The 72,089-nt window shown below is 37.2% G+C and overlaps 1 long non-coding RNA gene across 1 annotated transcript; it reads right to left on the bottom strand.

The window, feature by feature from the left end:
* Positions 1 to 20,484: 20,484 nt before the first annotated feature.
* On the bottom strand, positions 20,485 to 48,055 carry LOC121629010. Its single transcript, XR_006008312.1, has 3 exons — positions 47,993 to 48,055; positions 24,941 to 25,043; positions 20,485 to 20,566 (listed from the first exon to the last, which is right to left on the bottom strand). It is a non-coding gene; the product is annotated as an uncharacterized LOC121629010 (long non-coding RNA).
* Positions 48,056 to 72,089: the final 24,034 nt, after the last annotated feature.

Consider the following 72,089-nt stretch of genomic DNA (forward strand, 5'->3'; position numbering starts at 1 on the left):
CAGATCATGATTTTTATTTATGCATAGGCATGTAAACACCTTTCCTTAAGGAAAATAGTCAACACTTTGGTGGTTAGAAGGAGGTGATAAGTCTGGCTACAGAGAAAATAATCTGGGGGTCATCATAGACTTCAGGAGATACAGAGTGGACCATGCTCCCATTTTCATAGACAGTGTGAAGAGACTGCACCATCCTTTAAATTTCTGGGAGTCCACATTTCACCATGATGTATGTTTTAAAGATGCAACATGTTGGTAGGTACGCCCTCTATCGCGGGTTATTGACTGGCCTGTTTGAGCCTGCTTCTTTAAGGCAACCTGTATAACTTTCTCCCTGTCAGGGAACTGAACCCCAGGCAGGGATACGCACCACTATAGTAACAAGGATGCCTTAATGGTGATGTCACAATCTCGATATCACAATGGACGTCAGGAGACTTTGATTTGGCTATCATGGGTACATTCTCTGCTACAATCTACTGTGAGCAAAATATAATTAAACTTTTGTCCCAGTGAAAACAAAGAAATTCAAGCTCTCTTTCAAAACAATGCATCTCTTCCTTGTGCCATTTCACACGGGAATCGATTTGTGGATGAAGGTCTAGTTTTTACCAAATCAATATCTTCAACAAAGTGAAAGAAGTCTTCTTTAAACTTCTACACAGATTTTACCCCTCCTAAAGTTCTGTTAAAAAAATAAATAAATAAAAGAAAAAAGAAAATTTAAATGTATTATGGACTTCTTGTGAACACTTTCTGAAACGGTGACACATTTATTTTGACTCTGTCCCCACTACAAACTATTGTAATGGCAACACTGTGATTCATTTGTCCATTTCCACTTATGTTTAATATTTTGTTTGGTCTTCACCAAGCAGTAATAATAGAAGCTCGATCAAATTCTCTGTTAACCTGTTAGTTTTTTTGGCCTAACATATATTTTCATAAATGTAAATTCTTAAAAAGTAAACCTGAGTTACCTTTTCTAGTGGAAGTGGAATGTTAAGTGGAGTTTATCCATTTCTCTGAATATCAAAAGGTCTTGAAATCTGTAACGATTCTCCATATAATATTTGACTTCCACTAAAAAAGTTAACTCAGGATTTTACCTGTGAACACCAAGGCAGTAATATAAATATAATATAGAACCGTTCATGTGTGTTCATGTGTGTTCATGTGAACTGCCCCCATCCCCTCCCCCTTTTAAATCAGGGCAGTGTTGGAGGGCGGTGTGGCTCAGTGGGTAGAGTAGTCGTCATGTATCCAGAGGGTTGCTGGTTCGATCCTCGGCGTGTCGAGCTCATGTAGAGGTGTCCCTGAGCAAGACATCGAACCCCTAAAACTGCTCCTGAAGGGTCGTTTTAGCTCCATGCACGGCAGCTTCCACCATCAGTGTGTAAATGTAAATCTCATTGTACTCTGTATAATGACAATAAAGGTTTTCCTCTTTCTTCGTCCTAAATGCTGCAGCAAGCAATCCGTGGCAGATCAGATTTTCGACGGGAAATGTGAAATGATATGTTCACCAACAGACAACCAGGATCCGAGTTAATCTCTTGAAAAATCTATGGTCATTGACGAAGAAGTGATCGAATAAACAAAGAGTTATAACTCTGACTAACACTGGCCTGGTTTTTCCAAAGTGGAGAGCACTGCGAGAACTAAAGAGGCCACAGTTTGATTCGGAGATAGCTCTTGTTTGTTTTGGTCTACAGACCAAACGATTTAGCTTTTTGCCTTTCATAAAAACAGCAGGCACATCATAACGCAACAAAGCATTTAAAAACCTAACTGCTGCAGGAATAAATTAATCTTTTAGTCTGTTAGTTCTACACCTTGGCAGCAGGTATCTATGAACAGAAGTAAGCAATCTGACCTGGTCATGTAGTGGGTGGTCAGGAGCTGACAGGATCAGTCTGGCTTTCCTCACTGACTGCACCTCGTGCAGATCAGTGAGGTTATTCAAGGCTGTGCAGCTATTTTGCTGCAGACCCTGACAATCCCCAACTGTTTGTTTCTATTTTTACACATTAAAAGACCAATCCAACAAATAAAGTTCAAGGTTAATAAGGACTTCATAAGACAAGAATAAAACATTCTCATGAAAGTACAATCTACATTAAAAACACAAAGTTTCCAATAAAAATATATTGGCTGATGAGCCTTCTTACAAAGTGAATCCACATGGGCTTCAAAAGTCAGCCTGTCATCAAGTATCGTTGCCAGGTAGTGGTTCACCACTTCAACAGTTTCACCTGAAATGATGACTTGTGAGGTTACTGGACTTTCTTTCCTAAAATCAATAATAGTCTTCTTTGTCTTAGAAACATTTATCTGTAAGAAGTAAGACTCACACCAGTCAGTGAAATCCCTGACTACTGATGCGTGATCAGGACCAACACTGGTGAGGAGAGACAAGATGACCGAGTCAGCAGCAGATTTTAAAATATGATGCTGTGGATACTGGCTGTGACAATCATTAGTATATAAAATAAATAAAAGGTGCAAGAGAACACATCCCTGGGGAGAAACATTAGAGGAGAGGAGGACGTCAGAAAAAATCCATTGCCCCTCACTCGCTGAGACCACTCAGTTAAAAAGTCCTTCAGCCATCACCATCACCAGTCAATACCATAAAAACTATTTAATTTCTCTGTTAAAACATGGGGTTGAATACAGTTAAATACAGATGACAGGCCAGCGTGAACCCACAAAATGCTGTTTTGAAATTAACCTATAAGTCTGGAGAGACATATTAAAGGGGTAGCCCACCAAAAAATGTGTTTTGTTGAGCTGTAAACAACACAGTATTACTTAATTGTGATGAAAACCACCTATACTGTTGATAAAATATGTATGTCTGGAAGCCGGACAGGACACCTTGTGGCGGAGATGTGTACTGCAGCCCTGCTCAGTTGTTTTTCCTTAGCTTCAGTAGCAGCAGTAGCAGAGTGAGTTAACAGTTAGCGAGACAATTAAACTTGTGCAGCGTGAATTGACCGTTCATTCATGAATAACTTGTAAGTATTGAGATACCAGACAGATCGAGTGTTCTTTATTTTCTCATAATTATTGTAAATATAACATATGCGAGTCAATATCTTTTCCAGTATTCTGTAAGCAGCTAATCATGTCATTGTTAGCAGGCTATTAGCATGTAGCTGTATGCTTATCTGCGAGCATATTTAGCAGTTATTGTCAATTGAGGAATTCACTGCTTCGTGTTAATACGCGGTACTGTTCAGATGTTCTGTAATAGTCATATTAATGATGTAGGTGTGACAGGAGAAAGTAGCTAATCGCCATGCCTATGTATATTTGAGTTAATATTGCGGATTCCTCCTCTTTAGTTTAGTCCTTCAAGGAACTGTGTAAAGCTTTCTTTAATTCGGTCTCAATATGTGTTATGTTGCAGACCACACACACACACATACACCTCCAAGCTCAACTACTTCACACTCATGTTCTGTGCATCTATGTCGGTGAATAAAACGAGTTGAATGACATCTCTTCTCTGGAGCCTGATTCAAATTCATATTGTTACCGCCTCAACCAGCGTTACAGTTTAATGTGGAAACCCTTTGCCACAATGTATTTTCAAAATGTATTTTAAAAATGGCATTTTGTGGGTTCACACTGCCCTGTCAGCAGCTCTGGAAAGCTGTGGGGACTCGCTGCAGGTTGTGGCAGCTGCAGGAAGTGCCGCTGTAAGTTCCCACTGCTACGATTTGAGCTGCTGTCTGTCGCCAGATGAGGATCAGCAGGTAAAGAAGAAAGTCCGGTGTTACTTTTACGCCTCTCCAAAGCACAAATCAATCCCATTGCAGGAATATTTAATCAGAAACTCTGTCAAAGAATAGAAGTCTGAATCTAGCAAATCTACACCAGATAAGTTCACATCCCTTCACGTGCGCTGGTGGGCGTGGTTTTCTACGCCTGCTAGACGAGGACTCGTCTATCTACATCTGGAGGGAGGGGCTATGGGGTTTCTAAAAATTATTAAACTCTTAAAAAAAAAGAAGAAGGAGACAGATCTGGCTCCCTTTAAAAACCCATGAATTCCATCTTTACTCTACCTGCCCTCTGTGAGGGTTGTGTCAAGAGGTGAGTTTTCTGAATCTGACCGGAGATGATCCCAACACCTGGATATTGATGAATACTCAGTGAGAAAAGTGTCTAAAAGGCAGTGGTGTAGTGGTCCCTCGAGAAGTGGGTCTACTTCTAATTTTTCTCCCCCTTTTTTTAGTAACACAGAAAAGTACCGTTTCAGAAAAAGTGACATGCAAATTATTCTTTACCCCAAAAGTATTTGCTTCTTGTCACATGATTTCTGTTGCTCGGGGAGAAAGAAGAAGAAACCCCTTATTGTAATTATACTGAGTACAATGAGATTTACATTCACACACTGATGGTGGAAGCTACCATGCAAGGCGCTAACACGACCCATCAGGAGCAATTTGGGGTTCGGTGTCTTGCTCAAGACACCTCAACATGAGCTCAACAGGCCAAGGATCGAACGGGCAACCCTTGGGCTACAAAATGACCATTGAGCCATGTCACTCCTGCTGGTTATGAAAGGTGGAGTAGTCAAATTGAAAAAACAATACTGGCCCAAAGACTAGAGAGACAATTATGCATGTAAACTATTCCTTATTTTCGATGGAATAATAAATTACTTGAATAACAACTATTCTCTCACCTGATCAGGAGTAGTTTGTACTACAAATATAGCTACTGTATCCACAACTGTTTGAGCGTGGTCCATTTCTCCCACATACAGCACATCCAAATGGACACACCCACACAAACATATAACATTTTTCAGTGTCCACTATTTCAGAAGTCAGCCAAACTAGCGATCTATCTAAACTTACCCAAATTTTTGTTTTGGATCCCAACCAGGTGTTCTTGGATTTAAAATATTTGTGTTTGATGGTCCACAGGTCTGCCCAGTCAGTACTGATGTCTACAGAAAAACAACAAACATGACTGAATTACAGGCTATAAATGTAATAAACAATGACAACCCATTCAACGTGTAAAGTTGTCATCCATTTTATTTTATTTAATATTCATCCTAAACAGTCAATTACACACAATGTAACTGTAGCTACTGTATATTCATGACTGTCGAGCCTTGAGATGGTTTTAATAGCATTTACAAGTTCTAAAAAAAAAAAAAAAAAACGCTGTTGACATCTTTATCAGAAGTTGTACCTGCATCTTTAGTTGTTGACGAGCATCCTTACAGGGGTGGGGGACATAGCGGGCATGGGTGTCAGGCTTATGTTTACATAGCTGCTGGCTAACTTCACCGGTGTAGCATCGCTAACATTAGCTGAGCTACGGGTTGATGGACATTCACACGGACGTTTATAACTGTGAAGCTAATTTTAGTTTGAATTGCTCAGTTCATCATGTATTCCAAAGGTGAAATTTAAAAGTAAACTTGTAAACAGTTCACAGAGTTTTCCTTGGCTGAAGTTAACTAAATAAATCAGTGAAGCAGTGAGTACTAGCCAATTGAAGGAAGAGTAGGGTGGGTCATGGCCCAACTATCTCTGGGGGAAAAATGACAATTAGGTTCACAGGTATAACTGAATGGTTCACATCAGTGGTGTTTAGAAGTGGGTATGTGGGTATACGCAATGCTGACTGAAAAAAAATTGGGTATACTTCCACTGCTAAAAGGGTAAAACAGTCTTGCCCCCAAGAAAGTAAAAAAGGAAAGCGGAAGAAAAGACAGAGAGACGTCAATGAAATAAATAGTTTCTGGATCTCATTGTTACTGTTGTTTGCAATGTTATCTTGCTACCTTTTTTATAATCAATAAATTGCTAAAGTCAACTTAAGTTAATGCTACTACCACTTTAAATTCATCAGGGCTATTTGGAAATCTAATATTAAGCCTGTTAAGGTGCTACTTTAGTCTGTTGGCTGTGTTTTCCCTGCTGGTATGTCAGTTAAAATGTTCTATGGTTTCCAGGTTTGTTTTTGATTTATTGGGTCACAGTTTATGTTAAAATTTTAAAGCTGTGTTAAAGTGGAGTTAAAGTGTATTATTGTTAATTATTCATACTTTGGAGTCCCCATATCTTTCATAAGTCATATACACTATCAGTCACACTTTCACATAACAGACATTCATTCCTATGCTGGGCTTACACCAGAAGACTTTTAAAAGATCTGCCAAAGACTCCAGAAAACTACCAGCTCACATCTAAAGACAAATGTTTAGAGTTTTAAGTCTCAGCCTAGTCTCAGACTGAGATTTGACAAAGACTGTGGCTCTTTTGGGGTCACTATTTACAAGACTACAACTAGATTCTTTAAGCATTTTTTGTGATATGTTTGGAACAGGGCTGATCTACCCACAATAAGGCAAACAAGGGGAGAGTTTCAGTCCAGGAGGGAATTACACATCATCATCATTAAGTGTGGCTTTGCATCTCCACCAGGTGTTACACCGAATCATCAGAATCTGGAGGAATGAAGGAGTTCCTGTTCTTCTCTCATTTGTTAGATCATTATACTGTACCACATAAATGATCCACAGCAGACGTTTACTTCTTAATAACCGCCCGCTCTTTTTTCTCCGTTTTTTTTTTTGTTTTTTTCGTCCGTTTTTGCCAGTGTTCTGTCGGGATTCCTGTTTCTGCTTTGTCAGCGCTCAACTATTGGTTGTTGATCGTGTTTCATCACTGCGATTTGCGATAATATTAAACATGTTTGATATTGTCGCGGATCCAAGACTAGGGAAAGATTGACTTTAAACAGCACAGATTACCAGCTTACACCTAACGACAGAGATGACGGGAGCGCTGTGACTCCAGTAAAACTAAAATTTCCTAAAGTCTTCCATTTTTAGTCTGCGATCGTGAAAATCGTTTGGTGTGAGCCCAGCATTACTTTATATTAATCTTAAATATAACACACACCAAGAATTTGTTCTCTCTCTCTATTAAAATGTAGCATCCAGTGGTCATATATTCTTCTCTCTTCAGATAGACTTCAGAAATATTTCCCCCAACATCATTTGCTCCTCTACCTCAGCACAGCATCAGGACTGAAGGTTTCACCAATAGACACTAACAGAAGCTTCTCTAAGCTCCAGCTTATTCAAACCTACCAGCGATCTACTATGATACAAGAATGTTTCAGTGGGCTTTCCATCATATTGTCACAAAACAGCTGTTATATGATGACATTAAAACAACTTTACAACAAGAAAACATGGAAGAGTAAGACTGTAAAGTGAGTTAGTTAAGGTGCTGTTGATGCCGTTGTTACAGTCAACATGCAGACAGCTTCCTGTGCTGGAATCATAGTAAGCAGTGATTTCTCTTTGTAATAGTTAATGTGTCTTGTTGTGTCTGTGCTGGTTCAGTTAATATAATTTTACTAGTTTTCATGTTCAGTATTTGGATTTTACATGTCACGACATTCTTCTATGCAATACCTCATTTAAATTATATGTTATGTTGTGTGACTTGTATCTTCAGTTTTGTTTCAAGTGTTATTTTTACTTAAATACATACATGCTTCTGTGTTATTGTATAAAGACTGATTGTGAAATTGAATGTAATACAAGGGGTGCCAGATTAAATCTTGCCTAGGGCATCAAATTGGTCAGGGCCAGCACTGCAATAAACCAATAAACTTGCTCTGTGTAATCATTCAACATTTATTTTAAGAGATTTAAATATGTTTACCAATTAACCCTCATCTCTGCAGCCATTAATACAAATAATATCAACAATGGAGTAATGATAGATCAATGTAAAACAAATGTTTCTTTAAATCCAGTTTTGTACTAGGTTATTGATATTCTTCATTTACAAACAGTCCTTAAGAAGTCATTTTTAAAATGCCTGCCTCATCTGATCATGCAAAAAGCTATCAATGAAAAGAAAGGTCCAATGTGAAGTTCATATAACAAAATATATAATGTTCTCTTTATTTCAAATTCAAGATTTAGAGTCTCAGCAAGGAATAAGCTCCTTTGGTATTGTGCAATGTATGTACTTCATGTATGTATTCCATTATGTAGGAGGATGGATGTATTGCATATTACAGTGGCTTATTGTTTGTGTTGTCTACCTATTGGTTTAGCAAAGCCAGCTAATGTAGCACTTAAATCCAAAACAAATTTCCCTCTGGGGACAATATAGAATATCATACTGTATCATAAATAAGGTGAATAGTAATTAAAATATGTTTTAAATGTAGTTTTTGCTAAACAATCCAAAAGTCAGAAAAAAAAAGATTAGGCAGTTCCACCGTATAGGAACTTTCTCCCTGCCTTTGCTAATTTATTTAAATTTTCTGTGTATTAAAGTTACCTGTAAAATAAGTTTTCTAACTATTTCCATATGCACTCTCGTGAGAAATAAAACAGGTACCTGAATATTTAAGGATTTAAAAAGGACACCTTTTTAAACAAACTTTTTCCACAATCAGCTTTTTGTGTTTTAACCAAAGAAGCCACTGTCAGTACAGCTTTGAGTCTTGTTGCTTCCTCTCTCATTTTCCCCTGTATCAAATGCTGATTTATTAAGTTATTCGGTTGTTGTTGGAAAAGGAACAGAATGAAGGGAAGATGAGATTGGTTGGTTTCGTTTTTATTTGCATCACTGCTACTGTCTGCACTCCCTGCCTCACTGTTGATGTTTTCCACCCAAATAGGATCGGGCAAGAAGAAACCAAATCCTTGTATCCATTAAAGCCGTGACACTGAGGGGTGTGCAACAACTTCAGAGACAGAATTCTTCCAGGATAAATGAGCCGGGGACAACCCACTGTGCAAAATTTGCCCTGAGACTTACAGATTCAAATAACGACCCGTCCAAACAAAGTTATCTATCTTAACATACGTTTCCTAATATTAGAAAAAGATTAGTGGCTGTCTTGAATCATTGTTGCAGCCCACAAGAGTGACAGAATGCAAATGTGCAACAAATATTATTCATAACTATTTGAAAGTTGATTCTCAGGGTCAACCAGAGGTCTCTAAACAGGAAGTGTTGTCTGTGTAAGTCCCATCACATTTCATTTGTGATTATCTCCAGAGATCTGAAAAGGTCTCTTCAAGTGTGAAAAATATGGAAATGGAACTGTCAAGTAAAAACTGACCACCCATGCCATCGTTGCTCTGAATGACAATGTGTCCCATTTTTAAAGCCTAATTTTTGCCCTGCTGTGGCAACCTGATGCCCCTTCTGGGGAATGTTAAAGCCCCAACGGTCGATTTAAGACCTCACCCGGTGAAGAGTGGAGCCTACTAGGTCACAATTTACATAAGCACTGCGTTTGCATGTTGAATCCTTATTTACATTTTTACTCTAGTCTTACACATGAATGTGTAAGACTTATAACTTACTTGGAAACGTCACATAGAAATGAAACAGGAACATTGTGTGTTTTTTTTCTGGTGACATGATGATTCTTTTAATATTCTCCTTCCTTTCACTCCTAAAAAAAAGTCATTTATTTGTTGTTGGCACTGTAAATTCTGTACTGTATTCAATAATAAAGCTGTATCAGTGTTAATCAAATTTATGTCCCTATGGCAACGACCGCAGGTTTTTTTTTTGTTTGTTTGTTTGTTTGTTTGTTTGTTTTTTTTTAGGTAATGTCAGAGCCTGGTCATCTGCAAGTGAATGTTTTCTTTCTGCAATTTCGCTTTGGAAATATGAGCTGCCATTGCTTGCTTGCTGTAGCCTTTTATAAGGAGGGAGGGCCGAGGAGAGAAGGCAGGTGTGATAGCCCTCTAGGTGAAGGCGGGTGTACTTCTGCTTTCTTTAGCAGGGATTGGTTGATGGAGGAAAGGAGGAGTGGGAATGACAAGGGGAGGAGCAGAGTCCATTGGATGGTATTTAAGGACTGTCGGGAGAACTTGCCAGGTGCTGCAAAACACCTTGATTACCCAACCAATATGGGAGGGCCATCGCGCAGGCAGCTCACGTGAACGTAAACACCGAGCCAGACCGGCTGGTAAACACGGGACTAGAGATCAACACAGAGATGCTGTGTGTGACGTCATACTATACGGCAGAGGAAATTACAGCACCTGTTCCTCATGTAGCGATTTTTTTTAATCCTGCAGTCTAGAAATGATTAATTTTAACTTATTGCCCCTTTAATAGACATAGATTCACATTCACATGTCTTTTTCCTGACTTAACTGACATAGTCTTGAATGCTCTAATTTCTGGTTTTAATTGATAACTTGTAGCTTTTTACATGGAAATAAATGAGTAACCAGTGCTTAAGAGGCAACTAGGAGCCATTGTTTCATTCAGTAATACCATAACATTTCTGTAAATAAAAGTTGTCCACCTTGTAAGAGTTTATTTCATGTTCATGCATGTTGATAACTGTATCAACTAATCAACTGGATACCCTTTCAGCTAATGCTTTGGCCCATCTCCAATTCTTTCCCATGTTCCTACCTTTCTGTCTTATATAATTGTGTCACGGTGCGGCAGAAGTAAGGACCCAATATCAGACTGAAAAGGTGGGAGGCAGACAGAATGCAGCAGCACAGTTTTAATATAAAGCACAAACGCTGGGGAGACATGATGGATACATGACAATGAACTCAAAAGTGAAAAGAAAACAAAGGGAGATGGACTAATAAGGGACACGTGAAGTGAATGAACAAATCAATGTCCACTTACAAACAGGAAGCAGAGAGCAAAAGAAAACCTATAGGACAGTAAAACAAACTACTAAACCAAAAACTCGGAGACTGTGACACATTTGTTTGGCAAGATTAAGATATAAATTTTTCTGGTGGGGTTAGGGTGGGTGTGGCCATTTGGATGGCTGGGTGGTTGCTACTTCTTGATCGCCAAAAGAAAAGGGACATCTTGTCCCTGAAAAATGGAAGCATGAGGTCAAGTGATAGGACTAAGGGGAGGAAATGAGATTGGGCCAAAGGCCAAAGTCACAAGGGTTTTGATTTTCAGTACTCAAGGTGAATCTGTACAAAAGAACAACAGTCTCACACTTCAGAGAATCCTGAGTCCTCAGGCCAAAAGTGATTTATATTAGGATGTTGGAGGATGATGTTTACTGTATGAGAGATTGGTTGAATGGTGAGAAGTAACAGATGTGTTCTTTTATGTTTGGGTTGTACATGGAATTAGTTTAACCTCTAAAAAAACAAATAGGCACTGTATTCATGACTATAGCAGCATACATATTCCTGCCACAGAATAAAATACAGAGTTTAAAGTCTAAATTTAAAATTCCCTCACTGAAATTCAGCATCTGTACACGGTGTGTTGGACAGCCAGTCCTAATCTATGACTCCTAGCAGATGTGACAAGTCAAGCTGATCTAACACAATCATTTAAAGGTTTTCTTTCTTGGTTTTATCATGTAAATGTAACATTTTATTCCATTCTGCTCCCCACTTTCAATCAGTTGCACAGTTGCAGCTTTTGTCTTTTTTTTTATCATTATTATGATTCTTATAGCAAAGCAGAAATCAGCGCTGTGCACCTGCTGCACTGCATAATCATGTATAATTTTTATAACCATATAGTTACGGTAAAAATAAAAAAAAATCTGAAAAAATGTTCTTGTTTGCAAATAACAACCTACACTTCATCTACTATTTCGTGCACTTTAATTTTTTTTTGTCTGAATGCCAATTTATGCCCCCTTCCAAGATACATAAATTAATTTAATTTTCTAAAAATTTAAACGCTACAGAAAGAAAATTCTGCTGCAGAAAAAAAAGAAATTTGTAAAAGATGTTAGCATGCGCTAATGACTGGAGCAAAGATGGATGCTTTCTACTAATCCAAAAAACAACAGAGTTTATGGAGTTTAGGAAACCTGGTATGATGAGAAGCAAATTTTAATTATGTTTTTGGCAATAACAAAATTAAATTCACAAATTAGTATAAAAATCTTGGTCTCTGTGTGTAGAGATTTGCTCTGGGATATCGCCATTACATATAGAAACAGGACGTTACGCTGGAACTGAAGAAGATCAAAGATAATATCATCACTGTGAGGTCAGTAAAGTTGAGAACGAAATCCACTTTTTTTTATAATGTTCGTTTTATGATGACTTAAGAAAAACACTCTGACAAAGTATCAACACATGCAAGTCTGTATTTGGACAGTGATGTAACTACATAAAAGATTATTTAATAACCATGTGTTTGCAAATCCAGTTATATATACAGTGTAAAGTCTGGAATAGAAGGAAACAGGCAACTTGTGCACATAGTGGCTATGAGCATGGATTTTAGTTATTTTAATTTTTTCCTGTTTTATTTATTTATGTGTTTTCCAAGTTTTATATATATATATATATATATATGTTGTTTATTGTTCTTTTTTGTTTATTTATATATTTTGTTGATGTGTCGGAGAGATGGCACAGGAAAAAATTGTCTTATTTGCAACAGGAATGAGCTGTGTTGGACAATCTGAGTAACCTTGGGTTAAATATCCTAAACAATGTAGATTTAAAGATTTGTGTGCATCAGCTGTGATGTTGCAGAAAAAAAACTGCAACCTAGTTAAAACATATTCATGTGTTTCAACCAGCGAGGAAGAAAATATTTTTGATAAAAACAGCTTCTGGTCTCTGTCATGATTGACTTTTACTGAATGAACTAAACATTACAAATATCTTCATTTTTCTGCCTATAATAAACCAGTGAAGCTTAAACTTAACGCCCTTTGGATGTGAGATGTCTCTGCTGCTGTCAGGCCAGCTGGCAGCCAGTCCTCACCGCTCATTCACCGTGCTGAATGGCATTTTGATAAGAGTTTTGAGTTGACCTGCATTACCATATTTCTTGCTGGGTGTTCTGATGGCCTGCATTACTCTTTGGGATGTTGTGTCTGGCCTCCAGGCGGTTTCACTGTTATCTGGGCCCAGCCAGGCTCAGGCAGGAGAGCTATAAATGAGCAGAGAAATATGATAGCCCATGTGTGGCCATACACTACCTTTACTTTCATAAATAAAACATGAGGAAATGTTGGTCTTTTATGGAAAGAGGAGCATCTGGGTCTCTTATTAAAATAGTGTGTTTGAGCTACTGTAGTGAACATGCAAATCTTTATTTTTAGCATTAGCCACCATTTCTGTGTGAAATGATGAATGGATAACATACTTTTGTGACTTTTTCATTCTTTCCATGAGATGTTCTTCCTCTGCTCCATGCTCCCCTTCGAGAGATAAACAGCTTACCTTTTGCATGACCCATTCCACTTTAATATGCGTTAAGCACTCATCTGCCCCACTTTTCAAATCCATTAATTTGATAAGTGAGAGGATCTCTCACTCTGCAATCATTCTGGACAATTAAACGCATATCTAAAGAATAGGGTCTGTCTTGAGGGCTTTTTAGTGCCAATTATGTGGAACCGTTTGACTCAATATCTAATACTCTGTTGAAATGAGCCATTGTTGCCAGAGCATTGCCGATACATTGATGTAGTATTAACTGAAGAATGGGGTATGTCTGGAGGGCTTTTTAGTGCCAATTATGTGGAACAGTCTGACTCAGTTTCTAACACTGTACCGCAATGATCCATGGCTGTCAGGGTTCCATCACCGTGTCTTTGTTTCATTTTCAGGAACAGACTTTGGGGTATTGCTGATATGATGTTGAATGGGAAAACAGAAAACTTTTTCTAGACATGCTAATTCATCTTTAAGAATAAGACAGTTGTATGGACATATCTTATATGAGCCTGCACTTTTCGGAATTTGGAAAACACATGTGCCAGTGGGTGTCCTGTGGTGGGTGCTTTAAGAATATATTGGCTTCCTTTATCACCGTCAAGGTAGTCCAACATCTGCTTTTATTCAAAGTCAGGCAAAAGCATAAAATAAATATTTATGATGTGATACAAAAAAAACATAATAATAATAAAATCTGGTTTCTAAATAAAGTGATGAGCAATGCTCTCAGTTCCCTGAAGAATTATCCACAGTTGTGTAATGCCTCTTTAACCACATCTAGGATCTACAAGGTGGTTCTTATAAGCATTTCTTATTCATCCATTCACACAAGCTCTTCTCATATCTATGCACTCTATATGCCATATGCCACAATTTTTCCCAACACTTGTGAAGATGCTAGGAGAAATGTGGAATTCAGTGTCTTTGCCTGAGGAAGTTTGATATGCAGATACATTGGAGATCGCCCTGCTGGCCTTCTGAGGTGAAGATAACCACTCTGCCAGATGAGCCTCGGCTGTTCTTTTGATGGTGGGGGCATGTCTGATGAGGTTTGACACATCTCAGATCAGCTTTTATAGCTATAATGGAGCAAACAGAGTGGAGTTCTTTAATAGGAAAAAATGCTTAGATTAAGTATTTCTGTCACCTTCCAGCAGCAAACTGAGTGTCAACATTCTGAGTATGATAGGAAGGACAGAGAGTCAATTCTGCTAAAATAAACTGTTGCCACTGTGGGTTAACCCCAGCTTGCTCACGTTTAAAGAAACCATACCAAGAACATGCTATGCTTATGCAGTCCTTGCATTTGTCAATTCTTTTAGTGTCTTTTTTTACTTCAACCTGTATGTACAGTAGCTGTAGGGAAAAGCTAAAGGACAAAAGGTATAGTGAAGTCTGTAAGTAAAATCAGCACTACTTTTCCCCATTAACCTAATCAGGATGTTTATGCCTAAAACTAACTTAAAATACACTAAAAACAAAAGTAAAACTACATCTCAAAAAATAACCAGTCATATAAAACAAGAGCAAAAGAAAAATATGTTAACAGTCTTAAAGTAGTACTGTGTAATTTTCTGACTTTAAACATATGTATTTCTGACTTGTTTTGATGGCAGTGTCAGTTTTTATGTACATTCCTAGAACTGTCATTGTCCAACAGCATCCTGAGACTGAGTGGAGTGTGATCAAACAAATTGTAATACCAGAGAAATTTAGGACTAAGGTAATCTCCTTAGCTCATGAAAGTCGGTGGTCTGGACACTTGGGAATAAGAAAAACAACCCAGCTCCTATTGAAGCATTTTTTTTGGCCTGGCATGACGCAGGATGTGTTGCGTTTTGTCATACGTGTCAAATTATGGGAAAACCAAATCAGGTTATACCCCCGGCGCCTTTACAGCCAATCCCAGTAGTAGACCAGCCATTCGACAAAGTCATCGTAGACTGCGTTGGCCCTTTGCCCAGAACGAAGAATGGGCATCAATTCATTCTAACCATCATGTGTGCCTCCACCAGATTTCCTGAAGCTGTTCCCCTCCGAAAAATCACTACTAAAGCAGTGATCAAGGTATTGACCCAGTTCTTCTCCTTATTCGGTTTGCCTCAGGTTATACAAACTGATCAAGGATTGAACTTTAAAACTCGACTTTTTAAGAGTGTTTGTCAGTCCTTAAATATAAAACTTATCACGTTGAGCGCTTATCATCCTCAATCCCAAGGTGCCCTAGAACGGTGGCACCAGACTTTGAAGTCGATGTAACGAAGTATTGTGTGGATAATACGAAGTCTTGGGACGAGGGTTTGCCCTTTGTGTTGTTTGCAGCCCGTGAAGCAACACAAGACTCGATAGGATTCAGCCCCACGGAGCTTGTTTTTGGACACACACCGCGCGGCCCTCTCCACGCACTTAAGGAACGATCCCTGCTACCTGCAGACCCTCCAAGTCGCTTAGTTAAGGAATATGTAAAGCATTTTCACGCCAGATTACACCACGCGAACTCCTTAGCTCGACAATACTTAGCCGCCACGCAGACCTGAATGAAAGCTCGTCATGACCGCTCCGCTGTAAAAAGAGTATTTAAAAGTGGAGATCAAGTACTCGTGCTGTTGCCCACAGTCGGATCCACCCTGACCACAAGATATGAAGGACCATTTGTCGTCGTCGATTGTAAAGGAGAGAATAACTATGTACTTAGCACTCCGAACCGGCGCCGTAAATCACGGATTTGCCATGCTAATATGCTCAAGTTATATCATGCTAGTGACCCTGTGCCTGAAACTCATATTTCAGCTGCAGTGGCCCCCCCGCTCGGGATTTAAAAAACGGAAGAAGAAGAAGATGGACTCAGATCCCCGAGGAGAGCTTGCTTAGCCACTCGACTTTCCAACACTGAAATGTTGTCAGAGTTGCCTAGCACTTTGGAACATTTATCCCTTGATCAGAAGGAGGATTTACTGACCTTAGTACATGATCATCCGGGCTTGTTTGGAGATGTTCCCACCCAAACTACTGTGATAATAACGCACAATATCAACGTTGGCGATAGTAAAGCTATAAAACAGCATCCCTATTGTGCCTCGCCTATTAAAAGAGCTTTGATGAGACAGGAAACCGAGTATCTTCTGTCACATGGGTTAGCTAAGCCTAGTTGCAGTCCTTGGAGTTCCCCGTGCCTCATTGAGACTAAGCCCGATGGATCCCCCAGATTCATTACGGATTATCGCAAAGTAAACGCAGTCACAGTAACGGATTTGTTTCCTCTCCCCAGAATCGAAGACTGTGTTGACAACATAGGTGCATCTTGATATGTAAGTAAACTCGATTTATTAAAAGGATACTGGCAGGTACCTCTAATGGACCGTGCCTCTGACATTTCCACCTTCGTTACACCCGATAACTTCCTACAGTACACTGTTATGGCCTTCGGAATGTGTAATGCCCCAGCAACTTTCCAGCGTTTAATGAACACTGTTCTAGATGGTTTGCCTAAATGCTCTGTCTACCTTGATGACCTCGTTGTGTTTTCCGACACCTGGCCGGAACACATGAATGCTTTACAAGAAGTATTCATTCACTTAGAAAAGACCTCGCTGACCCTAAATTTGGCTAAGTGCTCCTCCACCCAAGCCACAGTAACTTATTTAGGACGACAAATAGGAAAAGGTCAAGTCAAGCCCATCGACCCTAACGCAAGCATTATTCAGAACTACCCAACTCCTGCTACGCGGCGTGAGCTCTGCCGTTTCCTCGGTATGGTGGGATATTACTGGTCCTTTTATAAGAACTTTTCCACTGTGGTACTTCCGCTTACTGACCTCATCAGCCCAAAACGAAACTTCGACTGGACTGATGAGTGCCAGACTGCCTTTGAAACCGCAAAATCTTTGTTGTGCCACTCTCCAGTTCTGGCAGCTCCCGATCTAACCCGCCCCTTCAAGCTGGAGATTGATGCTGGTGCTGTGGGGGCTGGAGCTGTTCTGATAGGAGGATGCTCTAGGAGTTGATCATCCAGTCTGTTACTTCTCGCGCAAGTTTAACAAACATCAGGTAAAATATTCCACAATAGAACAGGAAACCCTTGCATTATTACTGGCTCTTCAGCATTTTGAAGTCTACCTCGACTCCGCCATATCTCCGATAGTGGTGTACACGGATCATAACCCCCTTGTTTTTCTAGGTCGCATGTACAACAAAAATCATCGGCTCATGCGGTGGGCTCTGCTGATCCAGCACTACAAGTTGGACATACCTCCTAAGAAAGGATCTGAAAATGTGTGTGCTGATGCCCCCTCTAGAATAGAGTAACTTGTTACTAACCCTGATGTTTTTGTTTTTGTTCACAAAACCATGAATACGGTTTTGGAAATTTAGGGGGGGGGAGTGTTACGACTGATGATAATCCCGGCCACCTGAAACCTATCATCTATGTAAACCACTACTTGTCTGTGCCTCCAGTGGATTGGTCAGACCAGACACACCGCCTATTCCACCCATCCTATTGGATCCGGAGGGACCAATCACAACTGCTGAAGGCGCTCCTCCGGAAATAAAGCCTGGAATCACCATTCAAGGAGCAACTGTTGACACAGGCAGTCTGCTCCCGGCCTTGAGAACTGCGGTGTTTGTGTGGATTAAAGCTGTGTCTTGGAATTTAGTGTTACCTCAGTGGTTAGGATTTGAATAATTAGACTTGAGGTTTTTGCTTTGTGTGGAGTATTGGAATTGCTGACCGTTGGTCGGACACCTTTTGTTCATGAACCTTACCGGTTTATAGTTTTTTTCCTTAGAAGATGTTTTGGTTGTGAGGATTGTTTACTTTAGTTCTGATCTCTTAGTGATAACTGGTAATCATCAAGCCCTTTTGGCTTCGCCTTAAGTTGTGTATTTTCTAAGTAGTATTTAGTGGAAAGTGTTTAGTTAGAGTAGTTGTAGTATATGCTGGGATAGTTAGGAGTTTATTGGAACTGCTCTCGCACTTTTGTAGATTAGTAGCCAGTTTATTTCCACCTGTTTCAGATCACCTTGGTTTTGTTTTGTTTTTTTTTATTGGCTGTGTTTGTATTTTAGCGAGTGATTGTTTTGCTGTGTTCTTTGGTTTGAGCAGTTTCCCCGAACCCCGGCATTTGTTCTTTACCACCCTTCGGTACTGTTTCCAAGTTCCGGTTGAGACACTAAAAGTCTTTGCTACCTTTTTTTTCAACAACCTGTCTGCAGTGCATTTGTTTTGTTGCACCCTACTTCATACCCCTTGAGAGTTGGGCCATAACAAAGTGGGGGCTCATCCGGGAGCTTCTTTCCTGTGTTCTGGATTGTATTGTAGTGGTGGAACGGACAGTTATTGTGTTAATCGGAGTTGGACATGGCTACGTCATTTAACTTGGAGCGGTTTCTTGAGGTCTTCTTCCGGGGCCGCCATTGAGCATTGCCGTAAGACGGATCTTATGCAGATTGCGGATCACTTTCTCCGATCGCGCAGAGGCAACTTAAAGACTTGCTGTTACAACGGTTGGAAGCCTGCGGGGCATTAACAGTGCCTGCTGAAATTGCAGACGTGTGTGAAGGCGCTCTGGCTAGGAGCGACCCCACAAATGGTTGAAGTTGCGTTTGGCTCAGTTGCGTTGAGGCCCGTTAGAAGGCCGAAGCTCGCCAAGCTCAAATGGAGTTTGAGTTACGGAGTGTAGGGTAGATGCAAGGATGCTGAATTAGCCATTGTTAAGCAGCGCTCCACTGAATTCAGTAGAGCAACTTTATTCCGGGTTTAAAAATTGATTCAAGTGGCCTAAAGTCTTGAAGTGATGCTGCATCACCACCATCCCCTGTGTAGATTTGTTCATTTTTACACTTCCTTCATGAAAAAAAGAACTTCTGTGCATAGCATTGCATTATATTACTGACTGGCATTCTAACAGTTATACCTCCAAACTTTGAGATTATTTTCTCAAAACTGTGCTCTTGTAGGTACTATATCGATTCAGACAAACGAATCAATGATTTTTTAAAATAAAATGCAATGATAAATTTGCAGATAGTGTGTTATAACCCTTGCCTTTTCATCTGGATGATGCTTTAAAAAATATTAGGCTCACTGTTCAAACAAGCATACAATCTTCTCTCCAGGAAGAACATACTTTTCAATTAATGATAATATTATGTAAAATATTGATAACTGCACATGATAGGCCATGTATTTGAATTGTGAAAGTTTTGATTTTTAGCTGCATATTATGTATTTTTATCAATTAAGCCATGACAACACATCAGAGGTAGTTTTTAGTTTTTTTTTTTATTATTATTTTTCGATTGTTTTAGTTTTCTTTTGTTTAGTTTTAGTTTAGTCTGCTTCTGCTTGTTTTAGTTTAGTTTTCATTGTTTTCAGTATCAAATGTTTAAATTAAATTTAGATTTTAAATACCTTGCACCACAAAAGGAAATAAAAACCATTAAAATTATATTAATTTAATTAGCCTTGTGTTATATAACTCAGCACCTCATGTATAATATAGGTTTTGCATTTTACAGAAAAAACAAGTTACACTTAGCATCTAATATAATAATATAATATACAGTACTTTGACATCTAACCTTTATACCAAACGGCAGTATTGGATTAATTTTGTCTGAATATTAATTTCTTTCCATATTTTTCACCCTATATTGAGCCACTATTTATTATATTTGTGCTGCATCTGTCAAACACATCAACTTACCTTTAGTGTTCATCATGGCATAAACAGAGAATCATTTAATACTTAATTAAGTAAAACACAAAATAATTAAATATTTCTGTGTCCTTTATTGGTCAACTCTGCATTCACAGTATGAGATATAACCCTCACGATCCACAACCTCATCCAAAAATGTTCACGTCCTTCATGTTATTAAAAACAACCTTTAAAAAATGGATTAAAGATGGATTCCCTCTCAAGCTCATCAGTATTGTTTTTGCTGTCTTCTTGCCAGAGTTTTTTAAAGAGCTCTGCTACTTCTGACACTTTCTCCTCTCCCATCGTCAAGTCAGTAGGCAATTTCACCTTGATGGAAAAAAGATTTTGGTTTTCCCCAAACTACTATGCTACTCTCCTGCAGTCGTGAAACACCTTGTGGTCCTATAGAAAAGTTGCAACAGATTGTTTTCTACAAAAAACAATGAGGCAACAACAACTACATACAAATAAAAAGAAAGCTCCTTAGGGGAAAAAAAGATATATATATATATATATACATATATATATGCAATGTAAATAATTTGGGACAATATGCACACACAGAGAAAGGCACACATTACAGACTTCGGTGATGACATCCAGCATCTTCATATCAGCAGGTCACCATGCAAGAGGTGGTGAAGGGCTGGAGAAAAAAAAAAAGCGGGGGGGGGGTTAAAGGGGATAAATAATTGTATTGGAGAAAGAATGCTAATTATGTTAAAGTTTATATTCTAACCTGCTATAGTCCAAATTCTACATTAACATTACACACCACCATGTCCTCAACAGTGGCATGTCCACCTGAGAAGGGGGAGTAATATCACATAATATACCACACAGGGATTGTCAGCTTACAATTCAGCTATGTTAAAAGTTGGACAACAGATATCACCATATTTTAACATGTCAAAGGCTTCATAACCCTAAAGGATTTCAAGACAATTGCTTCAAATTGATTCAGTGGTTTAGAAAGCTTTGATTTCTCCATCACTAACACATACCACAGCGATGGAGCTGTGTAGTCTGATTTGGAGATGCAGCAACCGAGGGAACTACAGAAAAACATTTATAAACAAAAAGTATTCAACAATAATCCAATACACTGCAGTGATTCAGGACTTATACCTGCTTATACCTTATACCTCCTGTGACTGTCAGAAGTCATGTGACCCATCAACCAGGTGTGTGCTCGACATCAGGAGAAGAGCTCAAGCTGACTCTTTCCCATTTAAATATGTCACCGACATCAGCTGATTGGCAGATAACACCCATTTCATCCTGCCACATTGGCCACCTTCATATATCAAAGGCGGTCAGACAGTTACCCACACAGCCTACTCATTACAGTTACAGTCATTAAACTTAATAAATCTGATTAGTGCTCGATAACGATGCCTGTTCAATGCTGAGATACAACTGAGGTGTCCTCCTGTTTATATGGTCATTTGTGGTACTTTGATAAATAACAGAAGCGCAAATCCGTGACTGCAGGAGTACGTCAAGTTAAAAAAGGCTACACAGCTCAATAAGTTACCTAAAATAATTCAAATTAGAGAAGTAGGGTTGATTTTAACTTGAAGAATATTTCAAATCATATCAAATTTGGATTGATTTAATTTTATCATTGTGTTGTGTAAACTTTTTCTTGGTATGTCTACCACAATGTAGTCTTGGAGTTTTTTTATGAGCTGTGCCACCATCTTTTCATTCTTTTTCTTTTTTCTTTTTTTTTGTTTGTTTGTTTGTTTGTTTGTTTGTTTTACTTCCAAATGAAGCTGAAAATTCTATAAAAATTTGAATAAAACCAGAAATAGACAGCAGGAACAGCAGGGCTATGACCTTGTTGATTTGACTGACCTAAGTTCACACCCACTACTGACACTCTCTTTCTACATGTCCCAACATGAAAAATGAAGAACAGTGAGGCTTTTGAACAGCTGGATAAGCACAGCATCGCTCAAACGTCAACTTCTTCTGACAGCGTGGGTCACCAAGGTCTCATGTAATAATGATGAATGTTTCTCCTGCACTGATATGAAGTTTGAAGTCTGCACACTGGAGGAAAAATACTGATTGTTTATCACTGTGTTATTTTGTGACATTACTTCATGGATTGTTGAGTGAGTGAGTGAGTGAGTCACCTGTGTGATCGCAGCTCAGTGGGGAAAAACACTAAGGGCATGACCCTGACTGTTTATGTTTAGACATTTTTCTTGAGTTAGTCACTTGATGACTCACATTTCTTTAAAGTAAAATGAACAGCATCTTTTGCTAACAGGCTTCTAGAGAGTGCACATTTTTAAAGACAAAAGAAGGTTTCTGACTCAAATCAATAAAAAGGAAGCAGAACCTTGTCCACCCAGTCATTTGCTTTAAAAAGAGCATTTAGTTAATGAATTTGAATTTTAAGAATGATGCTAGTAACTCAGGAGTTTTGTAATTCAGAGATGGGATGCCACATTTTGTGGTTTGCTTCTATGTCGGTGTTTTATCCACAGAACAAGCCTCCTTGTTTAGTAGATAAGATTAGATCATGATTCACTTCATGGAATCAATTTCACAGTGTATTACAGCAGCATCCTCTGCATAATCAGGCTGAATGTTATTCTGCAGAGCAATTTGTCTCGCTCAGAGTACACAAGCATTCCCAGCATACTGTACCTGCACTGCTCAGTTTTTCATATTTGCCCTCAAAAAGTCTTTATTAGTGTGAAAAGCTTGCACTAGGTCTCCTGGGAGAGCAGGTTGGCATTGATGCACATGACAGCAGCAGTTTCTTTCACACTCTACTGTTGACAGACGTGGAAACATTAAGGATCTGTCAGGAAGCACTGCAAAACTCACTGCTCGAGCTGCACCAGCTATAAATATTTCAGGAGACAACATTCACAGCTGTTTGTTCTTTTCAGTTATCTATAAGAGTGACTGAGTTGTTTTGAAGATGGTGGTTGTTTTGGCACATTTGGGGGATGACAGCTACTGTTCCTTGTCCATGTGCCATGTGCACGCCGACATCGTGTTTGCAACCTGTGCTGTGAATGCACTCTGCGTAGAGCTGAAACGGGAACAACATAGATCCATGTCTTTGCTTGGGTTCTTAAATCTGCACAGACAACCACATATTCACACATATGTACCTGCAGTCAGTTTAGAGTGATAGATTAATACATGAATGTGGGGGAGAACAGCCACAAAAGTGAAGGGACAATATGTAAACTTCACACAGAGACCCAATTTAATCCACCTTGTTGCTGTGAGATGACAGTACTAACCACTGCACCACTGGGTTGCCTGTAAAGAGCCTAGTTTGCATGAACTAAAGGCAGCTGCACACTGTGTTACTCGAGGTATTTTACAAGTATACTGCATGTGAACTCTCCACAACGGGCATCTAATGAACTCTGACATGTTTGATGTATGTGCAAACCCCTGTGAATTTTACTGATTGGCTAGATTTTATTGTGAGAAATTTTCCTAATGTCAAAATTTGGTTCCTGGCACCTATACAGTGGGTGTTTGGTGTGAAAATGAAAAAGAAATTGGAAAAGGTGAGAGTGCTGCCTTTTACAGTCTATTTTACTGCTTAAAATTTGATTTACATTTGGAACATTTTGTTTGTTAAATTATGTTCATTTTGTGTCAGTTTTCTTCATTTTTTTTACTTTGGTTGTTTGAAATGAAACAATTGTGTAAATAACTATGCTAGCTTTGTAATGAACTGTCTTTTTTTCGTTTGTTTCTTTTGTTTAAAAAAGGTGATTAGAGATTGTGTGACAATATAAATGTGCTGTCATTATTAACTGTGACTCAAGATGTGAGGTTGTCTAACTAAAGATGTGATTTATGTTTTCTTTGGACACATAAAATTGTTAATATACAGTATACTGACATAAGAGAAGAAAGGTAGAGCGCTAACTACAGTGTTTTGCTGCAACTCTTTGACCAGTTACACCCCTGCTGTTTTGTTCTTGGTGCATTGTTCGTTGTCATGCTATGAGCTGGAGGACATTTCATACAGACATGACTGTTGACTTACTTTTATCTTCTTTTTCTGTTGTTGTCGTTGTTTTTACAAAACAGCACCTGTATCACACTGATCCATGTGTTAGGCCTTGATATATTCCATCTGCAGGTCATGGTCACTGTAAGAAATGCATTCCTACCCATGTTTGGGTGTAAGACCATTACAGGAATAGTTTTTCTAACTGTCATGTATGACTGGACTTTTTGCCATGATCAAAAGAATCGCCAGCGTTGTTAAACATTTGCCACCTTTGATCTGGGAACGCTGAAGATCACAGTGCACTCAGGGCTTAGGTGATGAGGTATTTTCTCAAATTAATTAGTATGTAGGATGTCAAATGAACACCAAACACACAAGTATTGACCTAGAAACGTTCAAATTTGAGAAAATTGATTCCTTTGCTGTCATGATCACTGATGCTAATTAATGTTTGATTTTAGTGTCCTGCCTTAAAAGACACATTTACTTAACTGGGAAGTTATTTGCTGTGTCAGAACAATTGATTGATCAAACAGCTGTTGGGGTGCTTCTTTGAGTTAGGAAATGCAATTTCAGTTGAAGCTATATTTTTTCCAAAAAGGTTGTTGCTGCTAAGACAGCAAGAACTTTTAAGCTGACCGTACCATCTTGCAATCCTCTGCTTGCTCTCTGACAACCGTCCTTGATGAATCACCAGAACTATGATGACACTGATAAATCATTACAGTGATGTCAGGGCAAAATAATCTTGGGAATTTTCTATTTCTTTTAATCCTAGAAGCAGCACCAGAAATGTGAGATAAATCAATAGAAAATGACCACCAAAATTGATCCATGGTTCTTGAGAACACGTCTGACATGGCTTGGATGTAATTTTAGTAATACATTGGAGAAGGAAAACAAACATGGTGAAAAATAGGTAGAAGAGAGGTGTGAGGCCATTCTGGGCAGGTGACAGAGCGGTCCAGATGCTGCAAAGAAGCGGTGAGCCGACTAATGTCCTGTTTAGATTACCTCTGAGGCCTGATTACAGTGGCGTCCTTATCTGGATCAGGTCCAAGGTGGTTCTGCAGGGATCAGCTGTTCCCACTGCCTCACTTAGCAGGTCTCCTCTGTCCTGAAATACAGCAGTTTGAAAACATCTTTATGTGCAAGAAGATTAAATGTTACTCTCAGAAACATAGAAATATATTAAGTTAGTGCAACAATAAAAGTGCACCCTCGGTTGCATGAAATAACACACGGTCATGTGGTATCGTTTGTGTATATCTGATGTTTGCAAGTTAAATACACGTGCTGTCAGTCACATGTTGGTGTTGTATTAAGCTATCATGACGTATCTATGACACTAGATCAGCTGAAGTAGAAATAAATTATTAAAATGAAAAATTGTTGGGTTCAACTGGGCAGTTAGATTCTGACATGTTTTTTTTTTAGTTATGGTGAATTGATTGAACACCAGAATTTCACAACTTAAGAGCTTTCTGCTTACTCTCATCATTTTATGCATTAGTAAATTATTAATTTATTTAATATACTTTTGTTTGTTTATTTCTGCTTGTCTGCAAATAAAACTACTTTATTTTTAAAAACTGAACAGGAATTAGGAGTATTTCAAGATTGCGAAGCGTGAATTAATTTACAATTGTATAAAAACAAAATAAATACAAAAAAAAAAACTAGAAAAATACTGGTATAAATTAAAATACAATTAAATATCAAACATATTGATAGCAGTTAATGAACACAGGATGAATTATAAATAAATCAGTGAATAAACACAAATACAATAAATTAGTTAGTTAAAAAAAATAAAAGAAATAACATAAACAAAGGCTAGAAATGGTTTGTCGCAAATTTCTCCAAATCATTGCATCTTGTTTTTATTAACATTTTATTTTTATTTAATTTTAATTCACATTTTTTATGCAGTATCCAAACTTTTTTTGTAATAAAAGGTTAAACAAAGTTTAGATATAATTTAGATAAATGTAAATAAAAACTTTACCACTGAAACTCTGAATTTATATTAATACATTGCAATTAGAACAGAATATGTATATATTTTTATTTATTTATTTATTTGAATATTAATCAATGCTTGCTATGAATTTGGTGCCTGAAATGGAAATGCTTGAAAATGAAAACAGAATGGATGTCATTATCCTGGCCATAGGTAAAACTGCACATACATGTTACTCACACTATCATTTGCTCAACAGCCCTTTAAAACATTTGGTGCAGCACAAGAAAAAAATAACTAAACACTCAGGAAATCTCTGAATTTTTCAGCAGCTGAAATCATTTATGAGGCAAAACTGACATTTTTTTTCTCTTTCTAAACCTCAGCAATTGGTGCTTTTAGCTCCCAAATTAGATGTTGTTGTAACATAATTATTAACATGCAGCTGCCCAAACCGTTGTTTGTTTGTTTTTTCTTCTTCTTCTTCTTCTTTGTATTGGATGTTGAAGTTAATACTTTTTACTTGCAGTTATTACATTTATTTCTGATATAAGAAAGTCTTACTGTGTATAAAAACGCTCCATCACCTGTACTGAATTTATGCTTCATTTAGCCCCCTATAATTTAACTGATGTAGGAGTATGGATTAAATTTTGTTTGTTTGTTTTAAACTCATGTAGACTTCAGTGTTTAACAATTGAGACTGTCTAAGTCATGTAGCCTAATGGATACACGACAACCTGCACACTGAAGAACTGATGATTATTGCTTGTGGTTGTAATTTTCCGTACCAATGCAATTTCCTCAACGATGGCCGGAGGCTTAAAGCCTATTTATGGCCAAACAATAGAGATTTGACATTACAATTTTAGACTTTTCTTTTTCCTTTGTGCCCTCCAGGGTTTTCAGTTCTCTTGTTTTTTTTTTTTTTTACACTCTGTTCAACCGTACAGCATCAGCAGCATAACGTATAATTAATAATTTGTACACACTGTAAATAACTACTGCTAGTTTATTCTTAGGTTGAATTTGTTAAAAAAATAAATAAAAATAAAAATCAACTAGAACTAAATTTAAGTCTGCAGTTAATTGAAAAAGAAATTATATATGATATTATATTTATAAAGACAGGATGAGACACAACATACACTTTGTGTTCTAAATGTAGGATTTCAGTTTATTATTAAGCATTTGGGTTGTAGGTTTTCTGTAGAGGTTATTGCTTGTGTTCATGGATGTTGCACCCGTAGGGGATGAGGGTGTTTTATCACCCATGTTTTTCCCGGTGAGAGGGTTCAACACCTGCTCTTTTCCTGCATTAATTTTAGAACGTTTCATACAGTTTGGTACGATTGTCGCTGCTCAAGCTGCTCTCATGAATCACCGGCATGACACCGGCTGTTGGTGATCAGCTGATCAGCTCTTCTCTCTTCCTGAGTTTGTTTATGGTTCAGCTGAAAAGGGGGAAACTAGTGGGTCATGGTCTCACACTGGCATATATTTACTCCAAAGTATTGTTTTTGGACGTGCTAGCAACAGTAAACCAAATTTTTCAGTCTCATGTCATCACGCCCATGTCACTGTCACGTGAAGAGGAAGAATGAAAGATGTTCATAACAACAGCCTTTCTATAGTTCATATTACTTTTCAGTATTAATGAGATTAGCTAGAGACACGTTTGTAAAATCTACTAGTCATTAGACAACCATGCACACATCTATGAAGATACATCAGGTTCCGATATCTAGTAAGAGTGAAACAGCAAATGTAAGCAAAGGGATGTCTTCTCTAAATCATTGCTGCTGTGCAGATGTTGAAGACTCAGGTCTGAACATTAGAGGCCATGAATGTAATGAGAGAAATTATAAACAGGTTCTGAGATACAAACCAGAGTAGGACCCTTCACCTTTAAAGTAGCTAACAGGTATTAGAAAGGATTTATACTTCAGCTCAGCAGGGGCAGGTCTAGAAGTGTTCTGATGGGGGGCCAGGCAGGGACACGGACTACAAAAAGAGGGGCACAAATTAGATTTTTTTTAAGCTCTCAATGTTGAATTGATTATTACAACTGGAGTGATAATGTAATGTAAAAAGTGAAGAAAATCGTGTGAAATAAACAGCCAATGATAATAGGATATTTTGAGTGACCCTGCATTGTAGGAATTTTATCACTGTTGCACTAAGACTTACACTTAGATGATAAGAAGAAAAATGTGTTTTTAAACAGATTTCTTCATCAATATTGACTGTTTACCTTCAATTGTCACATTTGGTTTTGTGACATATTGTCACCATTTAGATGGTTGGTGAAGATGATGTAAACCTTCTAGATATTTCTGTGAAATGCATTTAGCATTATGATCTAGAGCAGTGGCTCCCAACCTATATTCCTTGAGGACCCTCTACATGCAAATACTAAAAAGCCAAGGGACCTGTACCCCGTCCTGTGCTGAAACCATGCTTGCTTTTATGCTTTCAAAAGTGAGATTCTCGACATAAATTGTACATTCTGGCAGAGTCCTGTCCTTCAATAAAGCTAAAGTTAACTTAACAACATATAGCCTTACTGAATAAATAATTAAATAAATAAATAAATAAAATAGGGACAATGTGGGGACATTAATCCAATTTGCTCTAAATGTTTAAAGCCTCAGGGACCCTTTGCGCTCTTTAGGGGACCCCCTTGGGGCTCCTGGACCCCAGGTTGGGAACCACTGATCTAGAACATGGTAGAAATGAAGCAGAACAACTTATAGATATACATGGACCATGTATGCATCAAAACCAGACCCCCTACACATACTTGTGAAAAGCTGGCTTGCCAGGCCACTGCTTGTGTTGTTTCTCAATAATGTTGGACAGGTTTAATAATTAGTTTACCAGGTGAGCTTAACGAAAGGGAAACTAATCAAGATCCGCCCACAGGGTGTACTGAGTGGGTAGATTGCTTACACTAAAAAAAGGGAATTTAAATAAGGGAAGGGATAGGTAAAAGGCACAATGTTACACTTACACCTGCGCACCTGTAACCTGATGCATTTCACAGATACATCTAGAAAGTCCTTTTTACAATGAAAATCACATGAAATGGGCAGGGATTTAAAATACGAAGAAATCCACTAATCTCATAAAAAAGCAGAACCACATGGGGCCTGCCGGTAAATTGGAGAAGAAATTGCTAATTAACAAAACCCACCTGTAGCTACGAGTGCAAACTTTGTTTGAAACTACAAGTTTGCAAGATGGATTGCATCATGATTGATATCATAGTCTTCCATCCATCCATTCATTTTCTATAACGACTCATTCCAGTTTAAGGTTGCAGGGGGGCAGGAGGAGCCTCTCCCAGCAGCTACCTGGCAAGAAACAATGTATGATATTATGGTCTTGTGAATGTAATCAGGATCGAGCTGCTCCACAAGGTTTGCCCACATTATGAGTTAAATGTCTGATTTGTGCTACCATATGCCATAATCCCTCTCTCAAAAAAAAATATAAATAAATAAATAAAGTATATTTGTAAAAGGATAGTGTTACCTTTGTTGCTTTATTTATCTTATATAATTAACTACTTCTTTCCTCTCATGTGGTTTCCATTCTGACCTATTTTCTTCTAATGAACTGTTGGCATCAGATAGTGAGCTATAGGTTGATAATTGACAAGTAAACAGGACTTTATTTTGCCATTGATTATTTTCAGATTTGAGCACTGGAAGAAACCACAGGTGTGTGTGATTGTTTTAGAGACGCGTTGCAATGGAGACAGAATCAGCTCAGACACTTGGCACTGCAGCCGTTAGAGAGTGCAAACATAATTAACTAATCATGCTGGCTGACATATTTCAAATACAGATGTAACTGGCTGCCAATGTGAGTTTGAAATACTCAAACAGATGAGCTCCAACACTTAGTGATACTGTAGCAAACACAATCCCAAAACTAATTGGGTCAGCCACTTCTCAAAGAGGCAATTTCGAAAGCAATTACAGTTTCCAGTTTGCTCATGAGCAACTGATAACCGCAAGAAATGTCTGATAAATCTTGCAGAAATAGAAGTTTGCTATTTTCTAACATGACTTCACAAAGCATAATCAATTCTAGGATCACAGGTAAAGCCATGAATGCACAGATATTACAGCTCCCAATCCCAGAATGAACTGTGTTATGTAGGAATGTGTGCAGTCCCATGATCCAATCCCATTATCACCAAAGAAATGCTCCCTGGCTGCCTATGATCAAACACTGGATTTATGCCTCTGAAGTTTCACTGACTGAAACCAAATCCAAAGCAGCTGAAAATGGAGCGATTGATGTTGAAGATGAATGAAATGGCTCACATATTCACTTTTGTATAGAGTAGAATACAGCAGGCAGAGTCTGGGTAATACAACATGTCAAAGTAATTACTCAGTAATGAATATTATAATTGAAGTCAAGTCACTTCCAAGTTCAAAATTAAAAGGTTATCACAAGTTGCAGTAGGTTTTTGAGCCTTTCTTTTTGTTTCTCTCATATGTATTTGTTACATTTTTCCTTTGTAAATGGTTAGTTCATATAACATAGAAAACTAATGATCCCACCTCCCAGCAGTGGTACCAGGTAATGCTTTAGTTTTTTTTTTACAAATTTATAAATATTTATCTCTTTACAATAAACAAAGTGCAAATTAAATAAATGTTGGTTCCACCTTTAAAAAGCGAAACAAAAGTGTAAAAAACAAAGCAATAGCATTCATTAACTTGATGGTAATGGTAATGAAGGTAGATGATCTCCATCAAATGTTATTGACCATCCTGACCACATTCATTCGAAAAGATTATACTGTGAGGAGCATAAATAAACAACTAATATATAACTAATGATTAATTTAATAAATAACTCCTAATAATAATAAGTGTAAGCACACACAGCCATGTCTTTGTGAGACTATAGTACACTAAGCAAATCCACGGATGAGACACAAGTCTCAGCTTTATGGTTGAAAAAGTCCGAGGATCATATGAGCCAGTGAGCACCGCTGCTGTCAAAGTCTCTTTTAATTACTGAGGAGTAAGTGATTTGAGCGCAAACCAACAGAATAAAACTTGGAGTGTATATATAAATTGTAGAGCACCTTCTGCGTCATCTTACCTAAGCCAACTGCACCCGTATGTCATCCCTGAACCTCATTTATTAAGTGTTTATTTCTAGAAGAACCAGCAAGCAGGGCCAGCCCTAGCACTTTTGGGGCCCTCCAGAAAATTTAGATTTGGGTGCTTGGCTTTAACTGGTGCTTTTAAATGCAGTAAATATAACTCACCCATTCATTTGCATTACTTGTAGTTGGCTTACAGCATACTGATATGACTTTTGCTGTATTTTTGACCGGGGTGGCAAATTCAGAGAAATTGGTCTATGATTCATTTGAGCGTGATGTATGAGTTTGGTAAACTAAATTTGTATTTGAAAGTGAGCAAAATATCAGCAGACCAGCCACATTTAGAGTAAACAAGTTAACTAGTTGATGTGTTACCCTGGTGGCATGAGGGCCCCAAGCAGCCACTTAGTTCGCTTATGCCTTGGGCTGGCTTTGCCTCCAAACATTAAAATTTAGAAGAACTTAGAAGAATCATTAACAGGTAAACTAAAATATGTGGTACTTCATCCAGCTGTAGCAGAGAGATTTTTCCGTCCATTTTCTGCATCGGTTACACACATAATTTGGTCAGTTTTCAGGGAGCTTAGCTATCCCTCACTTGATGCAGAAGATGAAGCAATTCCGCCACAAATCGCGGGGGCAGTACTGAGCACAATAGCTGACATGCAACCAAGAAATAAACCAGAGAAGAAGAAGAAGAAGAAGAAGAAGAAGAAGAAGAAGAAGAAGAAGAAGAAGAGAATCAGGAAGGGAACAAAAAAACAGAAGAAGAATGAAGACGAGCACAACAACAGTAGAAATTGTGCCAGCTTTTGTTGAAAGACTATATGCAAGTGTTGGAAACAACTTCATACCGGTGCGTTACCACCACCAAAACCTTCAGAAACTGATGTTGGCTCACAGGTATGAACTCTGAACTTAACACTGCCTACTAGTGGAGGAATTGACTTAACAACAATGGCAACGCAAAACATGCATAGAAGTATGAGGATAGCGATGCATGACAGCGTTTGAAACGTCTCTATTTACATGAGAGAGCACAAATGGGCCTTCATGATGTGGTTTCTTGAAAAATCCCATACCCATGAAACACTAACCTGTATTTGGTCTTTAAATATTGGCATATTTTTTTATACATAGTGGCCTGATTTCAGAAAATTGGAGAATTTATCTTGTGGATTTTAAATTAAATTGTGCCATAATTTTGTCACAAAAGTAATGTTCTAAAAAAAAATTTCATGTCAGCACTTAATGGTAAAGGGTCAATTATTATGGTAAGGAAACATTATTGGTTTTCACAAATTCAGTTACTTGTTTTTTTCACATTTATCTCTTAAGTGCAATGAATATATATATATATATATGATTTTTTTTTTTTTTTTTTTTTTTAATAGCACCACTGGGACATTACCGCTCTAAAGACAAATAGTGATTTACAGCTTCTTCAATTAGCTCTGAGATCATAATATAGTAGCTGGGGAGCAGCACATTGCCTTAGCCATAAATCAAATGGAATTACAAACTATAAGACATCATCCCAAGACTGAACATTGAAATGCATCCCACTTCTAAATATGCATCTACATATTCCATCCATTTATAAAACTTCCATTTCCACATCCATCAGTGCATAGCTTGATAAAGATTAGTCACAATGGGTGCCTTGAGTCGGCTAATGCTCAGCTAAAATCATTAATTAGCTCCAATTAAAGAGGAGAAAACCTATTTCTGGCTCACATACTCAGTCTTCGAAACAGCTGCGTTATTAGTTGTTGATTAAGTTTGTTTGTCAGCCTCTCTTCATTTGCATTTTTGAAGCTGCTTTCAGCCTCCAAAATACACCCAGAGTGAGTTGGCAGATGGCTGCTATTCAGTGTTTATCAAGCTACAGTAACTTTTATGTCTTTCCCTCCAGTCTCTGGAGACTCATTATCAATGCTAGTTAGATGCTATAGTAAAATGAGGTTCAGAGGTTGAACACCTGGCAGCAGAGATGGAGCATAGAACAGAATTTATTATACTTATTGTACTACTAATACATTAAAAATATATATTAAAAAAGGAAGAGTTCAAGATTACATATTGTAAGGTTAAGCCTGATTTAGAAAACCTCAGTTCTATTCATTCAGTAAAGACCCCCATGATCTTCTGTAAATAGACCATCCTCGTATTGTTTGTTCTACACCCATAACTTAGCTTATTTTCTTTCATAGCCAGACTTTATCTGTGAAGAATGTCGGGGCCCGAGGCAAAACGTACTGAAAACCATCAGAATAATTCAGATTGCCCAGAGATCTCATTACAGCGCGAGAGTAGGACAGTAGGTATTAAACCGTCAGTGTTGCCAGCAGAGATCCTCTGATGGCACAGGTTCAGCTGATTGACAGGCTGAAGGTTTTTTTCTGGGCAAGTTCATACTTAAATTGCCCTCTACTCCATGTTCTCTTTATAAATGCCCTGTCTTTCAGCTCTCACACTCTTTGATACCTGCTTTGATATGCTTCATGTTAAATATAAAAAAGCACTGCCAACTCACAAACAGGCACATTTCATCATAGAGAACTATCATTTTAATAATAAACAGGTTCTCAGAATATGTTTGCATGCACTTCAAATATTAAACAATCCAAATGTGCCAAGACAGTTCTTTAAATAATGTCTTGTACTCCAACCAGTGACTGTATTATTTATGACTTCAGTCTGCTCGTGTGTGCATGCTGGTTGTAACAGCAGAACAACAGAAGGCCACGTTGATCAGTCGGTCAAAGACGAAAATATCTCAACATCTATTGTGTTCTATTTTGAGAATTTATGTAATGCTATTCAATGTCCCCAGACAATCAGACCTACTGAATTTGGTGACCCAGTGACTTTTCCTGTAATTCAAAAATAGCATTTTATTAATTAAATCTAAATGCCCCGAAAAGAAAGGAGGAAAAGTTTTCTTATAACAGAATTCCAACAAGCGCTGATTATGCTATAATATTTCCAAATATTACATGCAAACAGGCTACTAGAAGAAGGATACAAAAGCAGTTTGTTTTTTTGTTAATTCAAAAAAATGAAATTATGTGCACACATGAAAAAAACATGAATTTATTTCTTATTTTAAAGTGCCTTCGTACTGCAGCAAAATGCACTTTTTGCGAAAGTTTCAAAAATTTGAATTCTTTAGAAGTTTGACAAGCTCCAGAGTATTTTTCAAAGAATATATGTATAAATATAGATGTTATTTTCTTAACTCATGGGACAAATAAACCTACTGAAGACTTCTTACTCTGCTAGAACATCCTACCGTAAATCATGTTTATATGAAAGAAAATATCTGGAGATTTCACATGAACACTGGGTATTTTTAACAAAACTTTTAGTGAGAAAAAAATAAATGCATTATTAGAAATGGCTCAAGGGCACAGCATGAATTTTACATTGTCAGATAAAAAACAAACAGCTCTCTAAAAAAGCCAGAATAATGAAATATAAATCTTTGTTTGAGGCATTGGAATGAATTATAAGCTTGGATTTTTCTCTTTTTTTTCATTTTTCAGCTTAACTACAGCATCTTAAAAAATATATTTCTCCTGGTAAATTCTCTGCAGGAGGATAGTTTGGATTTAATGATCTCTGTTTTTTTTTTTTTTTTTTTTTTTTTACAAAAATAACATTTCTGCATTACTGCAGTTTCACTCACCAAGATGTCCTCCTCTTTTATCTCCTGAACACCATTTATTTTCCAATTATATCCCCTTACTTCACCAGTCTGGGATTAGTAAACTTTTGTCTCTTTTTCACTCTTAATCAAGAATGAACAGATACAAAATTAAGGTGAAATAAAAAGAAAGTGAAATGCTTTCTGTTGAATAAATGTCTGAATTTCTGTTTGTGATTCCCTGTGATCAGCAGGACAAAATGTCTGTTATTGTGTCTGAAGGTGGGAAAGACATCAGGATCTTTGATATTGTGTTATGTTTTGAGTTGAGATACAATATTGATGATTAAAATAGAAAGAAAAGAAAAATAAGACCAAGAAAAGAGGAAATCTTTACAATATCTGGATGAACAGAAAAGGCTTTATTAAATGATTTGCACTTCTCTCTGTTTCCCATAAGTATTTGTGTCTTTGTGATGCATGTCTGCTCCTTATATCCCTGTCAATCATCAGATCTTGATGCAAAGCTTGACCAAAAGCAACCTTTGTGCTGAGAGGTCGTAGTGCTAACCACCACACCGCCATGCATTCTAGCTCTGCAATAATTTCACAACATAAACAAAGATGCTGATGTTCAAAAGGTAATATATATTGTTAATCTTCACAAATTAGTAAGATATATTTTCTAAACACTGCAGAAGAATGTGCAGCTAGACTAATGGATAGGTCTAGTTCAGCTATTAACTTGATATAAAAGGGTCAATTGAAACTCACTCTATAGTTGTAAACGCTTCTTCTCTGGATATAGTTTATATCCAAATCAAATAGCTTTATTATTAAGTTACTCCAATAATCTTATAAACTCAGACTATAAAAGTTTGTTGAAGCTGATAATTTGTTTTTAGACTTGATTTACTATGCAAATGTATAAAAAAAGCTCCCCTCTTTAGCAAATAGATGAGAGCAAACAATGTAACCCTGCCATAATATCACTAGTACACAAATTAAAATGGATAAAATGCTATTGTTTAAATCAGTAAACAACCTATTTTTTTCATGCAATTTTCAGTGGTATGCATGAATGTTTTGTATTTGTTTTAAACTGAATTGAACTGTTTTTAACTGATGAATGTGAAGTAAGAACAGCTCTTCCTTCCAGCCTTGAACAACCTGATTGTTGACAGTGAGGATGGCACACTGAATTGTACTTGCACTCACTCTGAAGCTTCAGCAAACGCCTCAGATCGCAATGATTTTTGCACCAGTCAGCCAATGTTACCTTTATATCACTAATGCAACTGCGTTAGGACTGTTACACTGACGGAGTTGTAGACACAGATTGATGCAGCAACTTGGAAACTAACAAAAAGTGCTTAAAAAAGAAGAGTGCAAAAAAGTTGGACTTGCCAGCTGAATCGGAAGGATGTAATGGATGACTTTGTACCTTAGAAAGCCAGAGGACACCTTTACTCTAATCTGACATTTTATTTTGGCCTTGGCAGAGATAACTGCATGTTAACTGACTGAACATGAACTACTTCAATTTTATTTCTGTAAAAACTTTAGTTAGCTCTTTTGAAGCATAAACTTGCAGACTGTCAGTCCTTTTAGCAGCTGTACAGGAGCCTTCAGTTAAACTCATATTTCATCTGAATGTGAACGCTATAAAAAAAATAAATAAAATAAAGCTACAGAGTGAACATTTCCTAGATGTAATGCTTTTTTTCTACCCTTTGAGCATTTTTAACAAACAGCTGGTGATTATCTTTTAATTATTAGAAAGCATCTCACTTCCAAATGGACGGTGTGTTGAGGTTGCTTTAAGTGAAATTAAAGAAGCAAACTGAGATGTAAATTGCTTGGATATTATTTTGTTTTAGTCAAAGGTCTTGTTGACAGACCAAGTACAAAGTCTGAAATGTTTTGCCTTCCAGTACCAGAAAGCTTTAGATTTTTTAGAGTGCTTTGTGGATACCCTTCACTTTTCTAATCCAGTGAAGAAGAGGAGGAAATGTGTCCAAATTGCTCCAATGTTTCTTTAGATTTTTTGCTGCACTGGTTTAATTACATGCAATATAATTTTTGGTCACCTAATGTTACAGTGATTCAGTGAAGAGTGGGAGGAGGTGAGTAAGGACCTCTAAAATTAACTTCAAGCCCTCTAGTTAAAAAAAAATAAGATGTTGCACATTAGGCACAAGCATAGCCTGAAGAAATTTTGATTTGTGTCTGTGAGTTCAGGGGTTCAAGTTCTACCAGTCTGCTGACAAGCAGGAAAAATCTGGTTGGTGATTTTGAGTGAGGCGAGTTGCAAAGGTCATTTGAACAGGACACTTGGCCTTAAGCTTTGGTGGGCAGTAAGCAGAGATTTTGCTTACACTGGACAGTTCCCAGGTGTGAATAAGTGTAGCCTTATCATGGAGGAACTTTGCAATGCGGTCAAGTTTGTGTGCTCAGCAAACTCTGCTAATTAACATTTGGAAACATGAAGTTGCTGGAGTCAGGTCAGCCTGCTGTAACATCTGAGCAGCTGGATTAGAGGAATCTTTACAATCATGTTCTGAAAAAACACATATGTGCACAGATAAATCTTCAAGACACTCTTAAGTATTTAGAGGCTCAAGGGATATCTAAATGCACACCTAGAAAATGGTTTTCAAATATTTATGATTTTGTGGATTTGTCTCAGCCCCAGGGCACATCAGCCAGATTGCAATATATTTTATTGCAAAGTTCCTTTTATGAATCTGAATCAGGCCCATAAGGATGCACAAATAAGCATCTTGTCTACTCGGACTTGAAATTGTTTAGATTGCTATTTGAAAATATATAAGCTTAAGGATTATAGACATTGACTATGGTTAAACTGTTGATCACAACCAATAAACTCCATTTGCAGCTAAAGAAAGACAACAGAAGATAAAATGTACAGTTTAAAAATAATTTTTTGTGCAATAAATGCCCTTTGAGAAATAAAATCTAGAATAAAAGTATCTCAAATTGCAGACCAACCTGTGTATATTATAAATTAATGGCACACTGTTTGACTTGAAAGTATGCCAGTATGACTGATCAGGTAAAAGTACTCTAAAAAGTACTCATAAAAGTACAACTAAGCTGTTGTTACATCGTTGACTTGTGTAACTTTACAGTGAAAAGAGGACCCAGCAAACAAAGCCGTAGAAATAAGGGCTCATTTGGCTTTGTATCTTCTAAGGAGATACAAAGGAAGAATTAGAGTATAAATAAGGCTGCACAATTAATTGAGTCTCAGTCTCAAGTGTGATTCCGACTTCCCACAATTAGAAGATCACACAGTTGCCTGATAAAATGTGCACTCCACCAGTGAGGAACGAAGCAGAAGGCATCAAAACCACTCACAAGATCATAACATAAAATCAATAAAAAATATACCCCTTAGAATTTCTTATTTCACTTTTATTTTTTATTTTTTCCATTCCAGTCGGATAAAGCATAATAACTAAATAGTTCCAGTACAACAATTCATTTAGAATGAACTAATTATCTGTTTACAAGCACCAACGGGAACAAGAAAGTTAAAAATAACAGCGTTACCAACAGTGTTATTTTTCCAGTGATGGTTAATGTAACTAATTACTGTCTCCATTGTTACAAACACCATCATCTATAATAAATGTGATATGTTACTCTTATTCATCACAGTGAAGCTGTTTTCATCTGACCAGGGGCTTCAGTGATGAGGACCGCCTAAGGAAGAGTATTGTTATGATTTGAGGAGGGAGTGGACCCAAATGCAGGACGAAATGGCACAAGGCAGAAACTGAGTTTATTTACAAATCTTACTGAAGACAAACAGTGTGCAAACACACCAGGGAAACATGATGATCTGACAAAGGACAACTGAAACCAGGGGGTATAAATACAGCGAGAAACTATAAGGAACATGTGATGTGAATGAGCAAATCAAACCAGAACAGGAAATAAAACAGAAAGTAATACAAGGGTAAGGAGCTACAAAATAAAGCAGGAGAAGGAACACACAACGACAGGACTAAAATGAAACCCAACCTTAAAACCACAGACCATGACAAGTAATATTTCATGGTAAGCCGAATGGAGGCAGGCTTGGACAAGTGTGTGCACCACATTTACACACATAGCAACGGGGAGTCTAAAAAAAACAAAGGAAGCATTTTTAAACTGGAAATAAACATTATTTCCCCTCATTCATTAGGGTGGGACTCTGTTAAAAAATTAATCTTAATAATTACAGGCTTTGTAATTAATTCATCTCAATCATTTGCATTTTAACAATATAACATGACAAAATTTTCCTCCAAAAGCAACATTTTTTAATTGAAATATTTTCAATGGACCACTGAATGAAACACAGATATTAATATTGTAAATTCAAGCTCTAATAAAAAAATGCCTTTAATTGCATTAATTTCCAAACAGTAAAAAAAGAAATAAATAATATTCCTAGCCCAAAATGAACAGACCTAAAGTTAAAGTGTCTTTTTTAAATAGTTTAACAGCTCCAGCTGTTCTCTGATTAACAGTCTACAACATGTTACAATATTATTAACTATTTAAATGTTTTCGTCCACACTCTTCATTAATAGGCATTAATATCTGACAGTAAGCCAATGGATCAGCCAGCAGCAACTTTGAATCTTGTCATGGAGCCGGGGTGAACATCCTCTGCTCTGGAGGCTGGGAGCCGGGACTGCTGTTGCGAACATATATATATAAATATATATATGTTCGCAACAGCAGTCCCGGCTCCCAGCCTCTGCTTACCCGTGTCACTGGAAAGCATCCAATGGGTATTTGGATTTTTAGCCAAAACATTCACCTAATTTAATGTAACTGACATTGCTACGTTTTATAAATGCCATGAAAATAGCTTGTTTAAAAGGGTGGTGACAAATATCTGTAGTCTTGCAGCCATTAAGTTTTTTTCTAAATGTGTTTACCTCTTTTTCACATTTAGGTTGACATTCATGTGGCACCATAAAGGATGTATATGTCACTATTTTAAGGGAAGTTACCTGAAAACATAACAGATGTGAGTGTAAATCTAAAAGTACAGTGTATTTTTCAAAAGCACTTTAGCACTTAAAACAAAAACCCAGTTCAACCGGCAAGGTCAAAAACACAATCAGGATTAAAACAGGCAGGAAATCTCGGGAGCAAAGGCAAACCTCACTCAAAAGAAATCTCTCAGAGTGGCTGGAAATGGATTGGTATGAATTATGATGCTGACAGTGTCAGGAACAGGTCAGCAGAGGGGCAGAGATGATCAGGTAAAGCAGTAGGTGGGAAACCAATGCAGGAAGAGTCAGCTGGTCTGACACGATGGAAAATCTACAAAACATGTAAACACATTAAGAAGTGAACTGATGTGAATGTAAAACTCAAGACCTTGATGCTAGAATAGAAAAGGCAAGTTGTGTGAATGCAAATTAAAAACTATATCAGCTACTCTGCTGTGGTGCAATGCGCCAAGAGGTTGATTCTGAATGTGTCGTGTTTCGTCTTTACCCATTCAGTGGAAGCGTAACTAAATGAAACTATTTTGTTCACTCAGCATCGAAGCTTATCCTCCGTCTGCTGCTCCGCTGCTCGCTCACTTCAATCTGTGCTAGGGGCTTTGCCCATCCAGGAGATTCACTGCTGTGTACGGAGCCCATCAAGAGAAACGCTGTATTATAAACAGAAGAAGCTTGGGTCCATAATGAGGCTTTGAGGCCAGGGGAAGTGGAGTGGGTCACAACACAACAAATCAAAAAGGCCTCATCAGGATAACGTGATCTGGCTTAAAGCCAAGGAATTACTGTCGAGTAGCAGGAAAGGTGAAGTATTTGCATTTTTAATTTAGAGCATTTACACTTGTGGGTAAATAACACTTAGTAGTGTCAGAAACCTTCTTGAATTAGATTTTTTATTTATTTATTTATTTTTTGTCCAGCGTCCTTTGGCACAAGTTCTTAACTCACCCTCTTCATTTCAAGTTGCACGCAATAAAGCCATCAACAAAGTAATAAAATTATGTTCTAATTATTGGTTCATCAAAAGCCCTTATAGATCATCCATACTGCATAGGCCTGAAACACTCGACCAAGTCAAGGTCTGACCAGATCTGGTCAAAAACTATCAGGTTCTTTGTCGATGGAGAGATGTTTTATATATCAGTGTACTCCATTGTGTGTTCTGACTCTTTCTTTCCTTGATATAATCAGTTTGTAACTGTATATTTATGTGCAAATATATAAGAAGTCCCATTAGCATCAGCATTATCTTGGCAATATTCACTGTTGCCATGTTAACTAAGGGGTGATCAGAACATGAAGTTACACTAAGTGATGGCTAATCTGTAGTTCTAAACCAAAAACCCTCTTTTTTTTAGTCCATACATGATGGGGCCTGTGAAAATTTTCATCCTGGAAGATGTTTTCCAAATTCTTCAGCTTTAGTGCACAAAAACAGGGTTTGTCTTTGGACAATCGGAACAAATGAGTAGAAAAATCTGAAAATAGAAGACTGATGTCTGTGTATACGGAGCTTATTATTGAATCAGGTTTATTTACCATGGCTGCTAATTCATTTTCTGTTGTACAGCTGTTACGCTTTAGCAGTCTCAGAGAAAACTGAAAACAAGAATACAGCTGCTGGTGACAATTAAATAATAAAGGTCAGATCACCTGATCCCCTGATGCCCCAGATGAAAAGTCAAATTAAACTCTGGCAATACAAATAGATGATAAATATTTTAAAAATGTGAAACTTTCTAAGTCTAGCATGTCCAGCAGTATAGTACAGAAAGCCTCTCATCAAATCTAGCCTTTTTAATTCATCTTTTATTGTGCATCTCAGAACAAAATCTAAGTAAAAGTACCACATAAAACTTCTTTGCCATGGTTTTTACTATCCATTTGGTACCTGTAACTTTTAATATTGCTTCTTCTATGTTTCATTGTACTGGTCTTTCTATGTCATCTGACTGATGGACTTAGCTGATATTAGAGCTATCGGCAGAGATAATCAGAGCTTAATCTATATCTTTAAGGGTCAGCAAGTCAGAATATGTCATCATCTAACTGTATTTGTAGATGTATAGGCCTAATAGATAAGATAACTGAATGAAACTGCAGTAATATTTCATACTGGACCTGAATTAGCTGACAGGAAATGAGCATCTCAGTGTGAGGGAGAAACATATCTGAGCTAAAGATAAAATACAAAGGATAACAGAGATAACATATCAATAGTATTTGCTTTCCTCATCTCTTTTACTCAATTGTATGTGTGGTAAAAGACTAAAAAAATAATATGTTTGATTAATTTTTTACACTAAAAATACATATTCCTGATCAAACTGTCAATGTGATGATGCTCTGTCTGTAGTTTAGACTTTATCTGGTCTTTGTCAAATCAGAAATGTTTCAACAAGATCCAATTTTACCCAAAAAGGAAAAAAAAATAATAAAATAATGGGTTTAGAATGTTTTATGAGAGTTAAAACCACCAGAACTTTGGCCAATCACACTTTTTCTGTTAAAATATTATGCCTCAAAGGTTCACAGCTTATTAGGTTTAAACATTTATTACAACAATCCTTACACTTCAAATATATCCTACAGCTGTGTAGAAGTCTGGGCATAAGAAAAGCACCAAAAGGAAAAACCGAGATTTTAAAAAATGTATATATTTTTTATATTATTAGTAAAATAATTAAACAGTCATAACAAAGTAAGTAATTAGTGATACAATCGCCTCACTCAAATATTAACACATTTTCTCCTTCATTCAGTTTCATCAGAACATTTAATCATCTAAGCAAAAATAATTGTTGCTTTCCATTTAAAGTACAATTAGTGAGATAATCCCTGCTGTACATCCTAAATCCACTATTTGTCCAGTTTAATAATTGCCTGATTTTTATCTAAATCTATAAGCAAATTAATTCTAATGAGTGCAAACATCTAGTGAAGATTAGAGGTGTTTGCAGCGTTATAAACAATACTTTTGCTTCTTTACTTTAGCAAAGCAACAACTTGAAAATTCATGTGTGCAAAAGCATCTGCCATTAAATTATTTCTGTTGCAGGATATGCTCAAAGTAGTGTTCACTGCATCTTCCCTAACTGTGTGGATGTAAATTGTGTCCCTGATGCAAGTAGCCAAGAAAAGGAAATTAAGCCTTCAGGTTGATTGCCTGTGCAAAGCCTATTAGATAGTTGACCTATCAAAACGTAATCATTGGTACCAGGAAATGAAAATATGTGATTTCTGATGTATATTAGTCAAGAAAACAGATACATTGCTATTACACTGAGATTAGTTGCCTGTGGCGATTTCTTGAGGAGGCATTCTGAGAGAAAATTGATGTAGAAATCAAATCTTAATTGAGTTCTCTGTCCAAGGAAGGACCTATAACAGAGCTAGCACTAATATAATTGTTTTGTGCTTCAAATGTTAAAGGAAATCACAAAATTTAAGGCAACTAACTTCATTTATGTTTTCCATTTTCATTCAGTTTACTCATATTTTGTCAAACATTGTCAATCAATCAAATATTTCTATTTAGGTTGATCGTTTTGCATATTTTATGAAGGGTATAATGAGCCTTGCTCCAGTGTGGAAAAAAAAATACTGCATAAATAAGCAAACATACAAAAATCCTTCCTTCCTAAACAATTTTCAAATCATGCTCCACAGTGAGTACTTCTCCCCTGTCAGAGCAAAGAGCCAGCATGTGTTTCCTCATTCAGAAAATCCCTTCCCCAGGAGTCTGCTAACACCTTCTATCACACACCATCAGCAGGATGTTTATTTTCCAACACCCTGCTGCTGATTGTGCTGTAGGTGATTTAATAAGCAGGGAGAAATTGACTTTGCAGGGTCTGATGCTTCACCCCAGTGAGGTTGCCTATGTTGAGCTCTTATTATTGGTGCAGGAGCGAGAGTGTGCTATTCACTGGGGCCGGCTGATGCATGGACCAAAAAGGTTGCCTGGTGGCTCAGCTGCAGCAAGTCTCCTTAAGAAGTTTGATTGCCGCAATTTCCTGTGTGTGTCGGTAATCACAATCAAGCTGTGTACATGTTTGCAATTTGTATATGACTGAGTGCGCAGTGTGATGCAGAGAACAGCATCCGAGAGAATTGGAAGAATTAATGTATTGAATTTGAGCAGAAAACATCAACGACCCCTTTCTGAGAGATATTCCCACTGAGAGCCTCTAGTCAGTAAACATGAGTTTTGCCATTTTTCATTCGCTTGTACATGTGTAATGGTAAAGTAGTTTTGTGTGACTATCACAGAAGATAAAATGGTAGAAAAAAGACACAAGTAAACTGTGACACTGAAAGAAATCAGTGAAAACCAAAACAAAGACAGAGCTACTCATTTTCAGGGTTTACAAACACAAAATACCAAATTATCTGAAATGATTATCACATGCACAGTGGAACAATGGGATAACTAAACACTGGTTAAATTTCAGCTGCTTTTTATAAAGTGGCACGGTTGAACTTAGGCAGATTTTCACACTTTGGCACCCCTCAAGAAAGGCTCCATTTTGCAGCTTGCCTATTCATTGAGCTCATTCCAGCCAGTAAAAGTCAGTCAGATGGTAGGGCTGGACAATACAGCAAATGTTGGTATCAATCTGATACCAAGTAAATCCAGGGTAAGTATCACCGATATTGATATCGATACCGATACTTTTTGCATAAAATTTCAACTTCATTTAACAATCTTGCCTTTACTTATCTATCATTACTATTATCAAAAATTATTATTTAAAAAAATAAACTCATGAAACAGGCCTAGACATAAATGATGGTACCCTTAACTTAATATTTTGTTGCACAATCTTTTGAGGCAATCACTGCAATCAACGCTTCCTGTAACTGTCAATGAGAATTCTGCACCTCTCAGCAGGTGTTTTGGCCCACTCCTCATAAGCAAACTGCTCCAGTTGTCTCAGGTTTGAAGGGGGCCTTTTCCAGACGGCATGTTTCAGCTCCTTCCAAAGATGCTCTATAGGCTTTAGGTCAGGGCTCATAGAAGGCCACTTTAGAATAGTCCCGTGTTTTCCTCTTAGCTATTCTTGGGTGTTTTTAGCTGTGTGTTGTGGGTCATTATTCCATGACCTACGACTGAGACCAAGCTTTCTGACACTGGCCAGCACATTTCTCTCTAGAATCCCTTGATCGTTTTGAGATTTCATTATATCTGCACAGATTCAAGACACCCTGTGCCAGATGCAGCAAAGCAGCCCCAGAACATAATAGAGCCTCCTCCATGTTTCACAGTAGGGACAGTGTTTTTTTCTTCATATGCTTCATTTTTCCGTCAGTAAACATAGAGCTGATGTGCCATGGCAAAAAGTTCCATTTTTGTCTCATCTGTCCATAGGACATTCTCCCAGAAGCTTTGTGACTTTTCAACATGTAGTTTGGCAAATTCCAATCTGGCTTTTTATGATTTGTTTTCAACAATGGTGTCCTCCTTGGTCGTCTCCCATTAAGTCCACTTTGGCTCAAACAACAACGGATGGTGCGATCTGACACTGATGTTCCTTGAGCTTGAAGTTCACCTTTAATCTCTTTAGAAGTTTTTCTGGGCTCTTTTGTTACCATTCATATTATCCATCCCTTTGATTTGTCATCAATTTTCCTCCTGTGGCCACGTCCATGGAGGTTGGCTACAGTCCCATGGATCTTAAATTTTTGAATAATATGTGCAACTGTAGTCACAGGAACATCAAGCTGCTTGGAGATGGTCTTATAGCCTTTACCTTTAACATGCTCGTCTATAATTTTCTTTCTAATCTCCTGGGACAACTCTTTCCTTTCCTTCATCTGGTCCATGTTGAATGTGGTACACACCATGTCACCAAACAGCACAGTGACTACCTGTAGCCTATATATAGGCCCACTGACTGATTATAAGATTGTAGACACCTGTGATGCTAATTAGTGGACACACCTTGGATTAACACGTCCCTTTGGTTCCATTATTTTCACTCTTTTCTAGGGGTACCATAATTTTTGTCTAGATCTGTTTCATGAGTTTATTTTTTAAATAATTCTATTGAAGCATGGTTGAAAAGCAGTGTCTGACTTCCATTGGTTAAATTTCATACAATTTTTATTTATTATTACTTTTGTCAGATTCAAGTTATTTCTGTGACCATTGTGAGTTTTTGTAACATTAACCAAAGGGTACCAACAATTTTGTTCATGTGTGTAATTCTGTTATTCCCTTTTTTTCACACAATTGTTTGGGAAAATTAAGTTAAAAGTGCAAATTGTCAAGAGAAAAGCAAAACCTACTATTGGTTGGCTCTCATTCACATTCTTTGGCTTTTTCCCTCAAACCACTCTCCAAGAAAAATTTCAATCTCATCACACTGATATTGATCGATACTCATAATAGCCTTGGTATTGACACTATTGATATTTGGATAATGGTACCCTGCCTTAACAGATGTTGATGCCAGTCTCATCTCTTGCTTGTCACTTTGTCTCTTTTTCATCACTTCCTCTGATAATGCCGTCTTGCAAATTTTTTATTTATGTTTTTTTTTTAATCAGCCATGACACATGTCCAAAATGGTGTTTTGATACCTAGTTTCTGCCATGCGACATGGTGCTGAAAGTTGATGCTCTGGGCTGTAACATATAGTTGTTATACATTTTCTCAGCTCCTGGGATGGTGCAGGGCAACAACATTACCATAAATGTGCATAATGAATGTTAGTGTGCCATCAAAAAGAGTCACAAACACAGATTTTTTTTAAGGCTGGAAACTTATTTAGTATTGATTTAAATTAAATATTACCATTGTGTTTTTCCTATCTTCCTTTCTATTGAATATTTAATTTAGTCAACACTGACTCACTGGTAGTGAGCTACATATGAAATATGACACTGGCTGTCTCAATAATTGTGTCAGCTATTATATATTTCAGTTCCATAAAGGGTTCCAAAAGGCACTGCATTACTTCTCAAATGACATACACAACACTATTGTATACAATATTTGACTCTGATGAAGACACAAAGTGTTGAAACGTTAGTCACCTTGTCTGCACAATAAAGCTGTAAATTCATCAGTGAGCTCAATCTTTTTCTCCTTTTTGAAGGTTTGATATCTTCCAGCTGTGAAGCACTTAATACAGTCATTGCCCTTTTTGGAACGAGCACAGAGTACCTTGATTTCATATATTTCCATTTTGCAATGGCCTGTGATGTTGCAGGCTCCTGCAAAGCAAAGCCCTTCAGCACATTAAGTTTGAAAATGTTCAAACTTTATTTCTGCATAGATATCCTGTACTGGATCGACACTGTAAAGAGGTACAATTTAAACAACCCCAAACTTTTCCTAAGCCTAACCAAGTAGCTTTAATGCATCAGCACAAGCAATAGAGAGAGAGCACTTAGTATAAAGGCGACAGAAATTAGAGAAATTTAAAACAATATATTGCATCTACTGCTTAAAAGCTATTGATTCCTTGTCTTGGGCCAGATGTGTCAATGATGTGTGCACACACATATGGTATTTATAAAGGAACAACAGGAATGTACAACAAGAATGTCTCTTTTACATGTTGTCCCCTTATTATTCATGATATGAGGTGAAAATGGAAAAAGGGGGAAAAATAATTTACCATAATAAATGTACATAAAGTATAAAAAATAAAAATTACGCAATAGCTGGTTAAAAAAACAATGCATTTCTGCCTTCATGTTTACTTACAGTTTTAGCAATGAAACTACACAATTTCATACAAGGTTTCTGACACCAGGCCAGGAACACAGAAAAAATGCTATTATCATTACTGTTTTTTTCTCGTTCTTTATCCCGTCAATCACTACATGTTGTTTACAAATTATGACCGATCTTGTTGGCCATGACAACAGAAAATGGAAACAGACTTTATAAAATAGTAACTAATCATGACAGGTACAACCGCAAAACCCCAACAGCATCCAAAGAGTGATGCAGTCCTCTATGCTGGTGGAGGGAAGAGAAGAAATCCAATGTAATGTCTGTTTTTAGATTTAGTTATTCTTTTTAGCTTTCTTTTTGTTTTGTATGTTCAAATCCAACCCATATTTATTTGTCAAGCACTTTAAAAACAGCACTGTCGACTAAAGTGCTGTACACAGTGCCGGTAAAAGACAGCAAATAAACACAACGTAAAAATTCATTATAACACCATAATAATTAAAAAAAAAAAAAAAAAAAAAAAGAAACATTTAGAGGTAATAATAAAAGCCAGCAGCTCATTCTGCGTTTAAAGCCACATTAATTACTTACCTCTATTTGCTTTGTGTTCCCTTTCACATTTGAGCTGTTCCTAACTTGTCCACAGTAACCAAGATATGTAATCCCAAGTGGGTCTGGTGGGTTCGGCGGATGGGTAGCATGGAAGAGGAGGGCCAGGTCACACGGCTACAACTTCTCACACACCACAGCAGCGTGACAAGAATGTTAATTCTTTTATAAACAGGCTCCTTCCCTGGGGGCTGTCTTGGAATGCTGACCAGATCTGAGGGAAACTCAGAACTGTATATCTACCAGTTTCAACTACGTAATTTATGCAAGCAATGGTTGCATGTAATATTTATAAGCGGGGGAGCATGGATGGATATTTCTTCTGTCTAACTTAACAACTCAGGCACTAAACTTACATTTAAATAAAGAAACAAAGTCATTCTCATCTGGTTTGGTTGATTCTACTTATCCAGATGTCATAGGGCAAAGTTTCAGTACTTAGTCCAAGTCTGATCAGTCTATCTGAATGCTCCACAGAATAATTATTGAGTTCGCAGGTGTCATGATGCATCCACATACTCAAACAACACATTATGTCACTTCCAAAGATGGTCAAAGACTAGACTGCAGATTACTTCAGTCTGGTGAAAATCCAATCCAGTCAAGCTTTATTTATAAAGCATTTTAAAACAACCACACTGGACCAAAGTGCTGTACAGAAAATTAAAATAAAAGTGACAAATAACAGTCATTACAGCAGAAGTTCAGTTCAAACATGGGTCTCTTACCTGCAAGAAAAAAAAATTTACATCTAATGCAAGACCCTCATGTGAGGTTTTAGAAGCTAAGATTGCTTTCATAGCTAAACACGTTCACACCATCAATCAAGAGTAATGCTTCTGTCACACAGTAGACATCAGTTTGGGAGAGAAATTATTTCACATCGCAATTTACTTAAGTATGCAAAGTACCAGCGATTTTACATACCAGAATCCTTTTGTCATCACCATGATCTGTGTCTCCTGATTTGGTCTTGGGTTAGGCCTCAGATGGCAGATATCACATTGTTGTCAATCCGCAGACTAGCTCAAATTTATCCTCATGCACGATCACCGAATAGCAAAGACAAGACTGTGAGCTGCGCTTTAAGATGGACAGCTGACATGATTTATTTCAAAAGATTCAGTAAACCCCTTAACTCAAATGTTATTCTGGTTCAGTGCTGCTCTTTCTGGTTTTGGTGACAGCCCTTCATCATTTCTTGTTATTGATCCATAACGCTGAATCATCCCATCATTTAATCTCGACTGAACTGAAAAGTCTGACCAAACAACCAAGGTGTGAAAGCACCCTATATGACTTAGCTATGTTAGGAAAATACACTGTTGATATTTTGAGTTACAAATTGTTGTCTGAAATATCTATTATATCTTTTGTCTCATCCCAGCTATTTGGTAGTAATTTGATCATTTTGGTCACCAGTTTGCTTTACCTGGTAATGATTACGATGAATGAATATTTCTACAGTATGTGCACAGATGTACAGTTAATTTAATGGATACAAGTTTTTTGCTTGTCAACAAAGTAAGGTGAGTTTGGTGACATAGATTTAGAATAATGAGTCGAATTTATAAAACTTTGTTTGTGGCCTGATGATCTGGCTAATTTACAAACTGTATTCTCTTAAAGCTTCTTGTTTAAACTGCTGATCAAATCAGAAATGTGGGCTGTGACTAGGGCTGCAATGATTAGTCAACAATAGTTGGCAATAAAAAGAGTCGACAACTAATTTAATCGTCGACTAAAGAAAGAAAACTACAGAGTGAGACATCGTCTTCTTTTCCTATCTCTGCTGAGTGCTGCACATGCCAATAAAGTCTGTCAGGGGAAAAATATGCTGGCGGACCAGGGAACAAAACAGCAGCAGAGGACATCAAAAGCCGTGGATTACTTCACATTAAACTTACAAAATGAATTAAATACAAGTGAGATTTGTAAAGCGGAAGTACGTCTGCAATGTTCGAACATTTAAAGAGGAGGAACGTCAGACTTACATAACAACCTTATGCAAGATTTAAAAGCTGAAAGTGAAATAAGAGCCATTTAACAATTACATAAACTGATTGGTTAACTAGTCCTTTTAATAGTCAATGACTAATCGACTATCAGAATAGTCATTAATTGCAGACCTAGCTGTGATACAGACAAAATCGGGGTACTGTAAATGCACTAGAAAGAGGTCTCATAGCTAAAGATTATTCTTAAACCTGAGAGGACACCTTTCAACTTCACCAGCTGATCAGCAAAAGTACACTGATCGTTTTCTAAAAAAAAAAAAAAAATTCTATTTAGAGAACCAGGAATTCTTGGCATTGACATGTTCTTGATAAGTGCACTTTATAAAGTTTTAACAAATAAAGTTTCATATTGCATGTACCCCACTCGGCTTCAAATAACTATTAGAGTTGGTTAAACCGCAGGAAAACATGCAGATCACAGCATTATAGCGCTGTCAAATGGGGAACCAGCAGTGCTTCGCTTATTAAATGCCCATCTGTGGTAACTAAAACAGACAGTTTTATTTTAATCTAGTGTATTAAGGCATTGTACATTGTGCATCTCCCCTCATGTTTAAGGAGCAAGCTGATTACTGGCCAATTCTTCACAGACTCAGCTCTGTATCCAGTGAGGCCACAGCTCAATAGTATTGACAAACCAGCCTTATTCAGTGCCTTTACAGTGCCTTGTTGTCTGAATCAGCAGATCATTTCTTGAGAGGAGCTTCTGAGTGAAGATTTGTTACTGTAATATCTAAAGCCATGCCAGTCAATAAGCAATGAATCCACTGGGATGTTAGAGTGACCATTTAATAGAGACCAAATGAATCCCAGCTATTTTGACAAGTCCTGTGAGAGCCATGAGCTTTATCACACAGTCGTCTGTTTAAATGAAAGAAGAAAACGGGTTTATTTTTCCACCAGGAATCATAAGCACCTCCCAAAGGAAACAAGATAATTGTTTTAGATTAATTTCAGCGTCATTCTGGCTTTCATGTGATGTGTCTGTGGTGTCAAAAATAACACAAAATGCAAAACGTTTCAGACAATACTGTAGAAAAACAAAATAAAAAATAAAAAACATGAGATTCCACAAAAATAGCTCAACACAGCCAGATGATATATACATACATATATATATATATATATATATATATATGTATGTTTATTTATTTGTTTATTTTATTTAGATCCACCATTAGCTACTGACATACTGACATGTGTGTGTGAATGTGTGTGTGTACTGATGGAAAGACTGGGAACAAAAAAAAAAACATCTCTTTTAGTTGAGTTAAGCTAAATGATCTGAATCACTAAAAACAGATGGAATTCTCTTCATTACAGAGTATCTGCAACCGTCCACAGGTAGATTGCCAAAGCTGGATTTGGCCGCTGGATTTTCTGACATTGTTTCAAATCAAGCTGATCTCCTGGCAAAATGGAGAGCTTTTGTCTTGTCATTTTACATTTTAGAACTCATAGTTAGGGGATATAGTTGGGTCATCTTTTCACCGTACATAGCATGAAAGGCTATGCAGAACTTCAAGTGTGGGCTAATAGCTTGCGACATGGCTTGGTATATGATAACCACTTTTCATGAGAACAGGCCATTTTTAACAATAGACTGCAAAAAGTTACTTTAGTAGATGTAACTCTAGTTCTGTGGTAATGTGGAAAACTTATAAATGTTTAATAGTCACTTAAACTGAACTACTGTAGCAGGAAGGATGTTCCAGGACACATTGTGCATGGGCGCTGAACCGTGTCTTTACACAGAATGGCAGAACTTTTAAAATGAGACAGTAGCTGCAGGGAGAATACTGGATTGTGTTAGCATTATGAGCAAACCTGATTCAATTACAATCTGTTAAATTTAGCATTTTTGTTCCACAGAGGTATTATATTTGAGCAAAGCTGCAGTGTTTGAACACACAAGTCCAACTGTGTTGAAGATGGGATGCAAGTTAGACTGCAGGGAAATTAAGGAATTAACAGTGTCAAGAAGAAACATAAAAAGATATTTGTGCTTTTTTTTTTTTTTTTTTTTTTTTTTTTTTTTTTTTTTTTTTTTCATCTTCAACTTTACACCAATATGTTCCCAGGGTAAAGTGTGGCATACAGTTTGCTCTGTGGTATGGTACTTTTCTGGTGCATTATCACTGCACTATTAACAAGTCATTATGTTCTCTGTTGGCTAAGATCTATATTGTTGTTAATACAGTACTAGCTAAGGTCAAGCAGTCATCTTTAATCAGTATTTTAATAGACTGAATGTTCATAATTATTATAACATATTGTAAAATTATTGTATAATTTGACAACCTCAGAGTCAATATATTACTGACATCAAAACATTATTGACATTGTTGCTGCATGCTGCATATCGACTGACTTTTTTTATGGCAGATACAGTTTGAAAAAGCTTTAGATTATTAACTTTACTGTCTATACAGTAGAAAATGCTGCCCTACAACATCGACTCTTGTTTAAACTTGGTTTGGCTATTTGGGTTGTAATCAAAAAAAGAATCAGAGAAGGGACGGTGCTTTTTATAGCCAAGCTTACTTCACAACTGAGCCTGACCCGGAGAAGCCTGTACTACAAAACAGAATTAATGGATCTGAGAAGGATCTTCAAGTTAACATTGGATTTCAGAGTAAGAAAGCTGTTCCAAGTCTTGCCATCAAAATTGTATCTGTCTTTTAAAATGTTTTCACAATTAATCAAAATCTCTGGCAAAGCCTATTGTAGTAAGAATGTTAGAGCTTGGACGCCAAAGAAATTACACTTTCAACAGCTTACATAATGGACTGAATCATTTTTGTTTGGCAGTGGTTATATATTCGGCAGTGTTGGTTTGTCTGTCTGTCTGCAACATAATTTAAACAGTTAAGGACAGATTTTGATTAAATTTTCAGGAAATCACAGAAATGGAATAAAGGAACAAGTGAATAGATTTGGGGGGATGATCTGGATCACTGCCTAGATCCAGGAACTTTTTTAAAGATTCTTTACTTTGTGGGATTTGGGATAATTTTGCCATTAGAGCTTCCAACACAAAAATAATGCAGACAAAAAAAAAAATTAATAATACAATAAAATAATGGATTAGCGGTGGTCTGTGCTCTAAATGCTTCTAGTTATGTCATTTGCTCCAATCCATTTAGGGTGACCTAATGTCCTGTTTTTACCAACTCAAATCTGGTCACCCTAATTTAACATTACGTCAACATGGACAGTTTAGGTGTATCCGCGAAAATGTTTTATTGTTTAGACCCAGTTTGGGAGCTTTTTTTTTGGAACCTAAAATGAACACATTTGAAAATGCCAATTTTATGAGTTCATATTCCCATTCAAATCTTTATATATATATATATATATATATATATATATATATATATATATATATATATATAAGTGTGTGTGTGTGTGTGTGTGTGTGTGTATATATAAAGGGCAATTATTGTTACTTTGTCATCAAAAATCTACCGGTACTATTGGTGTACGATACAATATTGTACAGCTTTGACACCATAAACCCACATTTCAGTTAACCTCCATGCATAAACCCAGCAAACAGCTTCAACAATGGCCGATCGCAAGAATTTCTACCTTCTCTTCGATCCACATGAATTTCTTTTTTTTTTAGTTCAGTTCTTTGCCACCTCTTTTTTTGTAATGTTTGTTTACATTGCACAAGTCGAGGCAGGTTTAGGTGCATTTCTGTGGCAGCGATACAGCACCACTTAACGGCTGGTATATGCTATAAACCTCAGCTTTTTCAGTGATTTTCTGGTGATGCAAACATTACTTGAGAAGATTCTGTCTTTACAGAAAACACTATTAAAACAAAATCAGTTGCTAAAATAAGCCTAATACTGCTGCTGTTGAATATGACTGAATAACACTAAAACTTTCTTACATCCATCAATAATGTGCCTCCAACACATTCACAAATACACTGGTAAAATTATTAGAGCATTCAAACTTTTATTAAGCATTTTTTCAAACAAAGCAAATTGCAACACACAGGGCTTTACATTAAAAACAACAACAAAAAAAAATCCTACCCCATCAACTCAGACTACAAACATACAAGTAACACACAAACACATACATGACATACCCTTGCATACATATAACCATACGCACATACATTTACATGTATGTATACTTTTCCTTTGCTAATGTCAAAGTTTATAATGTACTATTTCAGATCCATAGTTGTGATTAGCTGGCTCATGTCATATATACATGAATATGAACCAATCCAGGACTGTGAAGGGTTGAAAAATACCAGTTATAATTAGTATCATGATAGGGACAAGTAAAATTTCCATTTTTAAATTAAGTTAAGTCAGATTATCTAAAGATACCTTAATTATGTTAAACTTAACTCAGGAAACAAGAAATTAACCAAAACCAAACACCACTTAAAAAAAAAAAAAAAAAGCCATATCACAGCAGGTTTTTGGTTCTTTTCTAACATTTGTATGATTAGTAACTTGTTGAATTTTGTGAATGTTTGCATCTTGAGGAAAACTTTACTCTCATCTCACCACTCTTTTCATTATCAAGCTTTAAACACGCTGCATCTAAATGTGTTGACAGAAGCACACCATGGTTTTAAGGTTTCATCATACTTTATTTTGCATTTTACTCCACTCAGCCCTCATTACTCAAAGGGAGATCATTGCTTCACATAAGCAGAAGTACTTCTTAGTTAGTGTCTTGCCAGCTAATGGAGAAGCTGACTTCAAGGAACGTAATACTCTTCATAAATTATTGAAATTAGCATTTAAAACTGAAATCAAATAGTTTCTATGTATATTAGAGGAAGTGTAAAGCAGCAACCTATGTGTTTGGACATCACAAAACTTTTAATTTAGCTGGAATCACTACATGGAGGAACATCTTCAATCTCATGCCTCTTCATCTTCTGCCTAATAGGCACAAGTATCCTTCCATAAATAAGCTCAGGCATAGGCCATTAATAACAGGAGAAAGTGATTACATCTCTTCTGCATGCTGAATAATTAAGCTGCTGGTTGTGCATTTACTGTAAATATGCTCATAAGCTCGGTTTTATGCTGGCTGCTTGTGGACCACAGATTCTCGACTCTAATCTGGCTGCTGCAGAGCGACCACACGACTATCAACAATGTTTTGGTTCAGGCACATTGTAACCTGAACCGACACACTTAATTGGATTAGCCTGCTGGATGCCACGTTGCTGCAATGTCCTCGCAGAGACATGAGTCGCACACCTTTGATCTGTGACGAGGCAAACACAACCTGTTAACAGGCCTGAACAAATCGGAGGGCATGGCCTTCACATGACTTTTACAGCTTGGTTTCCTCTTTTATATGAGGTCTTTTGAGTTTGCATTAATGGTTGAGATAAAAAGAGCCTTTGAAGATATCTAATTGCCATTCATAAGAGAAAATGCTGTGTAGACAAAGGCCTAGTTTTCTTTCCCTGTCTCATGATGCATGAATTAAAAGCATTCCTCGTCTGAAGTTGCTGAGTACTGTATTAATGTTCTTGTCCTGTTAACAAATATGAACTAAATGTATCAAACCAGTCGGCTGTAGATTTACATGGATACACTTTGTGACACAAATAAAAAAACACTTATTCTGTCATTGAATTAAACTCTTTTCATGGGGAGAGAGCACAGCGTTACTTTGGCCATTGTATGAGAGCCATCTGGGAAGAGTAAAGGATCCTAAAAGAGGGAAATAGAAATGATGATTATATACAGTAAGTGGACACACTTCATCTGCATTTGTTTCCTTCTCCATCATTGTGCAGTATGCATACAGTACAGCAGGATAAATTTAGTGTTCAGACTCATTAAATTTTTTCATTAGTGAAAATTCACATTTGGCTAATTTTATTTTTTTGTATTTTATTCTTTTACTTTATTTATCCATGATGACATTGATGACGATATGCCTGTCAGACTTTCTTTCCAGTTGCAGTCACCTGACTCCTGAAGTGTGCACTGTGATCTGCAGGAAAATGATCAAGTTCATCCTGAATGTGCTGCTTGCAGCGGTAGGTCAATAGGTAAACTGAGAAATAACACAATTTACCCAACTTGTAAATAAAACTTAATGTAAATCAAATGTATAGAAATTAACTTTAGCAGCAAAGACAAACAAGAACAAAGAAGTTTCCCAGATAATAGATTTTGGCACCCAGAAACAAACTTAGACCAAATGGGATCATTTTAGTGTCAATAGGGCAACTATAGGGAATCGCTTCTTTAAAATTTAGGGTTGGGCACGTTAACTCGTTTATCACGCGTTAACGCAACAGTTAATTAACACCATTAATTTTATTTAATCGTGCGTTAAGGTTTTTTTTTTTGTTTGTTTTTTTTGCTGGCGTCCATGTCTCCCTTCCCTGCTGCAGGTCATCAGGAGAGAGCGGGTTTATTAAAATGAAGAGAGAGCAATAAACTTCCAAATAGGTTACTGAGGGTGAAGTACTGACAAAAACATCGTCATGAAAATATACTTTATGCAGTGTAAAATAGGGAATCTAAATTGAAAAATGTCTCATCTAATACATGCAACACTACAGGCTCTGGAAGGACTGAGGCTGTGGCAGAGGTTGACCAGGGGCAGATGTGAGATTGGTTAGAGAGAAAAGTCACTATTTCTGGAAAGAAGAGCAAAAAACAAGATAGAAAACATTTAATCTATTTGATCTAACTTTTTTTCATAGTGGGGCAGGAGCTCATAATGCAAATAAAGCTTGGAATGGAAAAATGAGGCCTCCTGGACACTGTAAACACTGTAAAAACAAAATAAGAAAAGAAAAAGTAAGGTTCCACAGATCACACTCATCTCTTTCTTTTTTTAAAAAAAAAAAGGAAAACACATTGTATATGTGTATTATGATCCAGTTCAGACATTGCCAGTGTATTTTTTTACATAACTTATGTCTTATGCAGAAATTTCTCTCCAGATGCCAAAAAAAAACATTTTTTTAAGCAAATCGAATAAAGGTTTTAAGAATAAAAAAAAACTATGATTTAATGAATCTGAATACTCAGTGAAATATATCAGTCCAAATTACAAAAGTATTGTAATTTTTGACCAGGACATGGTCTAATGGAGTTTAGATTTTGGCTGATGATTTTTTATTTTGAAAAGGTAAAGAGTGTACGTTCTACATACTAAATTATTTGGAGGAGCATGCACTAACCAATCTTGACTACTAGCAGGGGTGGTGCTATACAGCTATGAGAAACAGACTAAGCTAGTAAACTTGAGGAGAAGCTGCTGCATAATAGTCAGAGCAAATTGTAAAGACATGGTAGGACATGAAAAGGTTGAACTTGCTCCTGGTAGAAAGAAGGCTAACTGTGAAACCAACTCTGGATGTTCCGGACTAGATAGGGTTAGAAACCGGGATAGCCTGGGAGCTAGTAAAGTTAACTTTCATCAAGACAAGGTAAGGCAGTTTATTTGTATAGCACATTTCATGTACAGGATAATTCAAAGTGCTTTACATAAAACATTAAACGCATTACAGATATCAAGAAATAGTAAAAGGCAGCAACACATAGCAAGAATCACAATAAAATCACAAATTACATTAAAATGATTAAAAGCAAGATGAGTTACTGTGCAGATTTCATGCATAGGCGCATGAGAAAAGAAATGTTTTTAACCTGGATTTAAAAGTGTCTACATTTCATCCATCCATCCATCCATTTTCTGTCGCTTATCCGGAGTCAGGTAGCAGGGGCAGCTGCCTAAGCAGGGAAACCCAGACTTCCTTCTCCCCGGCCACATTCACCAGCTCATCCGGAGGGATCCCGAGGCGTTCCCAGGCCAACCGAGAGATGTAGTCTTTTCACATTGTTCAATAAAACTCCTTTACCTATCCCTGGGTTTCTGATATTTATTGAGACCATTCTCCGGGTCTGTGACAGGGGCAGGGCCCTATTGCAGACCCGGAGAGAGCACTCCACCCTTTTGCGGCTGAGGAACGTGGTCTCGGACTTGGAGGTGCTGATTCTCATCCCAGCCGCTTCACACTCAGCTGCGAATCGCTCCAGTAAGAGCTGAAGATCACGGCTCGATGAAACCAACAGAACCACATCATCCACAAAGAGCAGAGACCCAATCCTGAGGCCACCGAACCGGAACCCTCAACGCCTTGGCTGCGCCTAGAAATTCTGTCCATAAAGGTTATGAACAGAATCAGTGTCTACATTTGGAGAAAGTTTAATCTCCACTGGCAGTTTGTTCCACTTGTTTGCAGTATAACAGCTAAATGCTGCTTCTCCATGTTTAGTCTGGACTCTGGTCTGGACTAGTTGACCACAGTTTTTGGATCTAAGGGCCCTGCTAGGTTTATATTCTCTGAACATATCACAGATGTATTCTGGGCCTAAACCGTTCTGAGATTTGTAAACGATCAGAAGGGTTTTAAAATCTATTCTGTGACTGACTGGAAGCCAGTTTAAAGATATCAAAACTGCTGTGATGTGTTCTGATCTTAGTCCTCAGTTTAGCAGGAATTTAACCTTTTTTCATTTTTACCCTTTAATTTGAGTTGTTTTATTTATTTTTATTTACTATTTTATTTTATTTTGTTTCCTTTTATTTATTTACTATTTACCTATGTTATGTTTACATTTAGACAGTTTTGTTAGGATGCTCAGATCTTTTTGAATGTTAAAGTTGGCATTTGGCGTGCAGTGGACAGTACAGGAAGATTTACTCACACAGTGTCTGCGTAAGGTCAGTTACAACATCACCGCTGTATGCTCCGCACAAGTCCTCGATGGCTTGAAGTGCACCTTTTCTAGACATGACGTGAACCCCGCTTGCAGCTAGTTATGCAAAAGTGCTCCCTTGTGATTGATTGGTTTGTGATTACGTGTTTCTGGATTTCTGGACCGTCTCTCTGAACTTGTGCAGTAACTGGAAGAGAAACTGCAACACGACACCGTCACTACGCCATTCAGGACAACTGCATTATGCTGAAGAGGTTAACTTTGCACTGATCTTTTGACATACATAGCAAGAATTTAGAGATTCAAATCAAGGCAAGGCAAGGCAGTTTATTTGTATAGCACATTTCATGTACAGGACAATTCAAAGTGCTTTACATAAAACAAAGACATTACAGATATTTAGAATAGTAAAAGGCATCAACACATAATCAACACATAATCACAATAAAATAATAAATTACATTAAAATGATTAAAAGCAAGATAAGTTAAAAAAAAAAAAGTTACCGTGCAGATTTCATGCATAGGCGCATGAGAAAAGAAAAGTTTTTAACCTGGATTTAAAAATGTCTACATTTGGGGAAAGTTTAATCTCCACTGGCAGTTTGTTCCATTTGTTTGCAGCATAACAGCTAAATGCTGCTTCTCCATGTTTAGTCTGGACTCTGGCCTGGACTAGTTGACCAGAGTCTTTGGATCTAAGAGCTCTGCTAGGTTTATATTCTCTGAACATATCACAGATGTATTCTGGGCCTAGACCATTCTGGGATTTGTAAATGATCAGAAGGGTTTTAAAATCTATTCTGTGACTGACTGGAAGCCAGTGTAAAGATTTCAAAACTGGTGTGATGTGTTCAGATCTCTTAGTCCTGGTTAAAACTCTAGCAGCAGCGTTCTGGATGAGCTGCAGATGTTTAATGCTCTTTTTAGGAAGTCCTGTTAAAAGACCATTACAGTAATCCAGTCTACTGGAGATGAATGCATGGATGAGTTTCTCTTGGTCTTTCTGGGAGACTAAACTTTTAATTCTGTTGATGTTTCTGAGCTGGTAAAAAGCTGTCTTAGTGACAGCTTTGATATGGCTGCTGAAAGTCAGATCTGAGTCTATCAACACTCCCAGGTTACGAACTTGGTTGGTAATTTTAAGAGCCCGAGTCTCCAGGTGTTTGCCAATGCTGACCCTCTTCTCTTTGCTACCAAACAGAATAATCTCAGTTTTGTCTTCATTTAATTGTAGGAAATTCTCCCTCATCCAGGTGTTTATTTGCTCCAGACACTGACACATTAAGTCTATTGGACTGCAGTCATCTGGTGACAGAGACACATAAAGTTGTGTATCATCTGCATAACTTTGATAACTAATGCTATAGTTTTGTAATATTTTACCCAAAGGGAGCATATACAAGTTGAACAGAAGAGGTCCAAGGACTGACCCCTGGGGGACTCCACAAGTCATGGCCACTCGCTCGGATTCATAGCTGCCAATCGTAACAAAATAACTCCGGCCTTCTAAATAGGACCTGAACCAGTTAAGGACCGCTCCAGAAAGTCCAACCCAGTTTTCCAGCCTGTGCAACAGGATTCTGTGATCTACAGTATCAAACGCAGCACTGAGATCCAACAGAACCAGGACTGATACTTGACCAGAATCGGTATTCAACCTAATGTCATTTAACACTTTGACCAGAGCTGTTTCAGTGCTGTGATGAGGTCGGAAGCCGGACTGAAATTTATCAAGATTTCCACTTTCATTTAAAAAGTCATGAAGCTGGTGAAATACAACTTTTTCAATAATCTTGGAAATAAAAGAGAGGTTAGAGACAGGTCTATAGTTGTTCATTATAGAGGCGTCTAGAGTCCTTTTCTTTAGGAGTGGCTTAATAGCAGCTATCTTTAGTGACTTGGGAAAAATGCCTGATGCCAGTGAGCTGTTAACTATCAGTAGGAGATCACTTTCTACTGAGGTAAAAACTGTTTTTAAAAAGTCGGATGGTATCATGTCCAGAGTGCATGTTGTTGATTTCAAATGCCAAACTGTTTCTTGTAGGACTTTTAAATTCACCATTTTAAATTGTGACATGACATCAGAATTATTTCCGGGTTTTAGACACAGACTAATTTTCTTGTTTGACTGTGTGGAATTAATATTTTGCCTAATTGTTTTAATTTTTTGGCTAAAAAAGTTTGCAAATTGGTTGCATTTCTCAGTGGAAAGGAGCTCTGGGCTTATCTGTTTAGGAGGATTTGTAAGTTTTTCAATCATAGCAAACAGAGTGCGAGAATTGTTGACATTCCTGTTAATCATTTCAGATAAATGCAGCTCTCTGGCCTTGCACAGCTCATTGTTATAGTTACGTAGGCTTTGTTTGTACAGCTCATAGTAAATTTGAAGTTTATTTTTCCGCCATTTCCGCTCAGTTTTTCTGCATTCTCTTTTTAGGCTGGTAACCACAGTGGTGTTTCTCCATGGTGTTTTCTGTTTGCTCAAGTTGCTCTTGATTCTTATCGGTGCAACAGCATCCATTACATTCAAGATTTTCAGATTGAAATTATCCAGGAGTCTATCAACTGACTCTGCACTGGTTGTTGGTAACATAGCTATGGCCTCCACAAACTTAGCACTTGTTCTTTCATTAATGTACCTCTTCCTAACGGAGAAGCAGGTTGGTTGAACATTCTGAGTGATCAGTAAATCAAACAAAATACAAAAATGGTCAGACAAGGCCAAGTCAGTGACCGCAACAGAAGAAATATCAACACCCTTTGAAATAACCAGGTCCAGAATGTGACCTCGAATGTGGGTCGGTTGTTTAACATGTTGCCACAAACCAAACATGTCCAATATGGAACAAAATTCCTTGACATTACCATCCGTCATGTTATCTATGTGAATGTTAAAATCCCCAGTTAAGATGAAATGGTTAAAATCAGTAGAGATAACCGACAATAATTCAGAAAATTCATCAATAAAATTTACACAGTGTCCTGGACGTCTGTAGATGATTAGAAATAGGATTTTAGGAATGCCCCTTAAAATAAAACTAAGATATTCAAAAGAAGTAAAATCACCAAATGACATTTCTTTACACTGGAATGAATCTTTAAATAAGGCAGCTTCTCCTCCCCCTTTCCTCCCGTTTCGACATTTATTCATGAAACTAAAATGAGGGGGTGCTGTTTCATTAAGAACTGTAGCACTTGTGTCTTCTGTTAACCATGTTTCTGTCAGAAAAAGAAAATCTAAACTGTGAGAAATGATGAAGTCATTAACTAACAGTGACTTGTTGGACAGAGATCTAACATTTAGTACAGCTAGCTTTATGAAGTTTACACTGGTCTCTGTTGTATTCTGAGTTATACAAGGTACAGTTAACAGATTAGATCGATTCACCCCACAAGCTGACCGTGTTCGATTCCTTATTTTACTAACTAACACAGGAATCCTACTGGGTCCAGGCTTGATCTCAGAACAGCTGTCAGTAGTAGCAAAACTACAGCAAGGACCCTGAACGCATCATGGCATGTTATCTTTGTTGTGAATTCTGCTGCTCTGGGAACCTCCTCCCATGCCCTGCTCGGTCAGGACAGATGATCTAATAGGAGGATGAGGAGGGGGAGGGGGGGGAGCCCTGTATTTCTTGGTAGATGGTGGTCGCTGGGGTTCAGACCTGGATAGAGACATCCTTTTAAGACCTTGGGTGATGTGGAGAAGAGGGTCTGGTGAGGGGGGAGAGCAGCCTAACATGCGTGTCTTTGGACTGTCGGAGTAAGCATGAGGGAACATGCAAACTCCACACAGGTTCCCCCAGAAAACGTCTTGTTGTTAATATACAGGAATTATAAAAATAAGAAAAATTAAGTATGTGCATTAATAAATTATATTGGATTTTACTGAGTGTTTGTGGTCTACTGGGAACAGTGCTAGTTTCTAGTCTAATGACTACAGGAATCAAGGACCTGCAACAGCGCTCATTTAAACTTTGGATGCAGCAGTCTGTCACTAAAGGAGCTCTGCAGAACATGGATGAGAGCTTAGCCATTATCTTCTTCTCTCCCAACACCTCAACTGGTAAAGAGGCATCCCAGTACAGAGTTGTTCTGTACTGGAACGCTACCATCAAGCTGAAGTCAGATTGAGGAACGTTCATCTCTGATCAGTACATCCAATTTTGCATTAATCAAGTTAGATAAAAAGCTGGAATTGCAAAGTGTTTATTAAGTTTTACCAGTCACTTATTTACAAAATTACACATCATGACTGCAGCCTCTCCCCAGCTGTCATGGGGTCTACTGATCAATTAAATCTGTCCACCTTAATCATCTTGTTTTCTCTAGAAAACAATGATTGTTTTCTCAAGATAATGAGATTAATTATCTCATCATCACGAGAAAATATTCATTGAAATCTTGAGATAAGGATTTAAAAAAAGAATAATAGTTGATTACGGCCGCTCTCGGCTTCCATAGAAAACCTGACAAATGCAGATAAAATGCTATGTATGACTAAACACTGCTCAGAATAAATAGCAAAATGTGTGTGGAATGACTCCATAAAGCAAAAGATGACAGAAACAGATACAGACAGCCTGTGATAAAGGTCTCTGGCTGGATTTAAACCACATGCACACACACCAAACAGAAGCCCATATCCAGCAGTGATTCACAAACACTAACAATCAGCATGTATTTTTGTCTTCATGGTGGGCTTTAGTGAAACCTTTATGTAACTTGTTTACCATATCTATTTTTCAGCTGAAATACCATTAAATAAACTGTCAAACGGAAACGTCTTGTATTTGAAAAGTAAAGAGTGAAGGTACAATTTACAAGATTTAAAATTTCGGCAGTTTTCTTTTTCTTTTCCACTTAGAAGCTTAATTATTGTGTTATGGGCTCTTGCATGTAAAAATAAACACAAACAACAAAAACAGCAGAATGTGACTACAAGAAAAAGTGCCGCTGGAATATTGGCTTTATTGTGCACCGTTTTACATTTCAAACCACCAATCTTCCAACTACAGCAAACTTTGAAGTGGTTGTATCATCAGCATTTAACTAAAGTAAATTAAACTGTCATGTCTTGAAATTAATCTTGATGCAATCTCCAACCAACAGAAAACTATAAATCAAAAGCTTTGATCAATATCTAAAATTTAGATTTTATTCTTATGTAAATAAGAAAAAAAAGGTAAAGGTATGTTCAAAAGCTGTGATGCTGAAAACCTTGATTCTGCTTATTCCGTATGAATATGACAAAAAAAAAATTACATTTTCTATGTAATATTTGCATCAGTTAATTTGGAAGTATTTACTAATATTGCATCATTCCCATTTATTAGTCTTGAGAATTAGATGTCACTGAATATTGCTGAATATGAAATTTGAAGGAAATGAAACAAGCTTGATATCTGCATCAAAACAGCAGAAAAAAATTTCTAGATAATTGATTTTTTTATGTCATCTTTTATATTTTCTCTCTAAAACCTGTAAGATATTGTTCCTGTTTTTTTTTTTTTGTTGTTTTTTTTGTTTTTTGTTTTTTGTGTGTGTGTGTTTTGTTTTTTCTTTTAGGTTAAAAGGATTAAATGATTTTTCCTGGGTTTAGAAGTAATGGGGTTCTTGGACTTTTAAAATTCTGTCAAATCCAAAATGGATTAATTAAAAAAAAATCCAACAAAAAAAATCTGATTGTTTTTGAAGAGTAGACATTTGCGAGCACCAAAATGTGTGTTTTATTCTACAAAGGACCTAAGAGATAGTTAATTATATTAGCTACAGGGTGGAGGGAAAATAGACAATGATCTGTTCTGTCACTTTATAGAAATTATTTATAGGCATCAGTTTTGAGTATGAACAATTTCACAGCACAATAGCAAAGCTCGGATGAAGTGGTAACATCTGTTTCCCAGCATTATCAGCCTCTGAATTCAACTCCTTTAAACCTTCCTGTCACCATGGCAGCAGCAATAGGAAGCAGTTTGATAACTGTTGCTTTATCAGAAAAAAAAGCCTGGCTGACATTTGGACTAAGATGGCTGATACAAAACTGCACACAACATTCATTTTACCTCTTTCAGCCCAAGTTCATCTCCTCCTGTGTTCTCACAAACAAGTAATCATACTGCAGATAAATTTGTTGCGATAAGGCAAAAGAATGAATCATTGATAGTTCTGCTGTGTAATAAAAAATGTAAAATGCTGTTAGTTTATCACGAACATAATGCTGTACCTCACCCCACACCACTAAATACAGAGGAGAATAATATAAGAATAAAAAGAAGTAAATAAAGACTGCTCCATTTGATAGGTACCTAACCTCATAAACAGTTTCCTGCCCGTCAACTTGCAGGCAAAGCAGCTTAAGGCTGGTACACACATAAGGATTTTCTAAATCTGAAGAGATTTTTTATCTGTTAGAGATCCCAAACATGAAGATAAAAAATCAGGCATTTTAACAGTTTTGATTGTACTGTGTGCTCCGATAATCTCAGCACATAACAACACACACATAACGATTCTGTCCCCCAACCGATCTAGAATCTAGTCCTCTGAGCCAGAAATCTTGTGTGTTCAAACATGATCTAACAAAAACAAAGAAGAAGAAACAGCAGCAACTAGAAAAACTGAAAACACAACACCCAACATGGCAGAGAAAAACAAAACACACCTATTATTGCTGTCATTTTCCTTTGGTTTGAACTGTGGTGCGGATATTAGGTAACTTTACACATCTCTGTATGAGCTTTAGACCATAGGCTGTACAAACAGATGCATCAGACATCAGAAACACAGTGGTTTGCTTTAAGATCTAGCTGCATGTTCTTTATAAGCAGCTTGATCTAAAGATTACATTTTAATTAATATCCTTTTAGCATAAGCTAATGTGATGTTTGCTTTCAACACAAATGAAGAAAACCAGCAACCAAGGCAACCTGAAGAGTACAATCATAACACCAAATAATCTAAGAAGTTATATTTAGAATGATTTTATACTGTAAATAGCAGAGACACAAACAGACTTGTCAACATTGTGCAAAGCAGCTGTCTCACTCTAGTGGAGAGCCCTATGCCAACTTAAAGAGCACAACATGGGATGATGCTGTGATGGTTTTGCAATAAATCTTAATTCAAAATTTAAAATGGACATTTTCTTTTTGAGGTTATGATTGCTCAGTGCCTTATTGATATATGAGTAGAAAAATAAATACGATTGTCTTTTTGTCATTCCTTAAAACACAGTGGGTTTTAGATGAGCTATAATGTAAAAGAATAAAGATGGAGTTTGATGCCTAAGGAAGATCATGCTAATTTATGTTGAATTAAATTAGTCGTGTTGAATGTGATAATTACTCCTGTTAAGCAAAATGATCATCCAACACTAGAATCTGACACAATGTGCCGTGACTCTAGCTTGTGGGCATTTTATCTTCTTAGTCATAGCAGTGGGTACGGGCTGCCCTTAATTTAATAGCTTTAATAGCTTGACAATTTTCCAGCAAATGGTGTGTGGTTGTGTAGTAGAGTACACATGTAGTGCTCGTTTTGTGATTATACCACACCAAATACATCACCTTTTGGTTCCAGTGAAAAACAAAATGATGTAATGATTCGCCTTGTCCCCCTTTGTTAAGGCACTTAATGCAGGGAATAGTAGACCTCAATAAATGTTCCCAAAAACATCCTTCCGTGAGGTCGGTGGAGCAATAGGAATAAAAAACAACAAAAACAATAAACAAGATTGATGCAGAAAGGAGACTTGTCAACCAAATTGTCTTTGTTAAAGGGTGGATTTTAAACAAAGAGACGTTTTTTTTGGTATTAAGTGTGTATTAAATACTTCAACCAAAAACGGAGAAATGAAAAGTAAAAATGAAAAGCAGTTAGGATTCAAATAATATATATTTTTTACATAAATTTACAAATGCAGACTTGACGTCATTTAAGTTTTCTTTTTCACTAGTACTTAGTTAAATTGGTTTGACTTGACTTGATTTAGGAAATTTTCCATTACAGCTGAGTGCCTCTTCAGTGTGGGTGGGGTCATTATAGCAAGGCAGCCTTGTGAACGAGTCACTCTCATGACTAATCCAGTGACGTCATGAGTTATATGATACAGATGTACAGTAGTTAGCAACTTAGAAAATTAAAATAAACTCTGAAAAATGGTTTATTTTTTTAAAGAAAAAATGGTTTGTCGTGGGCTCTGGTTGCTACCCTAATAAGGACTAGTAGTACCAGTAATTGAAGCTCATTACTGATGATTGGGTGCACCTGCTGTTTTCCCTGTTTAAATCTCTCTCCCCAAGTTCCTCACCTTTTGCCTTCCATGAGACACAACCTCCCTATACAGCTCAGTAATAGATACTTAATGCTACTGCTGTTTTTAATGAGTCCAGAAAGTTTTTTTCTTTCTTTCTTTTTAAAACACAACAGATAAATGCTCACTGATAGATGCTGGGCAGTACAATATGTGAAACTGATATAATACGAGCAATATGAACCCAAGCTGACAGAACCATTAACAGTTTATTACTGCAGATATCACCACTTTTTATGTGCAGCAAGTATTGAATTTAGAGGTCGGGGCTGGTGAGGCACCTTCAACTTTCAGAGCAAGAAATAAAACTTTAGGGGGTATTTCAGTTGAGTTTTCTTTCTATGAACTTGGAAATTTCAACTTCTTATGTTTTATAATATTCCAAGTATTTAACTAATTTTAAAGAAGCTAGTACAATTATGGAGTTTGCATGAGTTGCAAATAGAATATATTCGTCATATTCTTCCTTAAAGAACATGTTCAAGATCATAGCTTTATTATTGTGTATTTCCTATCATCAAATCAAAATTTAACTATAGAGCACTTTTCATACTGGAGGTGCACATAGTGCTTTACAGGATAAATACAATAGTGTTTGCATAATAAAATAAAATAAAATAGCTATTTAAACACACACCTACTCTCTTTCACTCTCACACTTACACACACATAAACACACAAATCACACAAGCCTTTGTAAGCACTGCAAGTTAGAAATAGACTTTTTTGGAAGACCAGAGAGTAGGCATTACAAAAATCAGTTCTACTAGAGATAAAAGCATGCATCAGCACCCCCATGCTGGCAAGAGAGAGAAATGGGTAGGCTCTGGCAATTTTTTATAAGGATAAAATCATGTCTTTGTTTCAAATGTGTGGAATAAAATCTAGCTCAGAGTTGAAAAGGTCACCCAGATTTCTCACACACTAAGAAGGTTTTGTGGTTTTAGTAAAATGATTGCTCTCTGGTCTTCAAGACTGATAATTAAAACTTCAGTTTTGGCTAGGTTGAGCTTTAAGAAGTTCTTTGCCATCCATGACTTTATATCTGAAATACAGTTTAACAGGACATTAACTGGCTCCAGGTCATCAGGAGACACAGCAATGTAAAGCTGTGTATCATCAGCATAGCTGTGAAAATCAGTACTGTGCCTCCTCATGACATCTTCATGTGATACTTGGGGAACCCCACACTTAAATTCATAGATTTTTGAGGACCATGTATCCATACTTGAAAAATGGGCAATCTGAGAGATAGGAGTAAAACCATTTAAGAACAGTACCTGACACACCCATGAGACTTCTCAGTCTGCGTAATAAAATATGGTAAGCTACTGAATCACAGAGCAGAGCTAAGATCCGCTAGCACCAGGACTGAAAATTTCTGTGAGTCTAAGGTACATCGGAAGTCACCAACAATCTTTAAAAGGGTTGTCTCAGTACTGTGGCTTGTCCTAAAATCAGACTGATATATATATTTTAAAAAAAATAGTTTATTTAAAAAAATGTAATTGGATAAAAAACATTTTTTCTATCATTTTACTTAAATAGGTTATGTTGGAGTTAGTTAAGTAGTTAGCAAGAATGTTTGAGTCTAAATGATTCTTCTTCGGAAGTTACTACTTGTGTTTCGAAGGCAGATGGGAAGACATTGATCTGAAGAGAAAGCATGACATGTTTTTAAAAGCACTGCAGGAATTGTAACTAAAAGGCAGGCTCTTGGCTTTATTTGGGAAAAACTTGACCAAGCACATTAGTATCATCCAGGATTGCCAGACTGAACTATCAGAAGGCGGACACAAAAGCAGGTAAATGTCAAAAGAGTTCAATAAACAGCACCAAAGTACAGAGTATGTAAAGACGCACTCAAAAAACAAAGGGTGAACTGGTAAAGACTTGATGGGATTACAAGACTACACAAGAAAGCTGTATGAACACAGAGTATAAATAGAGGGACACGTAGTTGAGGGTAGGAACAGGAACACAGGCGCAGTGATGGCGTGAACAGAGGAATTTTGGGAGATGTAGTGTCGGGACTGGTGATCAGTAGGCTTGTGACACTGAGCATGGTCTCACAGCAAGAAGGTCGCTGGTTCAAGCCTTGGCTGGGGGTAATGGTTTGAACAGTGGCCTTTCTGTGTGGAGTTTGCTTGTTCTCCTCATGTATGCATGGGTTCTCTCCTGGTACTCTGGCTACCTCCCACTGTCACAAAGACATGCTTGTTAGGTTAATTGGTCACTCTAAATTCTCCCTAGGAGTGAGTGTGAATGGTTGTTTGTCTCTATCTGTTGGCCCTGCAGTGGACTGGTGACCTGTGCTGGGTTAGGCTCCAGCTTCCCCACAACCCTTAATGGACGAAGCGGTATAGATAGGGTTAAGGGATCGAAAAGGTTGGATCTAATGTCATTGATCTTACTTCTGATGTTGTCTGTGAAGTCTTTTTATTTATTTTATCTGTTGGACATTTCCCAAAATTTGTATGTTGTTTAATGCACCTAATGAAAACACTGGATAAGTTATCCAAGATAACACATATGGGCGGCTGCAACTCAAAGCCCAAACTGATGGTGAAAATGGAGCCCAGCAAATACTTTAGATCTCTTTATTTTGGTTTAAGAAAAGTCTTATGAACCCAGGTCTCATCTTCTTCTTTGTTGGTTTATTTTTAAATGAAGAACCATTATTGGATTGTACAAAATCTAGAACATTGCTCACATCCACAAAAACTCAAGTGCACTAACATACATACAGACTTTCAGAAGGAAATGGCAATGTGAGGCACAGAGTGAGTCATGTTGGACACAATGAAGTTATAACAGCATCTTCAAAATAGAACAATAAATAGTTTACTTCTCAAAAGAATATTAAGTAGGGCTGTGAGAAGAACCTATCATTTATGAGTGTCTTACCTGTTGTAGACAACAAACACACTCAGTTTGGAAAATCACAGCTCTAATCACAGAGCTCCCATTTTACAGAGCTTTCAGCCTCCGTAGACAGACTTATTTTCAATGCAGATAAGCTGACACGCAGTCCTCCAAACTAAATAACATTGCAGAGCCCTCAGAGCTGACACTACTGATTAAATGATGCTTAAGTTAACTAGAGCAGGAAAGGCCTGACTCAAGCCTGCAATAACTGATTTCATTACAGACAGGATGAAGTGTCAGCATTACTGTTTTTTTGTTTTGACAACAGTGTGGCACTGTGTTTTTATAGACTGAACAGAGTGACCTGTTTAAATATCTCACCCCCTCATTTAAACTTGTACTAATGACCACATTAGAAATTAACTTTACTTTATTCTCTGTATGATTTACCTTATGTTGGAAAAGTGGTTAAACAGTTGGTCAACAGAGGGCGCTGTGTGCGAGTGGTACCATGAGCTGACAACGTCACCAGTAGATTGACTTGTCAGGCACAAACATGTAACACAGCAGCACACGAGAAGCAGCTACTAAATGTTTTATTATTGTGTTCCAACAGGAATAAAATTTAATGTGCTACACCAAGGATCGGCCATAGCATCATTCTTAAGAGAACAACAACAGTACCGTCACAACACATTATCACACAAGATATTTTATGACGAATCACCATTAACCCTTTCCAACGTGTTAATTTTTTATCAGTTTGTTAAATATAATTTTCCCACCATGAGTACCAAATGGAAGATACTTGCCCTGTCATTGGATGACCTCATCAACATAATCTGGCAACTGTCGTCTATGAAAGTGTGTGCTGTAGCTCAGTGGAAACAACAGTACATCAATGAATATCCCTCTTTTAGAAGAGCTGCTTTTGGATGGTGCACAACTCTAGGCCTGTTTTTGGTCAAACAAGAGGCAGTTTAAGTAGGATTCATTTCAGATGGCTGGCTGTGCCAGAGCATGACATTCAGGAAGAGAATTAGTTCCTCACAACATCTATGTGCTGTCACATGAGGGAAAGACTGGGATTTTCATTTAACAGTCTGTTTCAGCAAAGTTGCATCAAATTTTTAATAATATTACCAATAATGTTTCATTTCCAGTCTAAATTTCTTTTTGACATGTGATGACCAACAACTCAGGATACACAGATATGGAGAGAACACGTGTATATTTTATTTACCCTGTTAACAGGGTGATGGTTTCTGCTACATTATTGGTTTAGAAAAGAAAAATCTTTCTGTAACGCTTGAAAATTTTCAGTTTGAAGTCCTTGAAGCAAATTCGGCAGTAAGATTAGAAAAAGTAAAAAAAAAAAAAAAAAAAAGAAAAGAAAAACATGGCATAGTGTGCTTCTATGCCGTTACATATGCTCACTCCTTATTAAGAACTAAAGAGAAATAAATAAACACGTTGTAGACACAAACCCTGACTCTCTACTCAGTGAAGAGACTACTGATAAGTATAGTAGCCAAGCTCACTTAAGTAATTAAAACATTAACAAACAAAATGTCTATTTAGAGTTTCGAATATTACATATTATATCTTATCATATTATATATCCAGCTTTCAAGCTTAACTCTGTATTTGCAAACGATGCTGTGGTAAATGCAAAGAAAGTGCGGGGAATTTTTTTGTAATAGACTGCAAACGCGGTTTCTCTGCATAATGTGTTCCACAGAGAACCAGTGATGTTTAAGGTATTTGACCTACTTAGATCTAGCTTGCTGTATAAAAAGAAACCTCAACTGTTTTGCACCATTGGTCATGTAAGGGTACTATGTTGGGTTTAAGTCACTCCTCTATGTTGCATCATGAATATGGAACAATTGTGGTTGCAGGCATCCACAGAGGAAAAAATGAATAAATAAAAATAAAAAAAAATTCAGTGGTGCAAAAATGACTTTGCATGTCAGGGACAGTTATTATCTCAGCCTGATTCAGCCATGCAACCATTCAGTTCTCTGAATAATTTAGAACCCCGCTGATGTGGACTTGAATAGCTTCTGCTGCAAGATTTAAACACCGTGACAAGATAATTAAGAATATGATGCCCTCAGTTGATGTTTCTGTCGT

The sequence above is a fragment of the Melanotaenia boesemani genome, chromosome 18 (genome assembly GCF_017639745.1).
Source record: "Melanotaenia boesemani isolate fMelBoe1 chromosome 18, fMelBoe1.pri, whole genome shotgun sequence".
Lineage (NCBI taxonomy): Eukaryota > Metazoa > Chordata > Actinopteri > Atheriniformes > Melanotaeniidae > Melanotaenia > Melanotaenia boesemani.